This window comes from Triticum aestivum, chromosome 7D (genome assembly GCF_018294505.1).
Source record: "Triticum aestivum cultivar Chinese Spring chromosome 7D, IWGSC CS RefSeq v2.1, whole genome shotgun sequence".
In the NCBI taxonomy this organism is placed as follows: Eukaryota; Viridiplantae; Streptophyta; class Magnoliopsida; order Poales; family Poaceae; genus Triticum; species Triticum aestivum.
In genome coordinates, this window is record NC_057814.1 from 450752668 (window position 1) to 450816954 (window position 64287).

The following is a 64287-nucleotide window of genomic DNA, read 5'->3' on the forward strand; positions in this document are numbered from 1 at the left end:
ATAAAGTTTTTTTTTCTTTAGTGGCACGTAAGCAATATAAATAGGTTCATATGGAGAGAAAAGGAAACCGCTCCACTATATACATAGGCAGGACGAGCCTACACGGTTGCTTGCTGGGGTTGCTCTCTTCAGTTTTCACACTCTCTCGCACAAAACCACTATGGCCACATCTCTAACATCCCGGCGGATCACGTCCGTCGGGGGAAGGGGTGCATGCTTAGTGTAGATGCGGTCGCCGTCACCGACGGCGGAAACCCACTGTTGGCACGTCCCGATCAGGGGTCCCTGCCATTCTCTCTCACAAAGCCGGTGAGGTTGCCTTCGTCCATTGCTCACTGCCGTGACGTGGGTAGTTGCCTCCTCCCGCCACCCTCCTCTAGGTTGAGCTACGTCCCGACATCCCTCAGGTACAACTCCCTTTATAGCCGGCTTGCACCACTGCTCCAGCTGCCCACATCACTCCATGTGGAGATTTCTCTACTTCTTTGCCCCGCACATACCTCTACTGGCTTCTACGTACTGTATTTGTGATGAGTTTATGTCTCATCAACTAGTCCCAGTAATCTTATTCTAATCACGCTTCTTCTATTTCTTTGCCACAGGGATGCTCATCTCGATTTTGGTGAAACTGCACAAAATGATCCGATGGTCGAAGGGTTGCAAACTTCATTTCTTAGGAAGCGCCGACGTTGCCAGCAAATTAAAGCCTAGTTAGGGTTTACGGTTCGAGGGCTAGGGACTGCATGGATCGTTTTTTTCTTTAGCTGTCTCTGTTTCAATGGCTAGGGACTGCATGAGTAGTAGTAGTACTGTACGCCTTACGCCCGCTCCCTCGCCCACACGCGCGGTGGCTCGCAGGACGAGGAGAAAATTTTACTACTCCCTCCGTTTACTCCTCGTCCCTACTACCTTGGTTAGAGAGATTATCATATTGTTTGGAATATATATGTCCTTTAGTAGATTTCAATATGAACTACTAGTACATACTCCAAACACTGATGTATATAGACGTATTTTAGAGTGTAGATTCACTCATTTTGCTCCGTATGTAGCATAAAGTTGAGACACTTATTTTGGAACGGAGGGAGTACATATTTGCTATGATCTGTCAATCATTGAGATGCAATAGCATGCATGTTAGTCTCCTTTGTATTTGATGAAATGTTGCAACGGGCAACCTTGGACGCAAGATACATGTAACAGAAGCTGGAAGCTTCATAGCGTTGTACTATCTCACTGATAAATTACAGTACGTACTATACAAGTACTTCCTCCATTCCTAAATATAAGTCTTTGTAGATATTTCACCATGAAACACATACGGATGTATATAGATGCATTTTAAGTGTAGATTCATTCATTTTGTTCCGTATGTAGTCCACCTAGTGGAATCTCTACAAAGACTTATATTTAGGAACGGAGGGAGTACTATGTAAAGAGTTAGGTGTCGCACGGTGTCCAGAAAATATGGTGATAGTGTGAGGTGGGCCATGTAATCACTGAGCCTGCGTGTTGTCACTGCTCTTGCGCTCCTCCGCCGTAAGAATGGAGAAAATTGTAATCTAGTAGTACCTCCTTTCGCCGAAAGCGTGGGACATCCAGCAGTCCTACCACCTCAGTAATAATGACCAATGAGCCGTCAAATCACATAGACCCAGCAGTAAGTTGGACGGACGAAGCAACCATCACTCTTGAATCTGCTTCTCCCTTCAATGCAGGCGCCAGTGAGAGGTCGCGTCCGCTCTGCCCGGGCATGAATGCGGCACCGATTCTTTGGAGTGGCACTAACCGTTTCGGGCAGGAAGTGCGCGCGGGCGATAGAGGGGCTTTGGGTGGGCCAGGCTGGTCAGGAGCGGGCGTGGCAGCTGTCTGCCTGTCCCTACCGGACGCCCGGAAATGAGAGGATGCACTGACTCTCGCGGCTAAAATCGTACACTACACACCATCTCTCTGTAGGAGTAGGTCGATCTGTCGCTCTCTCTAACACACACACGCGCACGCACAAGCACACGCACACACAGGTTCATAGAATAGGAAAATCGTGCGAGTGCGAAGCCACGGGAAGTGAGATACAAATGGAGTACGTACAAGAAGAGAAGAGTGTTGCGGAACGTAGTAATTTCAAAAAATTTCCTACGCACACACAGAATCATGGTGATGCATAGCAACGAGAGGGGAGAGTGTTGTCCACGTACCCTCGTAGACCGAATGCGGAAGTGTTAGCACAACGCGGTTGATGTAGTCGTACGTCTTCATGGTCTGACCGATCCAAGTACCGAACGTACGGCACCTCCGAGTTCAGCACACGTTTAGCTCGATGACGTCCCACGAACTCCGATCCAGCAGAGCTTCACAGGAGAGTTCCGTCAGCACGACGGCGTGGTGACGGTGATGATGTTGCTACTGACGCAGAGCTTTGCCTAAGCACTGCTACGATATGACCGAGGTGGAATATGGTGGAGGGGGGCACCGCACACGGCTGGAATAGATCAATAGATCAACTTGTGTGTCTAGAGGTGCCCCCTGCCCCCGTATATAAAGGAGCAAGGGGGGAGAGGCGGCCGGCCAAGGGAGGGCGCGCCAAGGAGGGAGTCCTACTCCCACCGGGAGTAGGACTCCTCCTTTCCTAGTAGGAGTAGGAGAAGGGGTGAAGGAGGAGGTGGAGAGAAGGAAGGAGAGGGGGGCCACCACCCCCTTCCCTTGTCCAATTTGGACTGGGGCAAGGGGGGCTGCGCGCCACCTCCTGTCTGCCCTCTCTCTTCTCCACTAAGGCCCAATAGGCCCATTACTTCCCCCCCCGGGGGGGGGGGGGGTCCGGTAACCCCCAGTACTCCGGTAAAATCCCGATTTCACCCGGAACACTCCCGATATCCAAATATAGGCTTCCAATATATCAATCTTTATGTCTCGACCATTTCGAGACTCCTCGTCATGTCCGTGATCCTATCCGGGACTCCGAACTACCTTTGGTACATCAAAACAGAAAACTCATAATACCAATCGTCATCTAACTTTAAGCGTGCGGACCCTACGGGTTCGAGAACTATGTAGGCATGACCGAGACACGTCTCCGGTCAATAACCAATAGCGGAACCTGGATGCTCATATTGGCTCCTACATATTCTACGAAGATCTTTATCGGTCAAACCGCATAACAACATACGTTGTTCCCTTTGTCATCGGTATGTTACTTGCCCGAGATTCGATCATCGGTATCTCAATACCTAGTTCAATCTCGTTACCGGCAAGTCTCTTTACTCGTTCCGTAATGCATCATCCCGTAACTAACTCATTAGCCACATTGCTTGCAAGGCTTATAGTGATGTGCATTACCGAGAGGGCCCAGAGATACCTCTCCGACAATCGGAGTGACAAATCCTAATCTCGAAATATGCCAACTCAACAAGTACCTTCGGAGACACCTGTAGAGCACCTTTATAATCACCCAGTTACATTGTGACATTTGGTGGCACACAAAGTGTTCCTCCCGTAAACGGGAGTTGCATAATCTCATAGTCATAGGAACATGTATAAGTCATGAAGAAAGCAATAGCATCATACTAAACGATCAAGTGCTAAGCTAACGGAATGGGTCAAGTCAATCACATCATTCTCCTAATGATGTGATCCCATTAATTAAATGACAACTCAGATCCATGGCTAGGAAACTCAACCATCTTCGATTAACGAGCTAGTCAAGTAGAGGCATACTAGTGACATTATGTTTGTCTATGTATTCACACATGTATTATGTTTCCGGTTAATACAATTCTAGCATGAATAATAAACAGTTATCATGATATGAGGAAATCAATAATAACTTTATTATTGCCTCTAGGGCATATTTCCTTCAGTCTCCCACTTGCACTAGAGTCAATAATCTAGATTACACAGTAATGATTCTAACACCCATGGAGTTTTGGTGCTGATCATGTTTTGCTCGTGGAAGAGGCTTAGTCAACGGGTCTGCAGCATTCAGATCCGTAGTATCTTGCAAATCTCTATGTCTCCCACCTGGACTTGGTCCTAGATGGAATTGAAGCATCTCTTGATGTGCTTGGTCCTCTTGTGAAATCTGGATTCCTTTGCCAAGGCAATTGCACCAGTATTGTCACAGAAGATTTTCATTGGACCCGATGCACTAGGTATGACACCTAGATCGGATATGAACTCCTTCATCCAGACTCCTTCATTTGCTGCTTCCGAAGCAGCTATGTACTCCGCTTCACACGTAGATCCCACCACGACGCTTTGTTTAGAACTGCACCAACTGACAGCTCCACCGTTCAATGTAAACACGTATCCGGTTTGCGATTTAGAATCATCCGGATCAGTGTCAAAGCTTGCATCGAAGTAACCATTTACGACTAGCTCTCTGTCACCTCCATAAATGAGAAACATATCCTTAGTCCTTTTAAGGTATTTCAGGATGTTCTTGACCGCTGTCCAGTGATCCACTCCTGGATTACTTTGGTACCTCCCTGCTAGGCTAATAGCAAGACACACATCAGGTCTGGTACACAGCATTGCATACATGATAGAGCCTATGGCTGAAGCATAGGGAACATCTTTCATTATCTCTCTATCTTCTGCAGTGGTCGGGCATTGAGTCTGACTCAACTTCACACCTTGTAACACAGGCAAGAACCCTTTATTTGCTTGATCCATTTTGAACTTCTTCAAAACTTTGTCAAGGTATGTGCTTTGTGAAAGTCCTATCAAGCGTCTTGATCTATCTCTATAGATCTTGATGCCTAATATGTAAGCAGCTTCACCGAGGTCTTTCATTGAAAAACTCTTATTTAAGTATCCTTTTATGCTATCCAGAAATTCTATATCATTTCCAATCAGCAATATGTCATCCACATATAATATCAGAAATGCTACAGAGCTCCCACTCACTTTCTTGTAAATATAGACTTCTCCAAAAGTCTATATAAAACCATATGCTTTGATCACACTATCAAAACGTTTATTCCAACTCCGAGAGGCTTGCACCAGTCCATAAATGGATCGCTGGAGCTTGCACACTTTGTTAGCTCCCTTTGGATCGACAAAACCTTCTGGTTGCATCATATACAATTCTTCTTCCAGAAATCCATTCAGGAATGCAATTTTGAGATCCATTTGCCAAATTTCATAATCATAAAATGTGGCAATTGCTAACATGATTCAGACAGACTTAAGCATCGCTACGGGTGAGAAAGTCTCATCATAGTCAATCCCTTGAACTTGTCGAAAACCTTTCGCAACAAGTCGAGCTTTATAGACAGTAACATTACCGTCAGCGTCAGTCTTCTTCTTGAAGATCCATTTATTCTCAATGGCTTGCCGATCATCAGGCAAGTCAACCAAAGTCCACACTTTGTTCTCATACATGGATCCCATCTCAGATTTCATGGCCTCAAGCCATTTTGTGGAATCTGGGCTCACCATCGCTTCTTCATAGTTCGTAGGTTCGCCTTGGTCAAGTAACATGACCTCCGGAATAGGATTACCGTACCACTCTGGTGCGGATCTTACTCTGGTTGACCTACGAGGTTAAGTAGTAACTTGATCTGAAGTTTCATGATCAATATCATTAGCTTCCTCACTAATTGGTGTAGGTGTCACAGGAACCGATTTCTGTGATGAACTACTTTCCAATAAGGGAGCAGGTACAGTTACCACATCAAGTTCTACTTTCCTCCCACTCACTTCTTTCGAGAGAAACTCCTTCTCTAGAAAGGATCCATTCTTAGCAACGAATGTTTTGACTTCGGATCTGTGATAGAAGGTATACCCAACAGTTTCCTTTGGGTATGCTATGAAGACACATTTCTCCGATTTGGGTTCGAGCTTATCAGGTTGAAGCTTTTTCACATAAGCATCGCAGCCCCAAACTTTAAGAAATGACAACTTTGGCTTGTTGCCAAACCACAGTTCATAAGGCGTCGTCTCAACAGATTTCGATGGTGCCCTATTTAACGTGAATGCAGCCGTCTCTAAAGCATAACCCCAAAATGATAGCGGTAAATCAGTAAGAGACATCATAGATCGCACCATATCTAGTAAAGTACGATTACGACATTCTGACACACCATTACGCTGTGGTGTTTCGGGTGGCGTGAGTTGCGAAACTATTCCGCATTGTTTCAAACATAGACCAAACTCGTAACTCAAATATTCTTCTCCATGATTAGATCGTAGAAACTTTATTTTCTTGTTACGATGATTTTCCACTTCACTCTGAAATTCTTTGAACTTCTCAAATGTTTCAGACTTATGTTTCATTAAGTAGATATACCCATATCTGCTCAAATCATCTGTGAAGGTGAGAAAATAACGATACCCGCCGCGAGCGTCAATATTCATTGGACCACATACATCAGTATGTATGATTTCCAACAAATCTGTTGCTCGCTCCATTGTTCCGGAGAACGGCATTTTAGTCATCTCGCCCATGAGGCATGGTTCGCAAGTACCAAGTGATTCATAATCAAGTGATTCCAGAAGTCCATCAGTATGGAGTTTCTTCATGCGCTTTACACCAATATGACCTAAACGGCAGTGCCATAAATAAGTTGCACTATCATTATCAACTCTGCATCTTTTGGCTTCAACATTATGAATATGTGTATCACTACTATCGAGATTTAGAAAAATAGATCACTCTTCAAGGGTGCATGACCATAAAAGATATTACTCATATAAATAGAACAACCATTATTCTCAGATTTAAATGAATAACCGTCTCGCATCAAACAAGATCCAGATATAATGTTCATGCTTAACGCTGGCACCAAATAACAATTATTTAGGTCTAAAACTAATCCCGAAGGTAGATGTAGAGGTAGCGTGCCGACGGCGATCACATCGACTTTGGAACCATTTCCCACGCGCATCGTCGCCTCGTCCTTAGCCAGTCTTTGCTTAATCCGTAGTCCCTGTTTCGAGTTGCAAATATTAGCAACAGAACCAGTATCAAATACCCAGGTGCTACTGTGAGCTCTAAAAAGGTACACATCAATAACATGTATATCACATATACCTTTGTTCACCTTGCCGTCCTTCTTATCCGCCAAATACTTGGGCCAGTTCCGCTTCCAGTGACCAGTCTGCTTGTAGTAGAAGCACTCAGCCTCAGGCTTAGGTCCAGACTTGGGTTTCTTCTCTCGAGCAGCAACTTGTTTGCTGTTCTTTTTGAAGTCCCCTTCTTCTTCCCTTTGCCCTTTTTCTTGAAACTGGTGGTCTTGTTGACCATCAACACTTGATGCTCCTTCTTGATTTCTACCCCCGCAGCTTTTAGCATTGCGAAGAGCTCAGGAATTGTCCTATTCATCCCTTGCATATTATAGTTCATCACGAAGCTCTTGTAGCTTGGTGGCAGTGATTGAAGAATTCTGTCAATGACACTATCATCCGGAAGATTAACTCCCAGTTGAATTAAGTGATTGTTATACCCAGACATTTTGAGTATATGTTCACTGACAGAACTATTCTCCTCCATCTTGCAGCTGTAGAACTTATTGGAGACTTCATATCTCTCAATCCGAGTATTTTCTTGAAATATTAACTTCAACTCCTGGAACATCTCATATGCTCCATGACGTTCAAAAAGTCGTTGAAGCCCCGGTTCTAAGCCGTAAAGCATGGCACACTGAACTATCGAGTAGTCATCAGCTTTGCTTTGCCAGACGTTCTTAACGTCGTCAGTTGCATCTGCAGCAGGCCTGGCACCCAGCGGTGCTTCCAGGACATAATTCTTCTGTGCAGCAATGAGGATAATCCTCAAGTTACGGACCCAGTCCGTGTAATTGCTACCATCATCTTTCAACTTTGCTTTCTCAAGGAACGCATTAAAATTCAATGGAACAACAACACGGGCCATCTATCTACAATGAATATAGACAAGCAAAATACTATCAGGTACTAAGTTCATGATAAATTTAAGTTCAATTAATCATATTACTTAAGAACTCGCACTTAGATAGACATCCCTCTAATCATCTAAGTGATCACGTGATCCAAATCAACTAAACCATGTCCGATCATCATGTGAGATGGAGTAGTTTTCAATGGTGAACATCACTATGTTGATCATATCTACTATATGATTCACGCTTGACCTTTCGGTCTCAGTGTTCCGAGGCCATATCTGCATATGCTAGGATCGTCAAGTTTAACCCGAGTATTCTACGTGTGCAAATACTGGCTTGCACCTGTTGTAGATGAACATAGAGCTTATCACACCCGATCATCACGTGGTGTCTCGGCACGACAAACTTTGGCAACGGTGCATACTCAGGGAGAACACTTTTATCTTGAAATTTAGTGAGAGATCATCTTATAATGCTACCGTCAATTAAAGCAAAATGAGATGCATAAAAGATAAACATCACATGCAATCAATATAAGTGATATGATATGGCCATCATCATCTTGTGCTTGTGGTCTCCATCTCCGAAGCACCGTCATGATCACCATCGTCACCAGCGCGACACCTTGATCTCCATCGTAGCATCGTTGTCGTCTCGCCAACTATTGCTTCTACGACTATCGCTACCGCTTAGTGATAAAGTAAAGCAATTACAGGGCGATTGCATTGCATACAATAAAGCGACAACCATATAGCTCCTGCCAGTTGCCGATAACTCGGTTACAAAACATGATCATCTCATACAATAAAATGTAGCATCATGCCTTGACCATATCACATCACAACATGCCCTGCAAAAACAAGTTAGACGTCCTCTACTTCGTTGTTGCAAGTTTTACGTGGCTGCTATGGGCTGAGCAAGAACCGTTCTTACCTACGCATCAAAACCACAACGATAGTTCGTCAAGTTAGTACTGTTTTAACCTTCTCAAGGACCAGGCGTAGCCACACTCGGTTCAACTAAAGTTGAAGAAACTGACACCCGCCAGCCACCTATGTGCAAAGCACGTCAGTAGAACCAGTCTCGCGTAAGCGTACGCGTAATGTCGGTCCGGGCCGCTTCATCCAACAATACCGCCGAACCAAAGTATGACATGATGGTAAGCAGTATGACTTGTATTGCCCACAACTCACTTGTGTTCTACTCGTGCTTATAACATCTACGCATGAAACCAGCCTCTGATACCACTATTGGAGAACGTAGTAATTTCAAAAGAATTCCTACGCACACACAGAATCATGGTGATGCATAGCAACGAGAAGGGAGAGTGTTGTCCACATACCCTCGTAGACCGAATGCGGAAGCGTTAGCACAACATGGTTGATGTAGTCATACGTCTTCATGGTCTGACCGATCCAAGTACCCAACGTACGGCACCTCCGAGTTCAGCACACGTTCAGCTCGATGACGTCCCGCGAACTCCGATCCAGCAGAGCTTCACGAGAGAGTTCCGTCAGCACGACGGCGTGGTGATGGTGATGATGTTGCTACCGATGCAGGGCTTCGCCTAAGCACCGCTACGATATGACCGAGGTGGAATATGGTGGAGGGGGGCACCGCACACGGCTGGAATAGATCAATAGATCAACTTGTGTGTCTAGAGGTGCCCCCTGCCCACGTATATAAAGGAGCAAGGGGGAGAGGCGGCCGGCCAAGGGAGGGCGCACCAAGGGGAGTCCTACTCCCACCGGGAGTAGGACTCCTCCTTTCCTAGTAGGAGTAGGAGAAGGGGGGAAGGAGGAGGTGGAGAGAAGGAAGGAGAGGGGGGCCGCCGCCCCCTTCCCTTGTCCAATTCGAACTGGGGCAAGGGGGGCCGCGGCCACCTCCTGGCTGCCCTCTCTCTTCTCCACTAAGGCCCAATAGGCCCATTACTTCCCCAGGGGGGGGGGGGTTCCGGTAACCCCCGGTACTCCGGTAAAATCCCGATTTCACCCGGAACACTTCCGATATCCAAATAAAGGCTTCCAATATATCAATCTTTATGTCTCGACCATTTAGAGACTCCTCGTCATGTCCGTGATCATACCGGGACTCCGAACTACCTTCGGTACATCAAAACACAAAACTCATAATACCGATCGTCATCTAACTTTAAGCGTGCGGACCCTACGGGTTCGTGAACTATGTAGACATGACTGAGACACGTCTCCGGTCAATAACCAATAGCGGAACCTCGATGCTCATATTGGCTCCTACATATTCTACGAAGATCTTTATCGGTCAAACCGCATAACAACATACGTTGTTCCCTTTGTCATCGGTATGTTACTTGCCCGAGATTCGATCGTCGGTATCTCAATACCTAGTTCAATCTCGTTACCGACAAGTCTCTTTACTCATTCCGTAATGCATCATCCCGTAACTAACTCATTAGCCACATTGCTTGCAAGGCTTATAGTGATGTGCATTACCGAGAGGGCCCAGAGATACCTCTCCGACAATCGGAGTGACAAATCCTAATCTCGAAATATGCCAACTCAACAAGTACCTTCGGAGACACCTGTAGAGCACCTTTATAATCACCCAGTTATGTTGTGACGTTTGGTGGCACACAAAGTGTTCCTCCGGTAAACGGGAGTTGCATAATCTCATAGTCATAGGAACATGTATAAGTCATGAAGAAAGCAATAGCATCATACTAAACGATCAAGTGCTAAGCTAACGGAATGGGTCAAGTCAATCACGTCATTCTCCTAATGATGTGATCCCGTTAATCAAATGACAACTCATGTCCATGGCTAGGAAACTCAACCATCTTCGATTAATGAGCTAGTCAAGTAGAGGCATACTAATGACATTATGTTTGTCTATGTATTCACACATGTATTATGTTTCTGGTTAATACAATTCTAGCATGAATAATAAACATTTATCATGATATGAGGAAATCAATAATAACTTTATTATTGCCTCTAGGGCATATTTCCTTCAAAGAGGTGACGAATATTCCATCAAACCTGGACTGAGGAGTAGTACTCCCTCCGTCTAGGTGTTAAGTCATCCTACGGAAATCAGATATCCCCAAAATGTTTAGGCGTCGTCCATTAACTTCGCATCTCAATCCCCTCCTGGCCTCGTTGCTAGCTAGCGTTGTTACTTAGGGCATGTTTGGATCCTTAGCAATAACAACTTATAGCATAGCCGGGCAAGGTTAGGCGTTTGGAACTGTTAAAATATGGTAGCTTTTGTGTGCCAGCTAGCTTGGGTGGGCTAGAAAAACCTTGCTAGCTTAGGAGAGCCAGATCGGTTCGCTTCCGACGGCAAACTTCGGTAGTAGTAACATAGACTAGTAACATATGCATGTTGTACTAGTCCAAGTTACTCACCACTATGACCAGCCTAAGCAATGTAACCAAACGCTCCTTATTTACTCTGCCTTGTTATCTCCCCCGGAAACCCAATGCATGGAGCGCAACTACGCGTTGATCAGTCAAGAAATCAAAGTTGGCTTGCATGCGAGTTAATACGTGGCCCTACATGGTAGCTAAAACGGCATCTCTTAGTTGTTTGGATTAATTGTTGCATTTAGAGACAGAAATCAGGGCTTTGATTGGAGGAATGACCGGTCAAGTTTCTCCTTCTCCTCCAATCTGCTTGCACCTTGGTCCCGCTGCACCTTCTAACGTGACTTATTACACCTAGACGGAGGGAGTCGTACGAGATACGGTGGCACACTGACTTAGGTCGAATACAAGTGCCCAAAATTGTGTGCATGTTATAATAAGGATTCACTTAAAATAGTACGTGAGCGAATAGAAGGATCAATTGGACAGTGTTCCCGAGCAGTAGCGAGATGTGTGAGGTAAGATACACCACTGGCGCTTTTAATTTTTCTTATTAATTTGTTTGTTTCACCCTCTGACTGGTGGAACCCAACGTACTACGTGGAGAGAGGTAAGGTGACTAAGGCTGCATTATTTCTGCACCACTGTGGATAGTCTTACCACCAAAACCACATGACACGATTATGATTTAAATCCCAATGACTCCCACACACAAAAAAACACGGCATGCTTGTCACACGAATGCAGGAATGTATAAAAGGTTATTTTCCTCTGGTTGAACATAACGGGAGGGTTGTGTAGCTGGTTAGCCTGTTCGCTCATCAAACTTGAGATATCGGGTTCCATAACTACACTTGAGCATAATTCGTGCCAGGAGGATTCTCGTAGTGACCGTATAATCACCTCATCACGTATAAGCTGCAGCCTCGGCGCTTGTTTTCTAGGGTTTGCACTCTTCACACTCTCTCCAGTATATATATACACGTTGGAGCCTCAGCGCTTGTAGTTGCTCTCTTCACACTCTCTCACCCTCTCCAGATCTAAACAAGACTTCGTTGGCCTCTCTCTCTCCCCTCACTGCTGGTCTGCTTGTAGTTGTTCTCTTCACACTCTCTCACCCTCTCCAGATCTAAACAAGACTCCGCTGGCCTCTCTCTCTCCCCTCACTGCAGGTCAAAGAGCCGGCAGGATCCGTCCGCCGGGAAGGGAAGGAGGCTTAACGCTGTCGCCGTCGGCGAGGGAGGGAATCCACTACCGGCGCAGCTGTTCACTTTCACCCAGCGGCGACGCGGGAGGGCATCCGGCCCCTTCTTCTTCACCACCGTACATAGTGTGGGTCGAACGGCCTCCGGTCGCCCACCGAACCACACCCCAAGAACCTTAAGGTATAATTTACTTATTCCACATGCATTGCTCTAGCTGCATGTGGGCTTTTTCCGCTTCTGCACTCGAATCTAGGTGTTGGATCAAACAGGAAAGTAGTGGGGAAAGTTGTATACCATGAATCTAGGACGTGGTTCAAAGAGGAAAGGAACGGGGGAAAGTAGTGGGAAAAGTTGTATAGCATGAATCTAGGACGTGGTTCAAAAAGGAAAGGAAGGGGTAAAGTAGTGGGGAAAGTTGTATCGCATGAATCTAAGATGTTGTTCAAAGAGGACAGGAATGGGGGAAAGTAGTGGGGAAAGTTCTATAGCATAAATCTAGGACGTGGTTCACAGAGGAAAGGAAGTGGGGAAAGTACTAGTACAGACTGGCTATCCAACACCTACGTTAGTCGAAAAGGGAAAACAATGACAAACGCAGTACGCACATCTGTAATGAACTGATCTTTTGTTTTGGGGGACAAGGCTGTAGAGTTTGAGCAGGACTAAAATTGCTGCCCTCACACAGGGAAGGTGTCTAAAGATAACAAAACTGGGACCAACACAAATATGCTCCTTGGTTGTTTGTTCTTTGTTGCAACAGACTGTGCATCACCCCAGTACATCGGTAGATGCATATGGTGCTGGTGCGTCCACTGTCCCGTGCAACTCTTTAGCTGTTGTTAATCTAAGGCCTGTTTGGTTAAAAACTCCCAAGTCCCTACCAGCTTGGTTCCAGGGACTAAACATGGACTAGAGGTTATTAAATGACATGCTAAAAGACCATGTTACCCCTAGTAGTGAACTAATACAGACAAGGTGTGATGTGTGGCAGGGGCAACTGTTGGAAAAAGTCCCAAAAAGACTCTCCCTCGGGGTCTTCTTTCTTTAGTCCCAAATGCCGACTTTTAGTCCCTAAAAGTCCCTCCTGTTTGGTTTAGATGGGACTGACACGGAGTTTTTTTAGTCCCTCCACCTAAATGTCCCTGTAAACAAACACCCTCTAATAATGCCGCTGGAAAATTGATGCAATGCCACAGTTAAAAGCAAATTACATGTTTAACAAATTTTATTGTTAATATAATCTCTCTGTTAATATAAATCAATTCCACCGTTTGAGAACTGCTACTGTCTTGCTTTCTTTCCCATTTAGATAAGATAGATGCTTCTTTTTGTTGGCTTCTGTGTCATCCACCGTTATTGACCACTAGTTGTTTCCTTTGCACCTCTGTGTAAACAGGGTTACCTACTTCACCTCGTTGCCATTGTGACCTTTTGTTGCACTGCTCAAAACACTTTTGTTTTAAGAGTGTTTTGTGCAGTTCAACCAAAATGTCACACCGACAATGTTGCTTGATTGCTTGATCTTAGTGGAACTGCACAAGAGGAGATCTTACTTCCTATCTGTGTTGGCAAATTTGGTTCAGATCTTCTTATTGTGAGTTGTTTGAATTCCACGTCATGAGAGGTCAGTACTAGCCTTATTTCACATGATTCTGCAGTGTGCTTTCATATGTTGTGCTACTTGTACGGTAATGTTGCTTGATTTTAGTGAACTGCACAAATGGAGACAACACTTCCAATCTGTATGTGCACCGTAATATCCCATTGAGGTAAGATAAGGGTATTTCACAACTATTGGCCTATTATTTTGCCACTTTCATCAGAAAAGTAATGTCATTGTTTAGTGCTATACTTGTGCAACCTAATTGACATGCCAAATCTTACATTGAAGGCAAAGCTTGTCTGTTATTGAACCAAGTGATGAAGGGGAAGAATAAGCGGAAGAAAAACAAAAATCAACTCCTGGTGCTGTAATGAAGCACTGGAACTGTGATGACACAAGTAATGATATAGTTTTGCATCTTAATTTATTGTTTTGCCACTGATTTGATGCCACTCTTAATGTAATACGTAATTATCTCTACTTGTGCAAACAGGGATCTTCTTTGAAGATACCATATATTTTAGTGGAACTGCACAAGAAGATGTTGCAAACATTAATCTAATCGAGGAGTATATAGTAAGCATGGCCACCACAGTAGATAACAGATGGTTTCGGAGAAGTGCTTCATCTGTATGCTCTACACAATAAGCCTCCTAACAAAGGTTGGTACTCGCCCATTGATTTCATCCATATGATTGAGCTTTGTCATCTCTATTGGTGTTGTGCTACTGTTTAGATACTGTCATCAAAAAGTGGTATTGTCCTTGAGAAGTGCTTCAACTGTGATGTTTTAAATATTTCCTTTCCTTTTTTTTCGAGCAAACATGGATGCTAGCATTTAGTTATCCTCTTGTCTTTGCACAACAAGATCATCCTCCTCTAAAGAAGAATATGGAGTACGTGAAGTGACTAGTTCCGATTATGCCAGGATGAAGAAGCCCTGTCTATCTTCTCATCAGAAGGAGCAGTTGAAGGATGGTTACATTACCCCCCACAAGACCAAACTAACTTCAGCTCAGAAGGACTGACAAATCTCCATTTTCTTGCTGTGATGCGCGAGTACAATGTTGTTCTAGGATTCTTTCCGGTGAGTTCCATTTTTGTAAAAGTGTGCTCTACATGGACCATGTAGGTGCCTGTTTAAACTGTCAATTCATAGTACAGTTTGCTTTATACTAATCACTTTTTTTGTATTTGTGCAAACAGGGGTGCTCAGCTTGATTTCCACCACAAGAAAGGAGGTGCCGATAAGTTCAAGGCGTTGCAACATATAAGGGCGAAATCATACAGGCTACGCGCGAATTTGGTTGATTTTGGTGGAACTGCACAAAAAGAACAGCTAGTTTATTTAGCACGAGGTGCCATGTCAATGTCCGAACTGATGGCAAACCCTGCCCATTCCACAATCGTAGGCATTTGATATTTTGGAATGGGAAAACCTTGTCAAATTTTGCTCATTGATTTTAGCAAGAAGACATGCATTTGATATTTTCGAATGGGACGCCCTTTGCTGTCAGCAGCGTCGATCCATTTTGGAATGGGAAAACCTTGTCAAATTTTGCTCATTGATTTTAGCAAGAAGACATGCGTTTGATATTTTTGAATGGGACGCCCTTTGCTGTCAGCAGCGTCGATCCATTTTTTCTTTATTCTTTAGTTGTGAAGTAAATATTGGCTCTGACATGTGAATCGCTGAGATGAATAATCATCGATTGTTTTGAATGTTCTCTATGACATGTGAATCGCTGTGATTGCAATGTCAACTTAAGTGCTCAAGTTCTCTAGTAAATGATTGTATCTCATGAGCTTGCTCAACCATAGAGCACTCTTCAATCATCCTGTAATCATAGAATTGCTCCATGATGTACAACTCAGTGCCAGCAACCGGAGGGTAGCAGCGGTGGCCTTACTTGGACCCGAGCGGCGGCGACCTGCCGTGTTCTACTCTTCCTCGTTTTCTGTGTGGTGCGGCCTCGTTGGCAGCGGGGCGGGGCCTCGGCGGAGCCGGCGATGTCCTCTGTCTCGTTGCCGGCGAGCGGTGCCTCAGCGGAGCGGGGGAAAATCCTCCCCCTCGTTGCCGGCAGGGTGGGGCCTCGGCGGAGCCGGCGGTGTCCTCTACCTCGTTGTTGGCGCGACGGGGCCTCGGCGGAGCAGGGCCTCATCGACGCCAGCGGAGCGGGGACTCGTCGGAGCCGGCATTGTCCTCTGCCTCATCCTCGGTCTCGCCAAACAGTGCCTCGGCCGCTTCATCGCCCTCTTTTTAGGCGGCCGCAGCCTCCGCCACCCGCATGCAGTACCGCCAGCGCTCGAGGCGGCCCTCGCGGGCGGAGTAGTACGAGTCGAGCAGCGCCTCCTGCTCCGCCCGCTCCGCGGCGATCTGCTCCTCCGCCTGCAGGTGCTCCTGGAGGAGATGGTGGTTGTAGGCGGCGTCGGCCTGCGCCTCCCGGAACTGCTCCTCACGCTTCTGCCTTACCGTGTCCATATATTGGGCACGGGCCTCGCCGATGGTCATGGTGCAATGCACCGGCGAGGATGGCGCGGAGGAGGGGGTTGGCACCGGATCGTCGACTACCATGTTCTCCATTGGGACGTCGTCATCCTCCGGCTGCCTACCGGCCAGCCAGTCGGCAGCAATGGCTGCCATCTCCTTGTGGTCCATCGTCCGCCCATCCCGAAGAGTGCTGGAGCGCGAGGAAGCCATGGTGGGCAGTAGTGGTGTGGACAGGAGAATAGGAACGGATGCGGATGACTGCGGCTATGGCTGGCGCAGCAGTTTATATAGCAATGGTGGGCGGCGGAGGGACGGACGTGTGGCGCCGGCGTAGCCGCCTCGGCAACCGCATATCATTAATGTGGGCGGCAGAAGGACGGACGGACGGCACTTGTGTCAAGGCGGAGCAATCGCATGCACCGGGAAGCGGGGCGGGCGGCGTTGACCGTTTCGGGCGGAAAGCGCGCGCGCGCGAGGGAGGCGGTCTGGGTGGGCTAGGGCAGTCAGACTCGTGCTTGGCAGCGGGTCGGTCCAGCAGCCGGACATGCTGGCTCGCCAGCTACCTCGCCGAGCTGAGCGACGACAATAAGACGATGGACGTAGCTTCCGACCAGGAGCCGGCGCCACTGTCCAAGCCGGTTCATGCCGTGTTCACCATAGAGCAGGTGCGGCCGCACTTCGACGCCCTAATGGCGGAAGAGCTACCAGCGCAGGAGGACCTGTGCTGCAACCTCCGTCTCCTCAACGAGCACCGGTGAACAAGCGAACGACAATGCCGTCGCGGACATGTGGCCCTATGATCCTGGCTTCCCGAATGAGCAGCGGGCGCTGTATCAGACCATCCGTAGGGCCCGCGAGGCCCTCTCCGTCGTCCTTCGAGTTGGTGCGCTCGCCGTGGCACCGCCGTCTCGCATTGTCAACATGGTCAACGGACATGAGGATGAGGAGATGACTTTACTTGGAGAGGATGACAGCAAGTGCCTCCTTATTAGTATATAAAACTATAATTTTTTTTGCTTCCTCCTGGTTTCCTGACATCACGGTCCCACACCATTGTCAACCTATGTAGTCAATAAACGAGAGAATTGCACAAGAAGCGGCCGACAGCTGGGACCAAGCAGCTCGAGCAGTATTTGTGTTTTTGAGGTGTGAGCACTGCAGAGTTTTTCTTGAGCGATGTTTAGCCCAGATATTAATTTTTCTCCTCTGAACAACAACGAAAACATCGCTGCAGCTATTAACTGGGCGGGCTGTGGCCCGTCTAGCCCAGGCCAGATATCCAGCCCAGATATTAATTTTTTTCAAGCTGAAAATGGCTAGCCCAGCTATACTTTTTTTAGGAATACCCAGGCAAGGTCAAGTTGTTATTCTCCGCCCCGCTGGGCTGCAAATCTTTCCTAGGAGGGATGCATTAGGCTTAACAAGAAAATGGGCTTTAAGAAATAATAAATGGGATGTAATTATAAAAATTGGGCAGTAACTATAAAAAATGCACCAAACACGTAATTACTTTATAAAATATTATTTTTGGATATTGAAAATTTTAATTTCATTAATTGTTGCGAGCGCAATGTTTCGTTGGATTTTTACGTAATATAAATTTATATTGAAATTGTATTTAATCTGACTTGAAATTTCGGGATAAAAATATTTCGGATCCCATCAAAATGTGGGAAATTTTATTGAATTCTGTTTTGAACGGTTGGTTGAAATGGGTTGTACTTTTAACAAACTGTAAATGGGCTGTAGTAAATTCCATTAGAATTCAAAAATTGGCTGCACATTCTTACAAATCACAAATGGGCTATAAGTTCTCTGCCACACACTTGTGGCCTTACTAAGTTGACGCGTCCCCTAAAAAAAAGAGTTGACGCGTATGCAAGGCTTTGTCAACTTATAGTCAACACACGGTTCTAGCAGCAGTGGCCGTAGGATGTCCATCCAATGGGTGCCGTGCTTCTTCTTCAATCTCGGATATTCTAGCTTCACCCGCCCAAAAAATGATTCCTCCCCCTGACATCTAAGGCGCACCGTTTCGGAAGCTGACCTGTGGGCCTACTAAGTTGACGCATACCAAGGGCTTTGTCAACTTAGTCAATATAAACGATTCTAGCTGCAGTGACCGTACGATGTCCATCCAACGGCCGTAGTGCTTCTTCAACCTCTGGTCTTCTTGCTCCAGCCGCCCAAAGCAGCGCCGGTCGTGTCGCATGCTCCTGCCTCCCGTGGTCGGCTGTGCTGCCGCAGAGGCCTCACCGCCCCCTACTATTCCCACCGCTGGACAGGCCCTGCGGCGACAGCAGCCTCACACCGCAGCCGAACCAGTGAACCCTCGTACTCCTCTCCGCGCGGGCTTCCACTGTCGCGTCTTCCCCGGCTCCGTGTCGTCCCCTTCCTAGGCCTCGCCGTCGTCCACCGCCCTGGTGCTCTCGGCGCGGCGTGGTCAACGTGGTCAAGGAACGGCTTCCATCGGACGTGGACTGTACATGGAGAGGCCGACAGCTGGGTCCACGACGGCAGCAAGGAAGTGCCTCCTTATTACGCGGAAAATAATGATTCCTCCACCTGACAGCAGGGACCCACCGGACGGGTCACCGTATTTCGCGAAAAAAACGTTTCCCCCCTGACTGCTGGGACCCACCGAACGGGCCACCCTATTGCGCGAAAAAAAACGTTCCCCCGCTGTCAGCTCGGACCCACCGGAAGTGCCTCCTTATTACGCACAAAAAAATGAATACTCCCCCTGCTGGTTGGGACCCACCTTGGTGGGAGGCTGACTTGTGGGCCTACTAAGTTGACGGGGACGGAGTGCTTTGTCAACTTAGTCAATATGAACGATTCTAGCTCTAGTGACCGTACGATGTCCATCCAACGGCCGTAGTGCTTCTTCAACCTCTGGTCTTGTTGCTCCAGCTGCCCAAAGCAGCGCCGGTCGTGCCGCATGCTCCTGCCTCCCGTGGCCGGCTGTGCTGCCGTGGAGGCCTCACCGCCCCCTAATATTCCCACCGTTGGCCAGGCCTTGCGGAGACGGCAGCCTCACACCGCAGCCGAACCAGTGAACCCTCGTACTCCTCTCCGCGCGAGCTTCCACTGCCGCGTCTTCCCCGGCTCCGCATCGTCCCCTTCCTAGGCCTCGCTGTCATCCACCGCCCTGGTGCTCTCGGCGCGGTGTGGTCAACGTGGTCAAGGAACGGCTTCCATCGGACGTGGACTGTACGTGGAGAGGCTGACAGCTGGGTCCATGGCCGCAGCAAGGAAGTGCCTCCTTATTACGCGCAAAATGATTATTCCTCCACCTGACAGCGGGGACCCACCGGACGGGCCGCCGTATTTCGTGAAAAAACGTTTCCCCCTGACTGCTGGGACCCACCAGCTACATCTTCGCACGCAAGGAAGTGCGTCCGGGCAAAAAAAAGATTCGCCCCCCTGTCTGCTGGGACCCACCAGCTACATCTTCGCACGCAAGGAAGTGCCTTACAGTTGGGACCCACCTGGTCGAAGCGTACGTAGCGTTGTCATTCTGGTCGAAAACGTGTGCGTACATGCTGGTCCATGTAGAGGCGCGCACGTAGCATGTACACGTACGTACAACGGCTACTGTGCAAGAAAGAAAATACGGCCACGTACGTACATACGGGCAGGGTCTCGAACGCGTACTCGCGCATATGTACGGCAGGGCTCGTGTACATGGCTGGGTCGGAACGGAGAAACAGTGTCGTCGTCGTGTTCATGGCGAGCCAACCGGCTGGGTCAGAACGGAATACGTCGTCGTGTTCATCGGGAGGGCTTGGACGGAACAGCCGATGGAAACGAGGCCTGGCGTACCGCAGAACGGAGGAAACGGCCTTGTGTTCGACCGGCGACGTTCGAAACGGGATCCTGTTCATTAGGAGGGGGTCTGGCGTACCGCAAAACGGAGGAAACGGACCTCCTACGGTCGAAATGGGGGTCCTGTTGATCGGGAGGGGTGTGGCGTACCGCAAAACAGAGGAAACGGACTTGTGTTGGAGCGCTACGGTCGAAACGGGGGTCCTGTTCATCGGGAGGGGTGGGGCGTACCGCAAAACGGGACTCCACGGGATACTGTTCATCTCCACCGTCGACCACCTCCAGCCTCCACGGGCTACTGTTCATCCACCGTCGACCTCCTCCAGCCTCCACCTGCGACTGTTCATCCACGGGCTCCTGTTCATCCAGCCTCCACCGCGCACTACTTGATACGTCTCCAATGTATCTATAATTTTTTATTGTTCCATGCTATATTATATTCTGTTTTGGATGTTTAATGGGCTTTATTATACACTTTTATATTATTTTTGGGACTAACCTATTAACCGGAGGCCCAGCCCAGGTTGCTGTTTTTTTGCCTATTTCAGTGTTTCGCAGAAAAGGAATATCAAACGGAGTCCAAACGGAATGAAACTTTCGGGAACGTGATTTTCGGAACGAACGTGATCCATAGGACTTGGAGTCCACGTCAAGAAATCAACGAGGAGGGCACGAGGCAGGGGGCGCGCCTACCCCCCTAGGCGCGCCCTCCACCCTCGTGGCCCCTCGTGGCTCCCCTGACCGACTTCTTTCGCCTATATATACCCATATACCCTGGAAACATCAGAGACGGAGCCAAAACCCTATTTCCACCGCCGCAACCTTCTGTACCCGTGAGATCCCATCTTGGGGCCTTTTCCGGCGCTCCGCTGGAGGGGGCATCGATCACGGAGGGCTTCTACATCAACACCATAGCCTCTCTGATGATGTGTGAGTAGTTTACCTCAGACCTTCGGGTCCATAGTTATTAGCTAGATGGCTTCTTCTCTCTCTTTGGATCTCAATACAATGTTCTCCTCAATCTTCTTGGAGATCTATTAGATGTAATCTTCTTTTGCGGTGTGTTTGTCGAGATCCGATGAATTGTGGATTTATGATCAAGATTATCTATGAACAATATTTGAATCTCCTCTGAATTCTTTTATGTATGATTGGTTATCTTTGCAAGTCTCTTCGAATTATCAGTTTGGTTTGGCCTACTAGATTGATCTTTCTTGCAATGGGAGAAGTGCTTAGCTTCGGGTTCAATCTTGCGGTGTCATTTCCTAGTGACAGCAGGGGCAGCAAGGCACGTATTGTATTGTTGCCATCGAGGATAAAAAGATGGGGTTTATATCATATTGCATGAGTTTATCCCTCTACATCATGTCATCTTACTTAAAGCATTACTCTGTTCTTATGAACTTAATACTCTAGATGCATGCTGGATAGCGGTCGATGTGTGGAGTAATAGTAGTAGATGCAGAATCGTTTCAGTCTACTTGTCGCAGACGTGATGCCTATATACATGATCATACCTAGATATTCTCATAACTATGCTCAATTCTATCAATTGCTCGACAGTAATTCGTTTACCCACCGTAATACTTATGCTCTTGAGAGAAGCCACTAGTGAATTCTATGGCCCCCGGGTCTATTTTCCATCATATTAATCTTCCAACACTTAGTTATTTTCATTGCCGTTTATTTTACTTTGCATCTTTATTTACTCTTTATTATAAAAACACCAAAAATATTATCTTATCATATCTATCAGATCTCACTCTCGTAAGTGACCGTGAAGGGATTGACAACCCCTTTATCGCGTTGGTTGCGAGGTTCTTATTTGTTTGTGTAGGTGCATGGGACTCGAGCGTGATCTCCTACTGGATTGATACCTTGGTTCTCAAAAACTGAGGGAAATATTTACGCTACTTTACTGCATCACCCTTTCCTCTTCAAGGGAAACCAACGCAGTGCTCAAGAGGTAGCACTACTCCACCGGCTACTGTTCAACTAGCCCTCTCCACAGGCTCCTGTTCAACCACCCCTCCACGGGCTACTGTTCATCCAGCCCTCCACCGTCTACTGTTCATCCTGCCCTCCACGGGGTGGTCCTATTCATCCTGCCCTCCACGGGGTCCTGTTCATCCAGCCCCAACCGGCTCGATCGATCGGGGTCCTGTTCATCTAGAGGAAACACCACGGGGTCATGTTCATCCACCCCCACCAGGAACTGTTCATCCAAACCCCCCCAGCGATGCTCACTGTTCATCCAGAGGCGGCATCGATCGGCTTCATTTAGCAGCAATAGCGAAGGAATCGCTCGATCGGGTTCAGTTAACAGCCATCGATCGATCGCTCGGGTTTAGTAACGCGTAGCCTGCAGTGCAATCGCTCGGGTTCAGTTAGAGCCCAACGCCTCGCACCCACGCGCGTGCGTGTATGAGAGAAACGCGCATCGCTCGGCCCCAACCACCCACCGTAACCGGGAACACCCCGATATTTTCCTCGCCCTCGCTTCTACCACGGTTTTTTCCGTCATGGACGGCCCAAAGAATGTCATGCAGCTGCGTCTCCGGCCCGCCCAGGATGAAAAGCCCATTTTTGTATCATAATTTTTTGTCATAGAAGTAGGACCCCACCACATCTATGATGATACCGGGTTTTGTCACAATTATCGTCATAGAAGTGTCATAAGTATGAAAGAAAAAAAAATTGTTCGGCCCAAAATGTCACGGATGTGTCTTTTTTTTTGTAGTGTATTATCAATCTCATATTCATCATGGGCTTAATTAAATTTTCAAGATTATAAGAAGAATCACCCCAATCATGATCATTGCAACAAGTTGTTGACATAGCAAAACTAGCATCCCCAAGCTTAGGGTTTTGCATATTATTAGCACAACTGACATTAATTATAATATCATCATTGCAATCATGCTTTTTATTCAAAGATATATCATGAATCACTTCATAAAGTACTTCATCACAATTTTTAGATTCACGAATTTCAAGCAAAACTTCATAAAGATAATCTAGTGCGCAAAACTCACTAGCAATTGGTTCATCATAATTGGATCTCTTAAAAAGATTAGCAAGGGGATGAGGACCCATAAACTTTTAGCAAGCGAAGATGCAAGCAAAAGGAAGGCACATGGTAACACAAGATCGAACGGAAGGAGGGCGAAGAAAACGGCAAAGGTGAAGTAGGGGAGAGGAAAACGAGAGGCAAATGGCAAATAATGTAATGCGAGGGATAAGAGTTTCTGATGGGTACTTGGTATGTCTTGACTTGTGCGTAGACTCCCCGGCAACGGCGCCAGAAATCCTTCTTGCTACCTCTTGAGCACTGCGTTGGTTTTCCCTTGAAGTGGAAAGGGTGATGGAGTAAAGTAGCGTAAGTATTTCCCTCAGTTTTTGAGAACCAAGGTATCAATCCAGTAGGAGACCACGCTCAAGTCCCACACACCAACATAAACAAATAAGAACCTTGCAACCAACGCGATAAAGGGGTCGTCAATCGCTTCATGGCCACTTGCAAAAGTGAGATCTGATAGAGATGATAAGATAATATTTTTGGTATTTTTATGATAAAGACTAAAAGTAAAGAAAGCAAAATAAACGGCGCAAGAAATAGCTTGTTGACGGGAGATTAATATGATGGAAAATAGACCCGGGGGCCATAGGTTTCACTAGTGGCTTCTCTCAAGATAGCATAAGTATTACGGTGGGTGAACGAATTACTGTCGAGCAATTGATAGAATTGAGTATAGTTATGAGAATATCTCGGTATGATCATGTATATAGGCATCACGTCCATGACAAGTAGACTGACTCCTGCCCGCATCTACTACTATTACTCCACACATCGACCGCTATCCAGCATCCATCTACAGTATTAAGTTCATAAGAACAGAGTAATGCTTTAAGCAAGATGACATGATGTAGAGGGATAAACTCATGCAATATGATATAAACCCCATCTTTTTATCCTTGATGGCAACAATACAATACGTGTCGTTTCCCCTACTGTCATTGGGATCGAGCACCGCAAGATTGAACCCAAAGCTAAGCACTTCTCCCATTGCAAGAAAGATCAATCTAGTAGGCTAAACCGAACTGATAATTCGAAGAGACTTGCAAAGATAACCAATCATACATAAAAGAATTCAGAGGAGATTCAAATATTGTTCATAGATAATCTTGATCATAAACTCACAATTCATCGGATCTCGACAAACACACCATAAAAGAAGATTACATCGAATAGATCTCCAAGAGAATCGAGGAGAACTTTGTATTGAGATCCAAAGAGAGAGAAGAAGCCATCTAGATAATAACTATGGACCCGAAGGTCTGAGGTAAACTACTCACACATCATCGGAGAGGCTATGGTATTGATGTAGAAGCCCTCCATGATCGATGCCCCCTCCGGCGGAGCGCCGAAAAAGGCCCCAAGATGGGATCTCACGGGTACAGAAGGTTGCGGTGGTGGAAATAGGGTTTTGGCTCCGTATATGATGTTTCCAGGGTATATGAGTATATATAGGCGAAAGAGGTCGGTCAGGAGAGCTACGAGGGGCCCACGAGGGTGGGGCGCGCCCAGGGGGGCAGGCGCGTCTCCCTGCCTCGTGGCCTCCTTGTTGATTGCTTGACGTCCACTCCAAGTCCTCTGGATCACGTCTGTTCTGAAAATCACATTCCCCAAGGTTTCATTCTGTTTGGACTCCCTTTGATATCCTTTTCCTTCGAAACACTGAAATAGGCAAAAAAAACAGCAATTTGGGCTGGGCCTCCGGTTAATAGGTTAGTCCCAAAAATAATATAAAAGTGTATAATAAAGCCCATTAAACATCCAAAACAGAATATATAATAGCATGGAACAATCAAAAATTATAGATACGTTGGAGACGTATCAATACGTTGGAGACGTATCAGACGACAACGGCGAGTGCGACAGTGGGTGCTCCCTGTAGTGCCCGAAATCAGGGCGGCGCCCCCTCTTCATCAACGGCGGTGGACTCCGGGGTCGTGTGGGAGACTTGGAGTCTGGATCTCGTGGTGGTGACGACCTTTCTGAGGATGGTGGCAGTATGGGACATCCCTTCCATCAACCGATCGGGTTCGATGTGGCTCGGCAGGTGACACATGTGACTCTTTTGGAGTTATCGGGTCGTGCCTGTTGCCGGTAGGTGCAGCAACCGGTGGATGCGCTATCGATGGATGCTACGCTCTATGTCTTATTTGGAGACGACAAGTCATGCCTGCTACCGGCAGGTGATGCACGGTGGCTCTGGCGGAGGTGTCATGTTTAGTCTGTTGTTGTTGGATCGAAGGTGGTGCGACAGTAGCGGGAGGCATGCGGTTTGGTACGTCTTTGTCTTCCGTTGTCTTCTCCAGAGGTACCCGACTATCGAGGCGTCGGTAGACGGATAAGGGCAGATGGTACAGATGGCTTCAACGACGAGCTTATGCACTCCGGTGAAAACACAAGATCTGGAATCGGGCTATGTCGACGCGCCCCTACGCCGTGTCGTTGCTGAAGGTGGTGGACTAAAGCTTGCCTTTGTGGATGAGAGTCCGGAGTTCAACCTTATGGTAGACTCGCCATCATTGGCGCACGTGCGGTGATTTCTTCTTGAATACGTAGCCTAGGAGTTGTGTATTTTCCTTTTTTTATGTGTCTTGTAAGATGAGGGTTAGTGGCTATCTGAGGGAGTTACCGTCACGAGGTATACGGCCTCATGGTTTGTTTTCCGCTTTATTTACGGGTTGAGATTGTTCGACTACTGGATTTTGCATTATTAATAATATATGGTTGCATACTTCGTTCTGATGCAATGGCCGTGGGTCACCCTCCTTTAAAAAAAAGCTCGATTCACCAGTGCAATCTGCACCTTTACCGTGTTTCTAAAAAAAGTTATAACTTGGCCTATCATATTCTTTAGTATGTGTAGCATACATTAGGAATTAAAGAACACAAAAATAATAAAAATTACATCCATGAATGTAGACCACATAGAGACAACTACAAGTACTAGAGCGAGCCGAAGACACGCCGTCGTTATCACCCCTCCCTCACCGGAGTCGGGCCAAACTTGTTTTAGTAGACAGAGGAGAAGTCGTCATGCTAAGGCCCCGTAGGACCATCGCACTAGAATAGCAACCGCCGCCGATAAAGAGAAGTATAGATCAAAAGGATCCAACCTGTAGACAGAGAAACAAAGGCGACTAGATCCAAGCGGATCCACACCGACCAAATCCCTCGAGTCCGCCAGAGACACACCTGTCCTCCGATAACGCTAGACGCAACACCGGAATGGAGGCCATGCAGGGAGAACTTATTCCATCTTCAAGGAGATGCATCACCTCATTTTTCCGAGTAGGACACAAACCCTAATGAAACTCACAAATATACCAACAAATGGAGGAAGATCCACCTCCATCGCCCTAGGGCCACCGGAGATGAGGCGGCTCGGTGACAACTCCGGAAGAAGTTGGAGGAACCCTAAGTTCTTTCTTGAAGAGGGAGGCAACGGCTGCGCCTCATACGTGCTACATGAGTGCCACCTCATTATCCTGTATTCGTGCATTATTAACAAAGATATGAACAGATCCAACCAACCTAATCCAAAATTCATGTCCTTCATTGCAAGGGAAGTAGCCGAGTTGCTCGAAGCCTCCCTGTTGCAACAAGTTGATACGTCTCCGTCGTATCTATAATTATTGATTGTTCCATGCCAATATTCTACAACTTTCATATACTTTTGGCAACTTTTTATACTATTTTTTGGGACTAACATATTGATCCAGTGCCCAGTGCCAGTTCCTGTTTGTTGCATGTTTTTTGTTTCGCAGAAAATCCATATCAGACGGAGTCCAAATGGGATAAAAACTTACGGAGATTATTTTGGAATATATGTGATTTTTAGGAAAAAGAATCAACACAAGACGATGCCCGAGGGGCCCACAAGGACGGAGGGCGCGCCCCTGGTCCTTGAGGACACTCCCTAGGGCGGTTGGTGCCCTTCTTCTCGCGCAGGAAAGCTAATATCCAGATAAAAATCGTGTTAAAATTTCAGCCCAATTGGTGTTACGGATCTCCGGGAATTTAAGAAACGGTGAAAGGCCAGAAACAGGGAGCGCAGAAACAGAGAGAGAGAGAGAGATCCAATCTCGGAGGGGCTCTCTCCCCTCCGCCGCCATGGAAGCCATGGACCAAAGGGGAAACCCTTCTCCCATCTAGTGGGAAGGTCAAGGAGGAAGAAGAAGAAGAAGAAGAAGAAGGGGGGCTCTCTCCCCCCCTCTCCCGGTGGCATCGGAACACCGCCGAGGCCATCATCGCAACGACAATCTACACCAACAACTTCGCCGCCGTCATCACCAACTCTCTCCCCCTCTATGCAGCGGTGTAACACCCCTTCTCCCCGGTGTAATCTCTACTTGAACATGGTGCTCAACGCTATATATTATTTCCCAATGATGTATGGCTATCCTATGATGTTTGAGTAGATCCGTTTTGTCCTATGGGTTCATTGATGATCGTGATTGGTTTGAGTTGCATGTTTTATTATTGGTGTTGTCCTATGGTGCTCTCCGTGTCGCGCAAGCGTGAGGGATCCCCGCTGTAGGGTTTGCAATATGTTCATGGTTTCCTTATTGTCTGTGTTGCGTGAGTGATAGAAACACAAACACGGATAAGTGGGTTATGGCGTATGGGAATAAAGAGGACTTGATACTTTAATGCTATGGTTGGGCTTTACCTTAATGATCTTTAGTAGTTACGGATGTTTGCTAGAGTTCCAATCATAAGTGTGTATGATCTAAGAAGAGAAAGTATGTTAGCTTATGCCTCTCCCTCATATAAAATTGCAATAGTGATTACCGATCTAGTTATCGATTGCCTAGGGACAAATAACTTTCTTGTGACAAAAAGCTCTCTACTAAAACTAACTTAGTTGTGTCTTTATTTAAACAGCCCCTAGATTCTATTTAAGTGCTCTTTATTATCTTGCAAACCTATCCTATCACACCTACAAAGTACTTCTACTTTCATACTTTTTCTAGCTAAAGCGAACGTAAAGTGTGCGTAGAGTTGTATCGGTGGTCGATAGAACTTGAGGGAATATTTGTTCTACCATTAGCTCCTCGTTGGGTTCGACACTCTTACTTATCGAAAGAGGCTACAACTGATCCCCTATATATACTTGTGGGTTATCACAAGTCAAGCTAGAGCAAGCTATGTCCATTTTTTCTTTAGCCACCGATGCCATCCCCATGCCGGTACCATTGTCCATCAGGGCTAGCCCTGAGCTATGGCAAAAGGTGCAACTAAGTAAGGTCCACCTCAAATAAGCGCCCTATACATGTACATACATAAATGCATTACTAAAGTATGTTTTGCAAGAGGCTTGTCCCTCCTTCCTCACCTTTTGTTAGGGTTAGGGGGCTTTGCCCTCTCCCCCTTCACTACACCATATTACATTTCTTCAATAATTATTTATGTTGTAGTACATGTACCATATAATTAAGACCTTATTGTTAATAAAATTTACATTTTTGATGTTTTATGCCTGTATAGTGACTTTCATGGTATGCAATATATATACCCATGGAAATGTTTCGCATACTCTATCATAGTAGTTGGGACCACTGTACTCAGTTTGCACTAGAGCCTCCAAAATTCCAGCGATGGCCTTGTCTACATACCTCAATATCAACATGGTTTGTTTTGTGGTTACCTCTACCTAAGAGCCATCTCCTTGTTCATGGAAACATACACCAATATTTTATCAATGGGCTTCACTATTTTCATCCTCTAAATTAAAATTGCATTATTTGAGTTGTATCCGTCCGAATGGGTACATAGAACTACTGATACAGATTTGACACAAATCTGGTGGGCCTTGCTCTGATTATTAATGCTCATTTGTGTCATATTGTGGCGTTTGATGATAGAGACGATAAGAATCAAGAGAAGGCCATTTTTGTGCTATTATATTTGGTGGGAATTTATTCATCTTTTGTTGTGGCAAAGACCCTATGGGTGAGCGAAGTAATCTCAAGAATTTTCATTATACATATAGCTTTGTATGCTCTCTTGTACTCATGTGTGTTTTGTCTTGGTAAGGATTACAATAAAATGTTCATCACATGAAATTTCTTCAAGTTCTTATGCGCTTGGACACAATCCTTGTTTTGTTGTTGGATATGAAGACATTGCAAGGAGAAAACCAGCCAACGGCTCAACATTTACCTCCTAAACTAATAGTTATGTGAGAGAGATAGAGGAAAGTTCTATGGTGTCCACATAAAATGGATTCCCAACCAAGATAGCACCACCAATACTAGTTGCAACTTTTGATGAAGTCTGGCTGATGAAAGACATCTCGGCCGAAGCTAATGACTCGTGCTTATCTTTTGCAATGTTCAAGTAGTTAAAATGCTTATTTGTAGATCTTATCTACCGATATCATATTCAAAGAGTTGGTCGTTGCCGACATTGCACATCATACTCTCGATGGTGGAGTTAGACAAAGGTGATTGGGGGGAAGACAAAACATGGTGAAAGGATCGAGAAGAGGGGTCTAGAGGGGGGTGATTAGACCCTCAACAAGTAAAAGTGGTAGTTTTTGAATTCTTCAAGTTGAGGTGGAGTTTTAGCACAAGTTTAAGCATTCACAATACATCTCAAGCAAGCATGGCAAGAGTATGAGAATTGGAAAGAGTAAAGCATGCTGATTGCAAGAAAGTAAAGGGATGGGTTTGGAGTGTGCAAATGCAATGAAGACACGGAGATTTTTTGCATGGTTCCGATAGATGGTGCTATCGTACGTCCACGTTGATGGAGACTTCAACCCACGAAGGGTAACGGTTGCGTGAGTCCACGGAGGGCTCCACCCATGAAGGGTCCACAAATAAGCAATCTTGTCTATCCCGCCATGGCCATCGCCCATGAAGGACCTGCCTCACTCAGGTAGATCTTCACGAAGTAGGCGATCTCCTTTCCCTTACAAACTTCTTGGTTCAACTCCACAATCTTGTCGGAGGCTCCCAAGCGACACCTAACCAATCTAGGAGACATCACTCTTCAAAAGGTAATAGATGTTGTGTTGATGATGAACTCCTTGCTCTTGTGCTTCAAATGATAGTCTCCCCAACACTCAACTCTCTCTCACACACACAGATTTGGATATGATGGAAAGATGATTTGAGTGGAAAGCAACTTGGAGAAGGCTAGAGATCAAGATTCTTGTGGTTGGAATGGAATATCTTGATCTCAACACATGAGTAGGTGGTTCTCTCTCAGAAAATTAGGTTGGAAGTGTAGGCACGTTCCGATGGCTCTCTCTCAAATGGAGAAGGGGGTGGAGGGGTATATATAGCCTCCACACAAAATCCAACTGTTACACATATTTGACCCAACTCGGTCAGACTGAATGGAAGAACTCGATGAGACCGATTTAGTTCAAAATGTGAACGTTAGGAATCTCGGTGGGACCGATGTGATAGGGTTAGGGCAAACATCAACTCGGCGGCACCAATTGCGTCAACTCGGTAAGACCGAAGTGAAGCAATAAGGCAACAGAGAGGATGTCAAGCAAACTCGGTGGGACCAAATACGATTCCTCGGGGAACTGATTATTTCTTGTTTAATAAAATTTCATAATATGTGTTGTATCACATTTTTTGTTATAATTAAAAAACGTTTTCACCTTTATAAAAGCAAAGATTGTTTGTTCTTGTGTTTCATTTGTGTAATTTTTTATTTAAATATGTAATTTTTAAGAATTTCTTGTAGTAATATACTACTCCCTCTGTTCTAAAATTTAGTGCATATTTTGTTTCTTTCGTTTGATCATTCATGGCAGTACTGCTGCGACAAATACATGGTGGTGATGTGGGTTATATACAAAGTCAACATGACATCGGATGGTGCTAAGGTTTCCAAAACTACCTTTTTGAACTATATACAGATTTGGAACTTTACGGTTTTGCGAAGGATTAACCATTATTTTTATATCCAATATTAGTTTTTTTGTGAAAATATTGTTCTGTTAACATTAAAGATTGTTCGAAAGCAATATTTTTCCTTAAATTGGTTCCTTTCCACAAAAGATGTTCCTTAAAAAGGATTATTTCGAATTTTAAAAACAGGATTTTTTTTCTCCATTCAAGAACCCCCCCCCCCTCACCCCCCACACACAAACAAATTATTCCTGCTTCATTAAAATCTATTTTTTTCCTAAAATTATTCGATTTGTCATGTAGAAAATTTGGGTATTGGTAAAAGGAAAACCCAGATATCTTCTATTCTCAAATATAGTTATAACCTGGTAATTTTTCTAGCACATACAAGCTCTCCATGTTTTATTTTTCAACCAATGCAAACCCTACACATCATCAAGCACATGCAAAACCCTCCTCATGAACATTTTTTTATATTAGTAACACGTCATTTCACTGAAGCTAGAAGGCCACAAGAAACTATAACGTGCATCCACACTCTATGTACATGGCGAGAATGTGAAGGGTATTATTCTCATATGTTCTTTTTTCTATTCTTCATATATCTGTTGCTTTAAATTTCCGCATAAACGCGTGGGGTCTTATCTAGTCGAATATATAGGCGATCCCAAAATATTGCTAACTTGCCTACTAAAAAAAAGGACTTTGACACATCGGAAACTCACAGAACCTCGGTCGAGATCCATTTGCAGATGGGTGCCACATGTGACCTGTGTTTTTTTTTTGTGTGTGTGTGACCTGTGAGTTGATTGAGCTATTGATAGAAAAAACATGCATTAGGAAGAAGAGCGAGGTAAAAGAGCTAATGGCCATCCGTTCTGGACTATACTTGGCAGCGAATCTGGGATGCACAAATCTCATCATTGAGTCGGATTGCATGAACGCTTTGGAAGCTATATCTGACCCGGATGCTTATATGGGAGTGGATGTTCCTGTGATGGCAGAGTGCTCCCTCTTCGCAATGGAGTTTGCACGTATTAGCTATGAGTTCTGTAGCAGAGAGGCAAATATGCTAGCGGATTGTTTTAGCAATAGTACTTCTGAGGTTTGGGAGACTTTCGTCCCTGATTTTATTCTTCACAACTATGTAAATGACCTTGCTATTATCTGAGGAATAAAGTTATTACGATTAAAAAAAAACCCAGTCTAGCTAGTCTAAACCATGCTATTGCATGGATTGCTTGTTTCAGGCGGAATGAGTAGTTGACTAGCTAGTCTAGAAAACAACGTTTGAGGAGATGCTTAGGATGCAGATTGAGATTTGAGCTAATCTCATTCTCATGCTTGCCCTTTAAGATTCGTGATGCTGACTTTTGACTTCTACGTGTGACTGCCCATAAACGATCTGACGAGGTAGCGTCTGTTTATATTAGATACCACCTTTAGCGTTTATAAAGAAGTCGCACAAGCTGGGATACCAGCTTAAGAGTTTTTTTTAACATGGTCACTCTTATCTCCTCGTTTCATATGAGAGGTAAAAGTATATAATAGATTTAAACCGCTGATCTCATCACTTACAAAACAAGGCAAGCTGAGCGTCACTTTTTTTAAATAAAAAACCCCATCAAAGTAAGAAATATCATTAGATAATGGTCAAACAGCATACCCGAGCATATGAAAGACAAGTGGAAAGTGGATTCCAAGTTCAAGAGGTTCCTCCGTCTGCCTTGGCTCCAAGGCGGCTACCTTAATTAACTAAAAATGTTTATATATTATTTCTCACCGCATACACCACGCAGGGCGAAATACTATTAAGAAAATCATTAGATCTATTATTAAAATTAAACTTTACAATTTCTTATGCCATTAGCCTGACGGTTGATCTTAATAATCTTGAAATTGTTTAAAAGCTTTATGATGCTAAGCACTTCCATCTTTAGATTAACAAGCGTCCTGACAAGAATTTCATTTGCAATATAGGAGACCACAAAAGAGCAATCAAATTCTATAGTACTGGACTTGTGAAGGCTAATACTGATATAAAGACTGACGTGACACACATGAAATTCCGCTTCGTCAACATTAGTGCACTACACAACAAAATCCCATGAGGAGATGATGACTTCGCCTATGATTTCTGGCAATAACCGCCACGCTAGTTGCGTTAATGCTCTCCACAAAACTGACGTCACTGTCAGGCCATTCTCTTCATCACGCGACATCGCCCAAGGCGCCTTACAAGTTACAACGAAGGAAATACACATTGCATTAGGTACATAGCTTCGTAGGAGAAATTGGAACGCTGTACGTGGGTCGCCATATCAATATTTTCGCTTCTAAGTTACATGCATCCTTAATTCTTCCATCGCTGACCCACTTATGCACACATTGCCCAAGGGCCAAGTCTGCACGCTGGTTAACTTGATGCTCACAGTACTTTTCGGATAAGTAAGACCCCAGTTATCGTACATCGCTGACCCTGCCCGTACTCTCCGACGCGCCATTAGTCCGCCCAACATGCTGGCCTCCAGCCTATAAATGAACACCACCCAGCGCAGGTCGTAACATCAACTGGAGCCAGCAACACCGGCCCAGACCCGCACTTGCTTATAGCTCAATCGATTAGCGTCCTTCGGTAAGTTCGCAGCAATGGCGCGGTGGCCAGCTGCCGCAGCGTGTGCACTCGGGGCGGGGCTCCTGTGCATGCTGGCGGTCTCGGCGTCCGGGCAGACGCCGGTGGCCGCGGCGGACGGGGAAGGCGGCAACAGCAGGTTCACGTGCACGGACACCGAGAAGAAGCGTCCCGGGTGCACGGGCATCTGCCCCGACAGGTGCCCCCAGAGCTGCATCGCACTCTGCCCCTCCTGTCAGACATATTGCCGTATGTGTACATCCGTTAGGCCAAACTTTATCGCTGCCATCTCATGAATTTCTCAGCCTTTGAGGTGCATTATTCTGTGCAGCTGACCAGGTGCAGCCAGTGCGGCCGGCGTTGTTCGTGTTCGGAGACGGGTCTTTGGACGTCGGCAACAACAACTACATAGAACCCAACGAGGTAGGAGACCCTTGGAGAGCCAATCACTCTTACTACGGCATAGACTTCCCCAAATCCGAGCCCACCGGAAGGTTCAGCAACGGATTCAACATGGCTGACTTCATCGGTATGCTACTTTGATCCCATCATGTTATTCCTATTTTTCATGATTTACTTACTGCTCAAGACATTGACATAACCAATTATGCACATGGTGGATCTACTTGTTCTAAACATTGATATGAAGCTTTTCTCAACCATTGTTTGCCAACAGTCTTCGATTTGATATATTCTTGTTTTCTCATGTATGGACTAACTTAATTTGTTTTACTTTACCCATAGCAATTGAAAAACAATACTGAAAGATAACACCATATATGCTATCAGCTGCAAAGAAATGTAATTAAGATATGAAGTTCAATAAGCCACTTATATGGGATAAAAATTCTATTATGGTTTGATAACTACTCCCTATCTATGTCGAAATATAGTGCATATTAATTTTCTCTGAACTCTAACCTCGTAAACTTTGACTATGTTTATAGGAAATTTTATCAACGTCTACAATGCCAAATCTATACTATTACATTCATTATGAAATATACTTTCATATTGTATACATTTGGTACTGTAAAATATTCCTATTCTTTTACGAAATTTAGAATGTTGGACTTAAGAAAAAACTAATATGCACTATATTTTGGTATGGAGTGAGCACTGAATACCATCTCCATTTCAAATTACAAGGCGTATAACTTTTCTCATCATATTTCATATGATAGGATACGCATGTGAATTTATCGATGTTTCTCCTTGTTCACTCCTACTAATCACAGATTTTACTCTTGTATTTGTATGCATATAAGCCTGGCTACTTTCTCTTCTATTTGTTTTGGTTTCATTAGCATTTTAAATTGTATGACAACTCAAAATATGCATTATAGTCTGAAATCAAGAATAAGAACAATATCTTTGGAATGCATGGATATACTAGCTAAGTTATCCAGTTGTCAACCAGTGGGTATATCGTCTTTGATTAATATGCAGCAAAGGCTATGGGATTCAAGATGAGCCCTCCTGCTTATATGTCTCTTAATAGTCCTGCAAAACTTGATGCCGGTTTTGCTGGAGTCAACTATGCTTCCGCGACCGCTGGGATTTGGAGGGACAGCGTAAGTGGACACCTTCATATATATGCATGCATGTGTATTTGAATTTACATGCATATTTTTCAGGAATGCATGTACTTTTATTGTCTACTTATCTTCGTTTATTATATGCCTTACATCGACAGGTAGGGTACTCTTTCAGGAATGTGTAAGCACAACATAATTTATATGCAATATATTTGGACATACGACATACAAGGACCATTGCAACAACATCATAAGCTTTGTACACATCAATTGTCGCAATCCAGAGTGTTTGAAAGATTAAACTCCTGGCCTATTATTGCAAACAAGCTAGGCATAAGGGCCCCTAAAAAAACTAGGCATAAGGTGTTGTTGGACATCAACTACAATTAATCACAAAATGATGTTTACAGGATGACGGACTGAACATTCCATTGATGGACCAAGTAAAGTACTTCGCGGCCACGATAGAGAAGATGGAGGCCAACCGTAGCCGGCAAGAGTTGAGCAAGATGTTGTCCAACTCCCTCTTTCTCATCAGCGTCGGTGCTAATGATCTATACTATATCTACAACATCATGACCAGATCGGAGCCAGATAACAAAACTGATGTCCCACACCTCTTATCCTCCTACGGGGACAACATTACGGCCTTGTACAACTTGGGCGCGAGGAAGTTCGCGATAATCAACGTCCCGACCTTGTGCACGCCGGTGGTGAGCCATACCTGCGACGACCTCATGACCAGCCTTCCCAAGGACTTCAACGACGGCATCAAGCCACTCATGGCCGGCCTCGCCTCCAACCTTGATGGACTCCGCTACTCCATCGCTGACTTCTACGCCTTCTCAGATGTAGTCAGCGCAAATCCGTCGGCATATGGTAAAATTGATTAGGAATATCAAATAATCCTACAGGGTCACAAATTCGTCAACTATACTTATGTTGTTTATGGCCTGTTGATGGATGCACAGGATTTGTGAACACCGGGGCCTCATGCTGCGAAGGCCCATGTGCAACTAACTATAGACCACCATGTGCCAACCGCATGGAGTATTGGTATTGGGACCAGGAGAACCCGACGGAGCAGGCCGCTAAGCTGGCCACAACAACATTTCTCAATGGCACAACGCAATTCACAGCGCCAGTGAACTTCGAGACGCTGATCAACCAAAAGTGATTTATGTTTATGTTTTAAGCTTGTAGTATCCACAATAAAAGCGATCTGATCAACCAAAAGTGATTTATGTTTAAGTTTTCGACTTGTAGTATCCACAATAAAAGCGACTCATTTGTGTGAACCATATATATTTCCATTTGCCCTGAATTCTAATGTGTGGCACCGTGTTGATCATAGCTTCCATGGTTTCATGGCACATTGAGTGCAGGGTTGAGTCATGAACGGTACTGAGAGTTGGTGGTGCGCAGTAACCGGCTTTAGAGTTTAAGGTTCTGTCTTAAATGAAGTAATAAGTTTAGTGTTGAAAAATGGACATTTTTCATCCTTGGATCATTACAATCATGGTTTATAAGAAAGAAACAAAGAGATCTCTCTGGTTTATAATCTTACCATTTTACAACATATATCTAGGAGCTACGACTAACAAACTCTAAACTCTAAGCTTTATCACTTAATATCCTCCCTCAATATTGGCGAGTCCAAGTTGAGACTATTCTTGAAGGCCTTTGTAACACCCTGGCCACATTCACCGATTCCTGGTCATTACACCTGGCGGGATCTAGACTAGCCCATAGACCAATACTAGTCTATCCTGCGCTTTGTCCTCAGTCTTGCGCACTCGGGATCAACTTCCTAGTCGGGCACCCATGCTTAAATCCCTCGAAACCAAGCATGCTTAACTTTGTTGGTCCTTGCGAATGGGCTCCCGAAAAAAGAAGGAATTACTTGTCTATATGATTAGTCTATCATTCCTATTAAGCCAGGCTCTCACATACACCCCCACTCAAAGGAACCGACGTCCTCGTTGGCCCACGGGAAATGTTCCTTGTTCGCGCACTATGTACGTCAGTCCGGCACATATCCCATGTCGTGTGCCACGGCGGGCCACATGTGCCATGCGCCACATGAAGGAAATATGCCCTAGAGGCAATAATAAAGTTATTATTTATTTCCTTATATCATGATAAATGTTTATTATTCATGCTAGAATTGTATTAACCGGAAACATAATACATGTGTGAATATATAGACAAACAGAGTGTCACTAGTATGCCTCTACTTGACTAGCTCGTTAATCAAAGATGGTTATGTTTCCTAGCCATAGACATAAGTTGTCATCTGATTAATGAGATCACCTCATTAGGAGAATGACGTGATTGACTTGACCCATTCCGTTAGCTTAGCACTCGATCGTTTAGTATGTTGCTATTGCTTTCTTCATGACTTATACATGTTCCTATGACTATGAGATTATGCAACTCCCGTTTACCAGAGGAACACTTTGTGTGCTACCAAACGTCACAACGTAAATGGGTGATTATAAAGGTGCTCTACAGGTGTCTCCAAAGGTACTTGTTGGGTTGGCGTATTTCGAGATTAGGATTTGTCACTCCAATTGTCGGAGAGGTATCTCTGGGCCCACTCGGTAATGCACATCACTATAAGCCTTGCAAGCACTGTGACTAATGAGTTAGTTGCGGGATGATGTATTACGGAACGAGTAAAGAGACTTGCCGGTAACGAGATTGAACTAGGTATCGAGATACCGACGATCAAATCTCGGGCAAGTAACATACCGGTGACAAAGGGAACAACGTATGTTGTTATGCGGTCTGACCGATAAAGATCTTCGTAGAATATGTGGGAGCCAATATGGGCATCCAGGTCCCGCTATTGGTTATTGACCGGAGACGTGTCTCGGTCATGTCTACATAGTTCTCGAACCCGTAGGGTCCGCACGCTTAACGTTACGATGACAGTTTTATTGAGTTTTGATGTACCGAAGGAGTTCGGAGTCCCGGATGAGATCGGGGATATGACGAGGAGTCTCGAAATGGTCGAGACGTAAAAATCGATATATTGGACGACTATATTCGGACTTCGGAAAGGTTCCGAGTGATTCGGATATTTTTCGGAGTACCGGAGAGTTACGGGAATTCGTATTGGGCCTTAATGGGCCATACGGGAAAGGAGAGAAAGGCCTCAAAAGGTGGCCGCACCCCTCCCCATGGTCTGCTCCGAATTGGACTAGGGAAGGGGGGCGCACCCTTCCTTCTTTCTCCTTCCCCCTTCCCTTCTCCTACTCCCACAAGGAAAAGGAGGAGTCCTACTCCCGGTGGGAGTAGGACTCCCCCCTATGGCGCGCCTCTCCTCTTGGCCGGCTGCCTCCCCCTTGCTCCTTTGTATACGGGGGCAGGGGGCACCCCAGAGACACAACAATTGATCCTTGAGATCTCTTAGCCGTGTGCGGTGCCCCCCTCCACCATATTACACCTCGATAATACCGTTGCGGAGCTTAGGCGAAGCCCTGCGTCGGTGGAACACCATCATCGTCACCACGCCGTCGTGCTGACGAAACTCTCCCTCAACACTCGGCTGGATCGGAGTTCGAGGGACGTCATCGAGTTGAACGTGTGTAGAACTCGGAGGTGCCGTGCGTTCGGTACTTGATCGGTCGGATCGTGAAGACGTACTACTACATCAACCGCGTTGTGTTAACGCTTCCGCTTTCGGTCTACGAGGGTACGTGGACAACACTCTCCCCTCTCGTTGCTATGCATCACCATGATCTTGCGTGTGCGTAGGAAATTTTTTGAAATTACTACGTTCCCCAACACCACATGCCCGTGCACCTGACTCAAACACGCCTGTGTAGCCGTGAGGGTCAGCTTTGATACCAATTGTAACGCCCCGGCCACATCCGCCGGTTCCTGGATTTTATGCCTGGTGACATCTAAAGTGACCCCATAGACCAACACTAGTCTCTCCTACGCACTTTGTCCTCACTCGTGTGCACCCGAGAGCAACTTCTCGCAATCACACGTCCTTAAATCACTCCAAGCCAAGTATGCTTAACTTTTAAGTTCCTTGCAAATGGGCTTCTAGAAAAGAAGGAATTTCTTATTGATATGAGTACTCTATCATTCCTATTAAGACAGACTCTCATAGCCTTGGATTTATCGAACTTACAATGGATTTATGAAGCCATATGTCCAATAGCTTACGAGAAACTATTTATCTAAAAAATGAAAGTCAATATATATGTTTTGTTCTGGCATGGAAAAGAGGGTTGGTTGAAAGATATGTTACTCCAATATTACCACACCAAAGACAGGATGTTTCACAACTATCTTCAGGAACCTTGATGCCACCATGTCCATGTGTGAGTAGTCTTCCTTGGACTATGGGTCCATAACAATATCTAGATGTAGGGGAGCATGTTATGCAAGAAAAAATATGTGCACAGTCCAATCCAAGGAACATAATTGAGGTAAAAGTAACGACCATCTCACCACCAATCCATGTAGTAGAAGTAGAGGAAGAACAATTGGTGAAGCATGATGATTCCTGCGGCTAAGTTATGCCTCCCAGCCACGAGAATTTCTCCTGGGTGATCCACCGATCTAGTATCGAAGATGACGACACCTCTAGGTCCATGCATACAACAACATTCTGTGGACTAGTACGAAGAACTACCCCTAGCAGCGTCTGATCGTGATTCAATCTAGACCGAAAGTACCGGGCATGGGTAGCGAGGGAGAGGGCAGCCAAGGGCTAATTGGTGTAACTTTGGTCCACCCCTCACACCTATATATAGGTGCAAGGGTGCACGGGTTGGCCAACCTAGGGGGCAGATTCCTCCCAGGTGTGCCTCCCCGACGGTCCTCATCCAGGAAGACTCCTCCTCGGGTTGCCTTGTCCAGCATGGACTCTATGGTCCAGGGTTAAGCCCGATATAACTATACAACTCTTTTTACATTATTGGAGGATCTTTGAGGGTTTAAAACTACCACCATCTTACATTAGGGAGATTTTGCACAAGGGCCACATCTAGATTGTTTTCTCTCTCACTTCTCTCTGGAGAAGTTCTTGGATCCAGATCAAATTCCCTCTCTCTTAGTGGCGTTACTAAATGAGTCTAACATCTTGAACAAAGCAGACGACTGATCTAAGCAAACTCTCGGCAGACTGAGCACACATTGAGATGACCACTTCAACTATGAAAGATTGAGAAGCGATGTGCAATCTTCCTATTTTTCCTCGCCGCGACGGTGCGGATCTCCTGGTGTTTAGAATTGAAGGTAGCCAAAGCGGTAGTGGTGGCTCTCAAGAGCGGATTAGGTGGTGACAGGAAGGACTGGGTTCATGAGTGGCATTCTATTATTGAGTACTAGGACTTAAAAGCACATGTTGTCTACCTTGATGAAAGAATGGTACACATATTTGACAACTTTGAACGAACATATGATTTTGATCAAATATGCTCTACACATATATTTAGTGTCCAAGCAATATGAGTAACAATAATTGGTCTAATATTAGGGACAAAAATGTTTTTGGATTTAAGGAGAAAGACGGAGAGAGGGGAGATCAATGGAGGAGGTGTGGAAAAACAAATGTTTAAATCTTTTTCCACAAAGTTCTTTCTAAAACAATATAAAAATTGCATGGAGCACCGATCCCCCCCCCCCCCTCCCCAAAGCACCACAAGTTTTATTTCTTCATGTAGTTAGGACACATGGACAAGTTTAATTTTCTAATTATTTGTTGTGTATTTACTGTTCACACAAGGACATGTGAATTGAGCCTCGTTTTGAATATCCAGCCAAGTAGATTTTATTTCTCCTTTTCTCTAGGATATACTATTCTTACATGGCTCAAAGGGGAGTTCTGGAAGTTGGTAGAGGAAGGACACATCCCATGACGCAACTTGACCTCTACTATTGCAAGTAAGCAAACAAATTGCAAAGAAATAATTTTAGCGTGAATGTGCAGATTCGGCGAACGTAGGGTGTGTAAGGGTATGTCCAACGGGGGCGCTAAGAGAGAGGCGCTAGGATTTGTTTCCTTGTCGAAGGGTAGTTAGGCCCTCTAATCCTGGCGTCACCTATGGCATCGATGCCAGAAAAGGAACGAGGCGCTTGTGATTTTTTCTACCGCAGGAGACGAAGCCCTGAGTGTAGTCGCTGGTCCTTTAGCACCTGTGATTAGAGTCTAGCGTTGAAAAGGAGGGGGCGCTTATATGCTTTTAATTTTTATCGTATTTATTTTATTTCCATAAGCGCCTCTACAGGCGTCTTGCGTTGAAGATGCCCTAACCAGACTGGACCACAAAAACGGCTTTTTGCAACCGTCGTGCCAGGAGAATCATTTGGAAGCGCTTGATGGGGTACCCCTTGTTGGCCCAGTTCACCAGAAGGCACCTGGGTCACTACGGAGCAACATCCCTGCTAAGTTGGGCTAGTTAAAAACGATGGCAAATGCATCTGGTATGTTCATGAGCATCATCGGATGGCTAAGGAGTATAAATCGATGTGTTGCCTCCTGACTAGCTTGTTTTATTGTTTCTTTTTTTTCGAAAAACTTCCGATCTATTCATCTTCAATCATGGTAGTACAACGAACACCAGAAATAATAAAAATTACATCCAGGTCCGTAGACCACCTAGCGATGACTACAAGCACTCAAGTGAGCCGAAGGCGCGCCGCTGTCATCGACCCTCCCTCGCCAGAGTCGGGCACAACTTGTTGTAGTAGACAGTCGGGAAGTCGTCGTGCTAAGGCCCCATAGGACCAGCGCACCAGAACAGCAACCGTCGCCGATGAAGGATAACATAGATCGAAAGGATCCAATCCGAAGACACACGAACATAGACAAAAGACAACCAAATTCGAGCAAATCCACCGAGGATAGATCCGCCGGAGACACACCTCCACACGCCCACCAACGATGCTAGACGCACCACTGGAATGGGAGCTAGGCGGGGAGATCCCGACTTAATATGATAGACTACTTATATCAACAAGGTGCACCTTCTTTTTTGGAAGCCCATCCAAAAGGACCCTAAAAATTAAGCGTGTTTCGCTTGCAGCAATCTGATGATGGGTGATCGACTCAGAATTTATTTCCAGGTGGGTACGAGTGAGGACAAAGTGCGCAAGAAAGACTGGTGTTGGTCTGTGGAGCCAGTCTGGATTTTAGGCGCAACGTCAGGAACGGGTGGGTTCGGCCAAACATTTTTTTACACATTGAACATATTTTTAATACATGATTAGCATTTTTGTCAAATATATGGTTTTGATGTCTACTTTTTTATATACGATGTACATTTTTCATATACCTATGTTTTTTACGCTTGTTTAACATTTTCTAAATACATGACTAACATTTTGTCATGTATATAGGTTTTTATGCCTATTTTTCATACAAACTGTACAGTTTTTACATGCATATGAAACATTATTTTTATACACAGTTAACATTTTTCAGATACACGATTAACATTTTTTTCATATATATGTTTTTTGGTGTGTACTTTTTTCATACACGCACATTTTTGTATACATCAAGAACATTTTATTACACACTTTTAACATTTTTTCATATATTTATTTTTTATGTCTACTTTTCCATACACGTTGTACATTATTTGCATACATCAAACACATTTTTTGTACACGTTTAACACTTTTATGCTTGATTAACATTTTGTGACACTAAGTGTACATTTTGTTTATTTAGCCATGCAATGTCCATTTTTCAAATACATATTTAAAACACATTACCAACACTTTTCCCAAAGGCTTAAGAACTTTTTTAATGTACATTCCTTGTCTTTTTAAAGGCTTTTCTGAACATTTTTTAACACATTTTCAACACTTTTCCCAAAGGCAAATACATTTAGCAACGGTACCTTTTTCCCATCTTTTTTGTAATTTCTTGTATCTTGCGCATAAGTTTCTTAACTACTAAATCAACATCTTTCCTTTGAGCAATCAACATTTTTTACCACTAGGTGTACATTTTCTTATTTGGATATATCATGACCTTTTTTCAAATACATATCTAAACACATTACCAAAACTTTTTCAAAAGGCTTAAAAAGATTTATTTTAATGACTATTTTTCACCTAAATTAATTGTTGTACATCCTTTAAGTATTGCACATACATTTCTTAACTACCAAATCAACATTTTTATTTTGAACAATCAACAATTTCCTGGAAAACAAGCATTGAAAAAAAGAAAGAAGAAAAGTAATCAGAAGCAAAGAAGAAGCACGTAGGATATTGCAAGAAGAAAAGAAGTCAAAGTAGCGAAATTGTTGTTCTGATCCCGAGCTCATGTGTCAGAGGTGAACGGTAAAAAAAAAGGAAAAAAATTCAAAAAATTCTGAATTTTCTTTTTACCGAACATTGACGATTGTTTTCATTGCTTGAAAAGTTTCATCATGAAATGTCATTTGTGAAAGACGTGGCAAAAGAAAATGATGCTCCAAAATGCATACTTTTTTTTGCCACGTTTTACAGAACAGCCGCGTCTGCCAAAGTAAAATCAAAGAAGTGGAGCAACCAGAAAAGAAGCAAAGAAGAAGAAACAACAATTCAAACCTTAAAAATCATGCACGCTTCAGGAAGCCTAGTGGACCGGCCCATTTTTTAGCCGCTTCAGGTGGCCCTTTCTCGCGTCAAGCAACACATAGTCGCGCCTGTATCTGAATTGCCTATTCAGATTTACTTTGTCACAAAGTTTCAAACATTCGGTTCTTTTTCCAGTCATGGTGTCATTCAGTATCGCTGATTATTATTTTTTGGAAGGCTGGTGGAATATATAGTCTGAAAAAAAAGCAACGATCTTACAAACGATGACACTTTCTTTTTTTGCAGGGAACTGCTATGTGTTAAAATCTCGTACCCTTGGGTGCCACTTGTTTTATTTTGTTGAGATGGCGGTGTCACTTGTTAGGCAGTCAAGTAAAGTGACAGGCAATGCAGAAAGTCCCACATTGAAATTTGACGCGGCGAGACCCGTCCTTTGTCATCTACGTACCGGAGGAACAGCATCGTGACTGAAAAGCTTGTCATGTACTCCCTCCTTCCCATAATATAAGAGCATTTTTGACACTAGTGTAGTGTCAAAAACGCTCTTATATTATGGGACAAAGGTAGTAATTCCGAACGAAGGGAGTACGTACCTGACCACTTCCGTTCTCCAGCGTGACGACGCTAACAATGGCCTGGGTAGACCCCCGGTTTTGATTTTTGAAGAAAAAGAAACAATGGGTAGACCACTACGTGTGCACACTGACTAAATCATGCGTTGCAGCGCATGTGGCCATAAACCGTTTTTTTCCTGTATGAATCAACATTCAACGCTTACATTTTCTTGTAAATTTTTTATTGGTCCCATGTCATTTTCTTTGAAAAAGGGTGAGGACGATCTGTCTTTCTATTGAGTAGATAAGTAGATCATGCGGACGGGGTACGGTAAACATATTTCAGGACTATACACCAGCCAGCTGAAAGCCTGAAACAAGGGAAAACTCTAAGATGCTGGAACCTGCAACACAGAGACCACACAGGATAGTTCAACTGTTGCTGACTGAATACAACAAGTTGCCACCAAAGGAAACGACGACAGTCCACCGAGAGAAGGCTATGTGCAACAAAACAATGGAGTCCATGCTGCAAAGCCGGCCATTTTTGTCCCGAGAAGGAAATTTGGACCCGGCAGCCCTTGTATACTAATGAAATACAGCACAGCTTGAGGATAAAGAATTCACAACTAACTATTCATGGAACTGACCAGAACCTGACACTTCCGTATTCATTAAACTATAGCAGTAAATCGCTTCCTCTGGAGGGTGCACTGCTGGTGGATTCCTATAACAGCATTCACCTGTGATCATTCAAAGGAAAGATCAACCTGAGTGCCTCGAGCCTGCAACCAATATGGAGGCCCGCTCCACCTCCCTGCTTCTACTGACTTTGATGATCCATCTGCTTTCGCGCGTCCCGGCCCGCGAATTCCTCTCGCCGGGCTCCTCACTCTCCGTCGAGGATGGCTCCGGCATGCTCCGTTCACCAAACGGCGCTTTCACCTGCGGCTTCCACAACATCTCCCCAAACGCCTCCGTCTTCTCCGTCTGGTTCGCCGACACGGCCGAGAAGACCGTCGTCTGGAGCGCAAACCATCTCCGCCCCGTCTACTCCTGGGGATCCCGGGCCGTGCTGCACACCGACGGCAGATTGGTTGTGGAAGACTACAATGGCCAGCCCGCGTGGGAAAACAATGTCAGCTCTTCATCAGAGGCCGAGCAAGCCCGGCTGTTGGACACGGGCAACCTCGTCGTCAGCGGCCAAGGTGATATCATTCTGTGGCAAAGCTTTGATTCTCCTACTGACACGCTGCTGCCCAATCAGAGCATCAGTGCTGCTACAAAGCTGGTGTCCACTCATAGGTTACTTGTTCCGGGGCACTACAGCTTCCATTTCGACGATGCGCATTTGCTCTCACTGTTTGACGATGAGAAGAACATCTCTTTTATCTATTGGCCAAAGCCTGATCTTGCTACCTGGGCAAGGCAACGAAACCCATTTAGTACCACCACCGTTGGGGTCCTTGATAGCTGGGGGTATTTCCTTGGGAGTGATGATTTGACTTTCAAGTCTACTGACTGGGGTCCCGGGATTATGAGGAGGCTAACGTTGGATTATGATGGCAACCTCCGATTATACAGTCTAGAAAACCGGAAATGGTCGGTCACATGGATAGCATTTCAGACCTGCTTCGTGCATGGTCTGTGTGGTATGAATGGAATATGTGTGTATACACCTAGGCCTGCTTGTGCATGTGCCCCTGGACACGAGGTCATCGACCCAAGTGACCGGAGCAAAGGTTGCCGGCCGAAGTTCAACCTCAGTTGTAATGGGCAGGAGATGAAATTTGTGAAGCTACCCTCCACTGACTTCATAGCTTATGATCAAAGTAAGCGCAGCTTAGTTTCCTTTGATACTTGCAAGCAGATATGCATGAATGACTGCAGTTGCAAAGGTTTCTCATACTGGCAAGGAAGTGGATCCTGCTATCCAAAGTCATCCCTTGTTGGTGGTGTAACCAGCCCAGGTTTACCTGGTTCTATCTATCTCAAGCTTCCAAAGACAGTACAGGTCTCAGGGTCCTCAATTCCTCAATCGCAGCCTTTTGGTCCCACATATGCTCCTAACTGTAGTGCAAAGAACAAATATTTCACTGCAGATTTTCCAGATATACCCAAGAGCAATCAGAGTGGATCAAAGTATTTGTACTTCTATGGGTTCTTATCAGCGATATTTTGTGTGGAGGTAATGTTCGTGGCATTAGGATGCTGGTTTATGCTGAGATTGGAGGGCAAGCAGTTAACAGGAGTATGGCCAGCTGAGGTTGGCTATGAGATGTTAGCCAACCACTTCCGGAGATACACATACAAGGAGTTGCAGAGAGCAACTCGGAAGTTCAAGTATCAGATTGGGAGGGGCGCATCTGGTCTTGTGTACAAGGGGGTCTTGAAAGACAAGAGGGCGGTAGCAGTGAAAAGGTTGGCAGACATAAACCAAGGCGAAGAAGAATTCCAACATGAACTGAGTGTGATTGGAAGGATTTACCATATGAATCTGGTGAGGGTTTGGGGATTCTGTTCTGATGGTCCACACAGGATATTGGTTTTAGAGTACGTTGAGAATGGTTCATTGGATAAAACCCTGTTTAGTAGAAAGGGCTCACAGGTATTACTTCAATGGAATGAAAGATTTAAGATTGCTCTAGGGGTGGCAAAAGGATTGGCTTATCTTCATCATGAGTGCTTGGAGTGGGTTATCCACTGCGACCTGAAGCCTGAGAACATACTGTTGGATGAGAACTTGGAGCCAAAGATCACCGACTTTGGCCTTGCAAAACTTCTGAATAGGGGTGGATCCAACAAAAATGTATCTCGGATCCATGGAACTAGAGGTTATATAGCTCCTGAGTGGGTTTCTAGCCTCCCAATAACAGCAAAGGTTGATGTCTACAGCTTTGGAGTGGTTCTCCTAGAACTACTGAAGGGGGCTCGTGTTTCAGACTGGGCGTCAAATGCTGACGAAGTGGAAATGGTCCTTCGAAGGGTCGTTAGGATGCTTGCAGAAAATCTGATGCTGGAGGGTAGCAAACAGTTATGGATTGCTGACTTCATTGACTCCAGGTTGAACCGCCAGTTCAATAACCTGCAAGCAAGAACAATGATCAAGTTGGCTGTTTCATGTGTAGAAGAAGATAGTAGAAAAAGACCCACAATGGAAAATGCTGTGCAGATGCTTCTTTCAGTTGATGAAGCCAGTGCCATAATGCAGCAGTATTCTACCAACTGAACAAAGAGTTTGGTGTTTGATATAGCATACAGCTTCGATGATTATCATTGGATCCAAAACAAGATATCTATGAAGTGTGTCCATGTAAATCAGGAACTGCATGAGCCACTTGTATGCCAATTTTCAGTTTCGACCACACTGTACAAGATTATGTAGTCTCATAATACTAATATTTGTGGAATCGTTATGCTAGCTTGTGTTGTAACAGATAAGATTTCGTGTGACCATGTGGTTTACCGTGAATGCACAATATTTTCACGTTTGTGGCATATTCTTTTTGAGAATACATGTTCATGGGTGTTGCGATTTTGGTTGAAACAACTGTACAAATATTCAGATCTAGTGAATCTTAGGACCACCTGTTTGCAAGCAAATTCCGTTAACACCTGTTTTGGTTATATCCAGGAGGCAAGGTCAATTCTTCAAGACGAATTATGTCACCTGTCTAACTAACAATACATAGTTCAGTCCTTTCGCCGGAAAAGGAAGTTCAGAGTCAGAATAATATTTAGCTCAATTTATCCTAAGGATTTCTTAAGCACAAATCAGATTCGTCATTCTTTCACCTTGACTTTTCCATTGTTGATAGAGTAATATGCGTATACATAAACATTTGGGGAAAGTAAAGAACCTTGCTGAGCCCTCAGTTGTGTCTGTTGAATCAAAGAACTGTGCCAAAATAGCAATTATAAACTTGCCTATTTATCTCCCAAGTTGGTTCCAATTCATGCTCTAGCAATTAGCTTGTACTTTTGGCGATTTTGAGAAACGGACAAAAAAATAACACAGGGACCAATAATTATATTATTTCTTGCTATATACTCCTTCCGTCCCATAATATAAGAACGTTTTTTACACTACACTAGTGTATAAAACGTTCTTATATTATGGGACGGAGGGAGTACTTATCAAGTGAGATTTTATCTACAAGTTAGACAAATGATCATATCATGTTTCGGAAGCATGAGGACTGCGTCTCTTTAAATTTGCAATTTTTGCTAACTATTTTTTGACCCAAACCAGCAGGAGCTCTGCTTTTGCATTATAGAAGAGGGAAACGAGGCGCAGGTTGAGCTTGCTTGCCTTCAAAAACTCTACAATTTCTTTCCTCCCACAAGTGTCAAGTTGTGTAAGCAGCATACGAAACTTCACTCCTGGTCTCCTTGCAAACCCCTCTGTATAACTGGCGCCACAACATTTGACTGTTTGAGATCCCAGAGCAACGTCAGCCATCCTCTGATGAAAATGCAGCAGAAGGTGCACAGTCCGTTTCAGGCTCCGGGTCACACAAAAAGCACGCATTGTTGTGCGGTCAGTTGCGCGCCCCCAACCTGTCCGCCATCCAATTTCTATTGTGAAGAAGCAACCAAACATAGAACTTTACTTTTCCCTCTGCCTTGATCTTCCAAAGCTGCTCCAGATGCGGCTGCTGGATTCTGCCAATCAATTGAACGTTCTTTTTTTTTTGGAAATTTCAAAAGACTGACGCTAGCCGTGAGATTCACTTTATGAGATCATCCTGATCCGAGAGCGCTGAACCAACTGATTTTTTTTCCAAAGCTTGATGTACTGGTAGAATTTTTCATAGTTTTCAGACAACATTTAAATTTTATGTAAATGCAAAACACTATTTACATAAAGTTAAGTTTATGTATTTTCCTAAAATATGTGTCTTAAGCTTAGCACAACTTTGTACTAACACTTATTTTGGGACGGAGGGAGTAGCAAATAATGAAACCTACAAAGTTCAAACCATTTTCCATACATTACCTGTCGTGGAATTGTCACGGCAGATGTCCTTAGTGTCAGGACTAGTCGCGAGGCCAGCGCATCTATGTGGTAGCTTGAGAGGGGTTGGGCGGAATCGAGAGACGCAACACAAGACAAGGATTTAGACAGCTTCGGGCCCCGGGAAACATCATCCGGTAATAACTCTACATGCTGTTTGAGGCTAGATCTCATTAGGCTCATGAGAGAGTCGCCGGTAAGCCGGTTCTTTGTGTTTAGCCCTAGAGATTGTTTCTTGTTGCTTGTCCCTTCTTTGGGGAGCCCTACCCCTCCTTATATAACTTGAAGGGGCGGCTTACATGTAGAGTCCTAGTAGGATTAGAACTAACTTATTCTCTATTACAAGTCGGATACAAGTACGGGTCTTACTTCCCTGTAAAGGAAACATTCCTCATGCCTTCCGTCTTAAGCCGGCCCACAATAACATGAGCCGGCCTTCTGGGCCTTGGGCCTAGTCTTCTGTCTGACCCGCCGTCGGGGCCATCATTAAGTCGCCAGGCTCATGAGTTGCCAATCTTCCGGCGGGTTACGATGAAGCGTCAAGTCCGGCCGGGTCATACTCCTGGCCGGGTCATACCGCGGGGTATATCCCCGACATTAGCCCCCAGTTTAATTTGGATTTATCCATGTTAAACTGATCCTGTAAAATAAACACAAGAACAAACTTGATAGGTTGTGCTCCGGGTTAAATATTTTCCTGAACCGGCACCTGATCATCTTTAAGTCCTTGTCATTTCCTCCTGGATGCATACTCAAGATTTTATAGCAAATCTCTTTTAACAGATATGTCCAAACCTTGCCAATGCAAAAAATCCAGGCACTTCTTCTAAAAAATCCGAGTCAATAGGCCAGCTTCATAACCAATTTGCTGACATTGGCTCTTGTAGAGAAATATTATAAGAAATAATCCATTTGAGTCGGCCTTCAATGCTCTGACTTGACAAAAATATTGGTCTTGAAATATTCAACTGATATCCAGCCGGCTTGAAGATGTAAAACTTGTCGGTTTATGATTATCACCATTGTCGGGTTATAAAAGCTGATAATTCCGGGTCATGATTGTTGCCAACGCCGGTTCATGATTATTGATGACGCCGGGTTGTAGACACAGGGTCATAATGATTGGTGACGCCGGGTCAATCTGGTTTGCTCAAAACAGAGAATTTGAAAATATTTCTTCGATAATAATATAATACCTGCAGCCCCCAAGTTTTGAGTAGAACAAAGCGATGGCTTAAGACTTGCTTCAATATAAATGTTGCCAGTTTGAAGCAATCCATATTGTTCATCTCAGTCACTAGTAAAAACTGAATACTTCATATTATGTAGCCCCCAAGTGCCGGGTTGTCATGCTTGCAGCAACCTGGGACTTGTAATTGCCTTATCCTCATATAAACTTCAACCGGCGTAGCCCCCAAGGGTCGGCTCATTATATAATAATGAGCAAGGACTTTGTAAATATAATCATGTAAACTTGCCCAGCAATGTGTAGCCCCCAAGGGCCGGGTCAGTAAGATATTACCGAGCTGGGACTTTGTATATGATTCATTGATAATAACAGCATATGATGTAATCTCCACCATGGGGCTTGAACCCACGTCCACAAGGTTAAGAGCTTTGTACTCTACCAACTGAATAGTGGATCTTTCAATATAATAGATTAAGGCTTGTGTACCTTGAATTTTTGACAGGAGTAATTGGTAACCCCCAAGGGCAGGCTCATTACAATGTGATGAGTCGGGTCTTCAATAAGTTGAGCAAAAAATGTCTTTACATTAGCCCCCAAGTGCCATGGTGCATGCTGGCAGTGACATGGGACTTGCATATTTGATGTAATATCAATTTGAATAATGTAGCCCCCAAGTGCCGAGTCGTAAGCCTGCAGCGACTCGGGACTATTCATTCCATTATAGAATAAGTCATATCCATTGGTAAAATAATAGCCATTGCGCCAAAGCGACTTTGAATACCTCATCTGTTGATAAGTAAACCCGGAGTTTAAATACCCGGCGGCTTTTGGCCGATGGCAATTTAATACGCCTCCATTGTAAGCCGGAATTTTTATAACCCGGCGGCTTATAGCCTTTGAGAAAATCAAGAATTGATAACCCTTTTGAGACATCAATTTCAATCTTTAATGATGGGCTTGAACTTAATCATTTATGTAAGTCATAGCTCTGTAAATCCTGCACAGAGTTTAAACAACATATGCCCTGGCGACTTAACGTCAGAAGCCAGGGCGGGTAACCACCCAAATGTAATCTTATCCTGCACACAAGTAGATCACAAGATCCCTTGGCGGTTTACCGCAGGGCGGGTCACAATATCTCACATATAACCACTGTGATATTGAATTTGTACTGCCGGTTTACATGACATGTGCAGTAAGGGTGATAACCCAATCTTTAGAAGCCAACGCTTCCAAATAGATGATGATTGTCATAAGCTGGCGATTTATCATTGAAAATCAAGCCGGGTTAAATAGAAACCACTCATATACACTTTAGATATGATCAAAAGAACTTCAAATAAAATCCAAAAAATTGTTTGCAAAAAGAGACTTCAAAAATTTTGAGGCTTCTGATTCGAATACGATCAGAAAACCGTCCCAAAGGGGTTAAGCTAAGATACGAATACGATCATATAGCCCCCAGTGGCTTTGGCGTTGCCGATCAAGAGGGTACTGACAGCTATGTCCTCTTTGGTTCGAATACGACCTATGTTTGAACAGGAAGCCCCCAAATGACCTTGAGAGTTGTTTAACGACGCTGATTCGAATACGATCCATGTCGGTTCCCAAAAGGGGTTGAGCTATGATTCGAATACGATCAAGAAGACCCCTAGTGAGCTCGGCAGTGTGCCGATCAAGAGGGTACCGACAGCTATGTTCTCTTTGGTTCGAATACGACCTATGTTTGAACAGGAAGCCCCCAAGTGACCATATAAGTTTTGGCATTGCGCCGATCGAGAGGGTACCGACAGCTATGCTCGATGAGCAGGAAGCCCCCAAGTGACCATAATAAGATAAGCCGTAAGGCAGGATACCCATGTTTGAACCGCGCATCATGGCAGCAAGCTCTTTTTGGCACCCTTTAATCTTTCTGAGAACTCGAACTTACGAGAGATTAATTCTTTTTGAACCGGAACTTTAAACTGGATTTGAGAGCTTAAAAGCTTTGTAAGAGACAAATTTACCTTGAGCTGGATGTTTGAACCGGATTTGAGAGCTTTAAAGCTTTGCAGGAGAGAGATGTCTCTTGAATCGGATTTTAAACCGGAATCTTTATTTTGAACCGACAATTTTCTGACGGCCTTTAAATTTTCATCAATATGGCGGTGTCCTCCGGAACCGGGTTATCATTCCCTCCAATGACCCGGAGTTCCCGAGTCATGTCATTGTAGCCCCCGAGTCTTAAGACGACTCGAGGAGTTGTCTTGAGATTCTCCATATTTGACCGTGATATAAACCGGCATGAGTCATTCAACGTCTCAGTGATATAACTTGTCCTGCACTGGAGAACTTGCAAGCCAGAGTAATTGCTCTTTTAAAGAAAGCAATATATAATATAAAATATACTGGATGAATTTCACCTGATGCGTCAGGTCAGTAATTATCACCGCGGAGTTGATGATCACCATGGTGAAGCTGAAATCAATCACGGCCGAGTCGGCCGCGGGAGCAGACAGATGAGCCGGCCACGGCGTTGTAAGCCGGCGTAGGAGAGTCGGCACAGTAAACCGCGCGGACGGGCGAAGTTGATTGCAGGCGCGGTAAACCGCATGGTCAAGCGAGTCGGTCGCGTCGTGTTGATGTAGACCGGACCGCAGGGGCAGTGGTTTGCACACGTCCGCTGAGCAATTTTACATAGCTTTGATGTAGACGCGATCTCTAGTGACAACGCGCGAGGACCGGGTCACACTTTGGCCATGAGTTAATTGACCTGTGTACACAATAGCATACCGTGAAAAAAGCTTTGGATGATACTTAATTATACCAAGTAAAAGCTTAGAGAAATAGCACCTGATATTTCTATCTGATGATCGCAGACTGATGATGGAATAGTTGCAGGAGTTATGATCGATGGGACTTGTGCCCTGGTTTGCACAGGACGGCTCTCTGCGGCGAGGCGGAGTCAAGGCGACTCAACGGCGACGGTCGAGAGGGCGGCAGCCAACACGAGGACGGGCCCGAGGCCGCGGCGGCTTGCGGCAGGGAAGGAAAACAAGGCCGGTTGTGGAATGATCCGGCAGGACACAGAGAGCTGGCGCATGGCCGGAGCTAGTAGGGTCGCTGAAGCAGAAACGACGCGGTGACGGCCGGCCGAGCAGGGCGCTGCGATTCAAGGCCGAAGGCGGTAGCTTGAGGTAACGCACGCGCGGTGGAGGAGAGCTGAGCGCGGCTAGGCGTGCGGCAATGGAGGCCAGGGCAGCTTGGGATCTGCTCCGGAGCGGGGTGTGGCGAGCCGGCGTTGGGCCCGGCGACCTAGCAAAGTCAAAACGGGTTTCGACGCTCAGGCTGCTCGGCGGCCACCGAGGAGGAGAGACGGCGATCCGGTGGATGCTGGGTGACTCAGGCGCGGACAGTGGTATCCGGGTCGTGGTCAGTTGGTTGACCCATATCCTATTCCTTCTCTGTAGCCTTCTTTCCTCATCTTCTTCCCCCCCCTTTTTTTTAAACTATTGGCGCAGTCCGACTTGATCCTAGTATCTTTCCGTGCTATACACGGCCACCGTGTAGTACTCTTGCCTTGGATTGATTGGACTTATCCCTTGTTGGACCATCAACTATAATTTTTCTACAAGCACGGAGACCTTGGCTGACTTCACGTGCAGCGCTGCAGCTGATATGTGTACGTATGCACATCCTACTTCAGGCACTAATCATCATAACAATAAAAGCAGACCCGACGTAACTGTACGTCCAATTGATTTCTTTACCGATCTGCAACTTCACGAGAAGTGGTGATACTCGCAAGTGGTATTACAAACGAATTGGGTACAGCACGCTTCCAGGATTGAATTCATTGCTAGTTTTGTCAGAATATGAGCGGTCTTCAGACTTGCTTCGATTAAAACCGCGCCGCAGAGATAGAAACTTTGCTAATCTTGTACCGCTTCTGTAACGGCTGCAGCGGAAAACCCAATCGGCGTCGACGGCTTGCGGCGGCTCAACCGACAATTAATGCAACCCTAATCCTCTCGATCTTGCTTCTCCGATCAATTGACCCGGATTGGTTGCTATGGTTTTTTCGTCAAGCTGCCTGGGCTCCGGGTCAAAACAGCAGCTTGACTTATAGTAAGAACACCAGCTCCCTCGGAGTTTCAGAATCCTTCGGCTTCAAGCGCCTCAAAATCCACTGAACAAATCACAGGATGGCGGCAGCTTAACCGGCCGTAACCCTAATTTTTCCTTGAACTTCAAACCTCATAGACTGAAAATCCGAACTGATGAACCCAAGGTTGATGCAAATCTTCCCAAGCGGCTTTTCTTTATCTGGAATTTACAAACCTTTCGATCCCTGTGAAAGATCCCTCCAAGAACTCAACACCACCGTGCGCGAGCCCCACGGTGGGCGCCAACTGTCGTGGAATTGTCACGACAGATGTCCTTAGTGTCAGGACTTAGTCGCGAGGCCAGCGCATCTATGTGGTAGCTTGAGAGGGGTTGGGCGGAATCGAGAGACGCAACACAAGACAAGGATTTAGACAGCTTCGGGCCCCGGAAAACATCATCCGGTAATAACCCTACATGCTGTTTGAGGCTAGATCTCATTATGCTCATGAGAGAGTCGCCGATAAGACGGCTCTTTGTGTTTAGCCCTAGAGATTGTTTCTTGTTGCTTGTCCCTTCTTTGGGGAGCCCTGCCCCTCCTTATATAACTTGAAGGGGCGGCTTACATGTAGAGTCCTAGTAGGATTAGAACTAACTTATTCTCTATTACAAGTCGGATACAAGTACGGGTCTTGCTTCCCTGTAAAGGAAATATTCCTCATGCCTTCCGTCTTAAGCCGGCCCACAATAACATGAGCCGGCCTTCCGGGCCTTGGGCCTAGTCTTCTGTCTGACCCGCCGTCGGGGCCATCATTAAGTCGCCAGGCTCATGAGTTGCCAATCTTCCGGCGGGTTACGATGAAGCGTCAAGTCCGGCCGGGTCATACTCCCGGCCGGGTCATACCGCGGGGTATATCCCCGACAATACCATAAAAACATAGAACAGTAAAAAAATACTAAAAACAAAATACCTAAATATTATAGTAGTGGTGGGCCGAGCTAGGAGATCGCCACCGGTAAGGACTGTCCCACGGCTAATCTGAACCAGACTACTAGTGGTGAGTGCACTTTGTCGCCCGCCACAGGTATCTGGCCAGATTAACAATGGAGTGTGCAATTACTGAGAGCCCGCCTATAAGCAGTTTCCAGTAGTGTCCGTTGATGTGATTTGCGCCGGCAGAGGGCGTGTAGAGCCGTGTCTCCAGCGAGTCTTCCGGAATCCGGCCGATTTATTTGCGCCAGTGGTCAGTGGAGGATGTGTGGAGCCGTGTCTCCAGCGAGTCTGCCGAGATCCGGCCAGTTTATGTTTACGGTGCATCTGCCTGGGTTTGGCCGGCTTTCGTGGTCCTCAGGGCTTTGAAATATCCTTATTGGCGTTTTTTCCCTAGGGTGACGGTTTGCTTTGCAGATTACGATTGCCGGCGTCTCCTGGTCTGCATTGACTACTTCTCGGATGCTACTTCTGCAAGCTCCTGAGTTTCAATACTTTGCTCGCCGAGGCGACATCGAGCTATGCTCACGACACGCCACTTGTGGATGCAGGAGAAAGAAGACTTCGGCACCCACAACATTTTAAATGTAATTTTATTTTCTGTAAAGGTGTATTTGTAAGGACCTGTGATACTTAATATATGGCTTTGTGCCTTTTTTAAAGAACTAGGACAATGCTAGTGCATTGCAACGAGATATAAATATTTTAGTATGTTAGCTCGTGATTTATCTGTCCATATTAATATGATTGTGTAAATAAATATTTATCAAATTATGCGCTTGATTTACTTTATACTCACTCCGTTCCTTTATATAAGGTGTATTTGTTTCTTTGATAAAATTCCACAATGTAAGGTACATTTCTTATTCCTCGTAATTCTGTCTTTAGCCCTCTAAAAAAGGAAAGAATCTCTCCCCGATTGCATGTATCTCTCATTATAGAGAAGAAAAGAAAGTATCTCTCCTCCGATTGCGTGTATCTCTTCCTTTTCAAGCCTAAATGATTTACTTGCCACTAATCAATAATTTAGCCAAGGTTAATTTCGTCCTAAATTGTGTAAAATTATGTGTCTTGGTCACCGTGCCAAAAATTATACACCTTGCATAAAGGAATGGAGGGAGTAGTTTGATGAGAAGTTTGGTAAGTAAATTAAGGTGGAATTGACGCGGAAGGCAAGTAAACTAAGGTGATTGACTAACCCACGGGGAAGGTGCAAAAAAAAAAGATCAAGCGCTACTTTTTTAAGTAAAAAAAATAGAGAAAAAGGCACTGCAGGGTCATCCGAAGAACTGCAGCAACAAACATTGCTAGCACTAGGAGGTGACTTGACATATTCCGTCCAAAATTCATGAAACGGATGCGAGGCGACAACATACTATTTTACCCATCGCATCTGCCATCTGCAGGATGCGCCTACCCGTCTCTGTCTGGGCCGGCCACCAGCCAAGACTGGTCCATTCCATGAGTTGAAAAGCCCGACTCCACCATTCACGCATCGCCGGCTGACTGACCTTTCGTCTAATTGGAAAACAAAGTCCACCTCCTTATCTCTTGCCTACTTGCTTTACATGACTCTGTCTAAGAGCTTCAGCAAAGTTGTGCCCCTGCCCAGCTTTGCTACATTCTGCAGTTGTACTCTGATCGGCAGCTTGTCAATTTACCCGGGCAAGGTACTGTACTACTCCCTACTTTTAGCTTGTTATTGGCATGAACTGGAATTAAGCATGATTTCCTATAGCTCTAGTATATGTTGTTTGTTCGAAATCTAACAAATATCTCTGACTCCAGTATGTTGTTTGTTCGAAATCTAGCAAATATCTCTGACTCCAGTATGTTGATGTTGTTTGTTAACGAAGCTTGCCTCGTGTTTGTAAGAGGCAACCCTAACACATGTTATGCATGCTTTGCCAGCCTGCCGGATAAGCCGCGTCCTGTATTTTTGTGGAATTGTCTCTTCAGGTTGGTCAGATGGCAAGCATACTAGATTATCTTGTTAAATCATGTGCCAAGAAGTTGGAAGCTATCATTACAGATGAGGCAGTTCTGATTCTAGGAGTACAAGAAGACCTCAAACAAATGCAGCGAACAATGACCCAGATACAATGCTTTCTTGATGATGCCGAACAAAGGGGAACACGAGAGTCAGCAGTTAATAACTGGCTTGGTGAGCTGAGAGGTGATATGTATTATGCCGACGATATTGTCGACTTAGCGAGATCTGAAGGTGGGAAGCTTCTACTAGAACGGGATCCTTCATCATCATCAAGAAAGGCAACTAGTACATGCAGTGGCCTTCCGTTTCTCAATTGCATCTCTCCTATTCAGAAGCGTCACAAGATTGGTGTTCAAATCCGGGACTTCAATGCTCAACTTGACAAGATTTCAAAGTTGGGTGAAAGATTTCTCAAGCTTGAAAATATGCAGCCTAAACCACAAGCTCTGACTGTGAAGCATGTAAGAACTAGCCACCTTGTGGAGCCTAATCTTGTGGGAAAGGAAACTTTACATGCTTGCAAAAGTTTGGTTGAACTGGTTCTTGCACACAAGGGAAAGAAGCCATACAAGGTTGGTATTGTTGGAACAGGAGGGATTGGGAAGACAACTCTAGCCCAAAAAGTATATAATGACCGAGAATTAAAAGGAACCTTTAGCAACCAAGCATGGATATGTGTTTCTCAGGAGTACTCTGAAATATCTCTTTTGAAGGAAGTTCTGCGGAATTTTGGGGTACCCCATGAGCAAGATGAAACTGTGGGAGAGCTCAGCAGCAAGCTTGCAGTCGCCATCACAGATAAAAGTTTCTTCATTGTGTTGGACGATGTTTGGCAGCCTGCGGTCTGGACCAATTTACTGAGAACTCCATTACATGCTGCTGCAAGAGGAGTAATTCTAGTGACCACTCGGCATGATACAGTTGCACATGCAATTGGCGTAGAAGATGTACATCGAGTTGAATTGATGTCAGCAGATATAGGGTGGGAGCTGCTTTGGAAGAGTATGAACATTGATGAAGAAAGAGATGTGGAAAACCTTCGGAATATAGGGGTAGAAATTGTCCATAAATGTGGTGGACTTCCTCTCGCAATCAAGGTTACTGCTAGTGTTCTAGCAACTAAAGAGAAAAGTGAGAGGGAATGGAGAAAGGTTGCAAAAAGAAGTGCTTGGTCTAGGGGTAATCTCCAAACTTGAACTTAAAGTTTGTTGAGGGATTGAGTTTGCAGCAGCTGTGGCTGGATGCACAACATCTCTACCCTGTTGGCGCCGGGGCTTCAAGAGCAGCACAGGAAACTTAACGGCGAGGACATGGGTGTCTGCCTACACTACACCTACTCCCTCTGTTAACAAATATAAGACGTTCAAACTTTTTTGTGAATCGGATGTATATAGACACGTTTTAGTGTATTTGTTCACTCATGTCAGTCCATATGTAATCCATATTGAAATATGCAAAACATCTTATATTTGTAAACGGATGGAGTAGATGGCAGCGGAGACGCAAGGTACGAGCACTGGTTAGACATCTAATCTTCTTATTTGGTCTGCCATTCTGCCCTGTTAGATCGTGCATCTAGTGCTCTGCTCAGGCTATGTGTAGTATTTTCTTACATAAGTACAAATTCATGACCCTCTAAGGTTGAAATTGAATTTGCGTACCTTCCATAATATAGTGCAGTCAATCAAGATAAATGCAGAGATTATTCTTCAACTATCATACCTTGTACTCTTTGGTGTTCCTACTACTGGTACTGACCGACACCATACATATTGATGGGGTTGCTAAAAAACTAGCAATGCACACGAAACTACGAAGCTCGTCTTACGGTCCTAACGAATATTGATGCTGCAAAGCCTATTGTGATGTTTAAGTCTGATGTGCTTCACTAATGTACATATCCATGTCCAAAAGTAGCTTACCATTAAGATGAGATCGGTTGGAAGAATTTTTCTGCGAAAATGCTGTCAGCGCAGCTTTTCATTGATAATTGGGGGGGTAGGGGGGTTTGTTACAGAGAATTTACAAGTCCATACTACAGTCAGTTGGACACGCCATCACCATTACAATGATTAGCCCTTGTCTTAGTCAGGTTCCCTAGGTCTAATTAACAGCGAGTTTGCCTTACGCCGACCCACGGCCTGCATTACTCCTGCTTCCTCGATTATCCTTCCCACCACTGTCCTCACCGGCGAATGTTGGTTCTTGAAGATTCTAGCGTCGCGTTCGTTCCATGTTGTCCACCATACCAACTGGACCAGGGTAGTCCACTGCTTCGGTTGGAAGAATAAACTGTTGTATGCCAGTATATGGATACTTGCAGGATTCAAATTGTTCCTCAACTAGTTGCGTCTCTGTTCCATCTTTGAACTAACCAAAGCACACATTCTTGTTCAGATTATCCTCTCGAGAGGTCATAACATCTGCACATAAACCTGTTCTGCTTGTACATGTAAACTCATACTCAACTGGGTGCTTCCATAAACCGAGATTACAGACACTAATTTTGATGAAGTGCACGACTATAACTCTGTAGCACTATGCTCATGCAGGATGTCTACATACGTAGTAACTTGTTCAAGATTTTGAGACGCGGAGACCGGAGTGGAACGCTTGAAAAACATCCGTCGGCAGTCCCGTGGTCATTACATCCGCGAACTGTTGGCGTGTTGGCACACGAAGAACACGGAAGTCGCCGAGCGCAATGCGCTCACGGGCTGGTGAAAGGGCACAGCAGCAGAAGGTGCACAGGCCGTTTCAGGCTCCCCGTCACACAAAAAGCAAACATTGTTGCGCAGCCAGTTGTGCGCCCCCAACCTGTCCGCTGTCCAGTTTCGATTCTGAAGAAGCAACAAAACATAGAACTTTACTTTTCCCTCTGCCTTGATCTTCCAAAGCTGCTCCAGATGCGGCTGCTGGATTCTGCCAATCAATTAGCACATTTAGCAGAATAACTGACGCTAGCCGTGAGATTCACTAGATGAGATCATCCTGATCCGAGAGCTGAACCAACTGAACTGTTTTCCAAAGCTTGAAGTACTGGTAAATTTTCTCCTCCCTGTTGACTCTCTGAAGGCTCCTCATCCATTGTTGCATCCATAGTACTCCCTCCGTTCCTAAATATAAGTCTTTTCAGAGATTTCAATAAGAACTACATACGGATGTATATAGACATATTTAAGAGTGCAGATTCACTCATTTTGCTCCGTATGTTAGTCATATTGGACTCTTTAAAAAGACTTATATTTAGGAACGGGGGGAGTAACATCTTTGACCGACAGATTATTATTTTTCGCCATGCGGGGGGAACAATAGCATGAGCTATCTCACACAGCACCATCCCCTGCATCCTGCAACCACTTCATGCCAGAATTTCGCTTTTTACAGTTGCCCGATGCAATATTCGAGCAGGCAGCAAACAGGGACCTGCACGCCTTTCGAAGGCCTAGGCAGCGCAACCTCAATGCACGGATATAGCATACAGTATCCCTGATTCCGAGTCCCAATACTTCCTTTGGACGCACAAAACTTATGCGGTGTTGTGTTGTTCTGGTGAGAATAATCACGACTCTGAGCTATTGAACTTGTTGTCCATTGCATACTTTCAGTTTTTCATTTGTGGACAAAACGGCCGTCATGAAAATCCTGGTTCAGTCACACAAAGGGCAGCCCGGGAACAAATCTAGGGAGTCAAGCAAGCATGTCACCACCTCCATAGCACCTTTTTTTTAGTAAACCGATTCCCAAGCTGAAGGCCCCAGGATGAAGTACCACGGAACTTTGCGTCGACCGGTGTTACCGGCCCCCAAGAAGCCATTAGCGGAACTCACTAGGGAAGTGGGAATGCAGCACGGCGATTCAAGTAGGGGAGAGTGAGTGACCTGTGGAGCGGAAGCGGAAGCGGAGCGCTGGTTCTGCGATCGGCGCCGTGGGATCCGGCGGCGACCTCGCCGGCACGGTGCGCAGGTCGGGTGGGGACCCGTCGAGGAGGCGACGAGGGGAACACGAAAAAAATGCAGGAATGTTCTAAAAAAATGCAGGAATAGGATGGCATGTCCCATAGTATTCTACAGGATTTGAAAGAATGTTTAATAGCACAGGAAAAACAAAGGAATTCTATAAAGAAATTTGAGTGGATGGAAATTTTCCTCCAAAATGTAGTACAAATGGATCCTATGAAAAAATTCCTAAGGATGCCAATCCTACGAATCAAACAAGCATCACAAGAAAAATTTCTAAGGGTTCAAATCCTTCAAAAATCCTATGCAATTCCTTTGAATCAAAGAAAGCCTAAAGCTTCCCGCTTGAATGAATTGCACGCCAGACACCTCAAAAAAAAAAGAATGGAATTGCATGCCCCGCCGTTTGGACGCTATGAGGTGTGGGCACTCGTACCATTCAAAAAAGAGCAATGTTTACGAGCTGGTCTGATTTGGCAATGTTTGATTGGATTAGTTGGAAATGTTAAGATTAATTACAAATGTAATTAGGGAAAATCTCCCCTTGCCCAACCGCCGTGCGGTTGCCTCCCGCACAGGCGCATTTGGTCTGAAACCGACGTCTTGTCCGAACCGTTGTATCCCTCCAGACCATATAAATGGCATTCTGTAACCATCGATGAGATCAATCAATCACTTTGATTCGAAACACGTTATCAGCACGTAGAACAGCCAGCGAGAGCGAGAACAACAGAGAAAGAAAGAAGGGAAGGAGCACCTTGCCGCCGTCTCCTTCTTCCTCCGCCTGATCCGCGAGGACGGCCGTCGGAGCCGCCTCATTGCCCGTCGCCGTCATGGAGTTGGTGGCCTCCGTCGTCACCGTCATCGGATGCAAGCCATCCGCCGGTTCGGCCGCAGCGCCGCTGGACGTGGTGCCCCTGGCGGCCTCTGCGCCGCTGGACGCGGACATCGCGCCGCCGGACACACTGAACACGGTGCTCACCACGTCCCGCTCGTGACCAGGGGTTGACCCGTGGCTCGCAGCCGGCCCAAGCGCCGCCGCCGCGCCCGCACCACCCCCTGGGTCCCCGCCTCCACCCTCTCCTCCACCGGCCGAGTGGCTTGTGCCGCCCGATGCCCGCGGCCGAGGCCGTTGGCCCGCACGGCTACGTCCCCGTGCCTATGCGCACTGTCGTGGACGCGGAGGAGGCACTCGCCTTCATCTCGGCGCCAACCGGCGCCTCCGGTGTCGTCCGTCACGGTGCCGGGATGGAGGGCATCGCCGCAACCACTCCGCCGCAGTCGGAGATGGACGCGGGATCCAGCATCTGCGCGGAGAGGCGCTTCGGCCGCCTCTTCGAGCGCGTCATCGCCGCCATCAGCCGCCGCGACGGCTTGTGGGATCCGTCAGGCCTCGGCCTCGCTCCCGCCCTGCCGCGTGGAGTGCGCACCGACCCCGTCGTGGTCGCCTCTTCCTCCAACGAGGAGGCTCCCTCCGTCGTACGCCGGTGATCACCGGAGATGTGTGGGAGCCCGCGGCCCTCACTCTGCTCGCCGGCGGCTGGACTCCTAGTCCTCGTGACCACGGGTGGTGGGGTGGACCGATGGTGTGCGGGTCGGGGGTAGGGGAAACCTTATCCCGTAACCGCTCCCTTCCCTCCCCCCTCCTAAGCGGTGGCAGGAGTGGGCCGGCCAAAGGCCGTGGCGGCCCATGCTCAGGCGCCCCGGCTGCCTCTCTGCAGGATTTTTTTCTCTCTGTTTAGTAGTACTAGTTAGTACTAATTATTGTATTAGTGCAATGTTAGACTATATCTAGTTTGACTACTTACATTCTAGTCCTTATTCTAGATTTATTCTAGTTAGGATTTATGTAATTAGGTGTGTTTATATTATGCAATGGCTTGATAATATAAATAAAGTACCGAATTTCATTCGGGAAGAATGACGTGTTCCATGTGTTTACCACATTTCGTTTTTATTGAACATGTTTTTGTGATTGAGATCATCTTCTCTCGCATATCAAACTTGCAAATTTTTGAATATTTCTCCCTCGGCTTATTTGGAATCACAAGGTAATGAGTTGGGATCTATTGCTCATTTGCAGACTATCCTCTCTTACTGTGAGGTCTACGCTTCGTCAATCTCGACAAACGATTACCTTCAACGCGTATTCCTTATATTTAAATTGTAGCATAAGGTAATGGCCATGCAGTCGATTACTGTGAAGATCTAAATGATATTCAATGTGTTATGTTCACACAATTGAGGTTGAGAATCAATTCAAGTTTTCACTTGAGCATCAAGTTTGCAACATCATTACTATTCATTACAATAGTAGTGTGTTTCTATTGAGTACAATGTATTCCAAAATGTATATATCTCCATGTTCGCCACATGTCGAGATTAATACATCTATTTGCAATTGAAATTTTCAATTTCATGCAAATACAGATGCAAAATTCAAAGTGATTTCGTCAAGTTGATGCTTGGAATCACAAAGTAGTCATACGGAT

At 45.3% G+C, this 64287-nt stretch overlaps 3 protein-coding genes across 3 annotated transcripts; all 3 read left to right on the top strand.

Annotated features, from left to right (window-relative positions):
* The first annotated feature begins 33866 nt into the window (after positions 1-33866).
* On the top strand, positions 33867-36774 carry LOC123170350 (GDSL esterase/lipase At5g55050). Its single transcript, XM_044588198.1, has 5 exons — positions 33867-34161; positions 34244-34441; positions 35362-35486; positions 35861-36329; positions 36422-36774. The coding sequence occupies exons 1-5, from the start codon at positions 33930-33932 to the stop codon at positions 36625-36627; spliced, it is 1230 nt and encodes a 409-aa protein (XP_044444133.1). The 5' UTR covers positions 33867-33929; the 3' UTR covers positions 36628-36774.
* An 8585-nt stretch (positions 36775-45359) lies between these two features.
* On the top strand, positions 45360-47819 carry LOC123170115 (putative receptor protein kinase ZmPK1). Its single transcript, XM_044587955.1, has one exon. It carries the CDS (start codon positions 45360-45362, stop codon positions 47790-47792), a length of 2433 nt encoding a protein of 810 aa, XP_044443890.1. The 3' UTR covers positions 47793-47819.
* Positions 47820-57337: 9518 nt separating this feature from the next.
* On the top strand, positions 57338-59483 carry LOC123168735 (putative disease resistance protein RGA1). Its single transcript, XM_044586606.1, has 2 exons — positions 57338-57513; positions 57755-59483. The coding sequence occupies exon 2, from the start codon at positions 57812-57814 to the stop codon at positions 59030-59032; it is 1221 nt and encodes a 406-aa protein (XP_044442541.1). The 5' UTR covers positions 57338-57513; positions 57755-57811; the 3' UTR covers positions 59033-59483.
* Positions 59484-64287: the final 4804 nt, after the last annotated feature.

Coding starts and splice junctions, on each gene's coding strand:
- LOC123170115 (XM_044587955.1), top strand. CDS start 45,360: ATGGAGGCCCGCTCCACCTCCCTGCTTCTACTGACTTTGATGATCCAT.
- LOC123168735 (XM_044586606.1), top strand. CDS start 57,812: ATGGCAAGCATACTAGATTATCTTGTTAAATCATGTGCCAAGAAGTTG.
- LOC123170350 (XM_044588198.1), top strand. CDS start 33,930: ATGGCGCGGTGGCCAGCTGCCGCAGCGTGTGCACTCGGGGCGGGGCTC. Junction 34,162..34,243: donor CTCCTGTCAGACATATTGCC/GTATGTGTACAT, acceptor TATTCTGTGCAG/CTGACCAGGTGCAGCCAGTG. Junction 36,330..36,421: donor CGCAAATCCGTCGGCATATG/GTAAAATTGATT, acceptor ATGGATGCACAG/GATTTGTGAACACCGGGGCC.